Source organism: Rhinatrema bivittatum, chromosome 6 (genome assembly GCF_901001135.1).
Source record: "Rhinatrema bivittatum chromosome 6, aRhiBiv1.1, whole genome shotgun sequence".
NCBI lineage: Eukaryota > Metazoa > Chordata > Amphibia > Gymnophiona > Rhinatrematidae > Rhinatrema > Rhinatrema bivittatum.
The window spans coordinates 69,770,729-69,842,817 of record NC_042620.1 but is presented as its reverse complement, the minus strand read 5'-3'; the positions used below and the strand labels follow the sequence as shown (position 1 = coordinate 69,842,817).

Genomic DNA, 72,089 nt, shown 5'->3' with positions numbered 1-72,089 from the left:
AAAGGACCCAGGAATAAGCTAGATTTTAAATTCTAAATGAAAAAAGAAGCACATGAACAATCAATTTACTCTGCAATCTTTCTTCTCTCCCAAGCTTTAAGTCACTAAAATTCCCCAGCAAGACTGTACTTACAGGATCTGTTCAATCACCAGCACAGACAGCTTCTGCTTTTAGTGCTCCTTCAGGATACTCAGTGATCTTGGTCTCTTTGATAGTAACAATACCTAGATCTCCCTCAACCATCAGGGCTAAGAAGTCTGGAATTGTATTACCTAAACTATGAACATTTGTGGTTATAGCCTTCTAAACATTTCCACTTGCCTTGTCTTTCAACTGGGCAGCCTCCTACGTGTTCCCCTTTTTTCACTGTCACTTATAAATATTATTATTATTATTATGATTTGTGTAGCATGTTCCAGAAGTACATAGCACTATACAAAGACATATAATGGAGAGTCCCTTCTCATGAGAGCTTATAATCTAGCACAGACATAAAGACAAGAAACACAACCAAAAACAAATAAGAGGCTTAGAGTTAGGGCAATGAGACCAGAACTGGGGAAAAACTGAACTGGGAAGGGACAAGTTTGACTGAGTAAAGCAGTAAGGAATTAGGCCTCTTAGGAATTTATATAAGAACATCAATTGTTAAGGTGGGTGCTAGCAGCTGAAGCAGGCACAAATGTTAGACACATAGACAAATTAAACTACAATAACTTAGATCCAAGCACTCCAAGCTCATTCTATGAAAACCCTGCTGACTGCAGTCTCCAGCCTATTTCAGCCCTCAGTTTCAAAAAATTAAATAATTAAAGTGCCCATACACTTCAGATTCTTAATTTCCTTGTCAGATCCTCAATTTTGTGTTTTTCTCCACTATCTTATATTGTCTGTGGGGACTGGCAGCCTGATTTGATCAGCTTCCAACTGCCACTCCCTCATCTGTGTTTTATGCATGCAAATGGCTTTGAAAAATTCCATCCAGACAGTGCAATTTTCTTTTTAAATCCAGAATTGTTTTCAGTCTTCATCATAGCTTTAAATTCAGGTCTCAAACATAAAATCTTGCCTGTAACTAGATATGGTTTGTTTCTTTTTTTTTTTTTTTTAATAGCTACTATCTCCAGTGGAAACGTGGGAGCAAGAAAGTCTTTTTAAACCTCAGAGCAGTATGAATTTGCATGTCAGTATATGCATCTAATCCCCATTTTATTCCCTTGACTCTGCAGGTAGAGAAACTATTGAATATTAAAGTCTTGCTTGTTAATATTGGAAAGCATGACAGAGGAAATCACTTTTTTCCCTTGACTCTGCAGATTAATTTAAGCATCATAAATCAGCACAGGTGATAGCTCAAAATGAGGTACTGTATATCTGGCTAGTACAAATTTTGGAACAAGTTGTGTAGGCGGTAATGTCAAACATCTTATCATTAGTATGTCAGACTACTTAGGAACAGGCAACATTACTAACAGTTTAATGAAATTTAAATTTTACCTTTTTTTTCTGTGCAAAAGTATGCAGTTGCACTTCTCTATTATTATCTGTAATGAATCACTTGGTGTCAAGGGAACTGGTCAAGTTTAACATTCATTATTATTCACCAAAGTTTTAGGAGCTTGCCAAAACCTGTTGCAAAATGTGTACTATTCTAATTGATCACAGCTGTGGCCCTACTTTGGAAAAACAAAATGAAACCACGTGCTCTAAAACTAAGGAGGCCAAAGCATTGAAAATCAAAGCTTTACAGAAGAAATTCCCAGACTACTGGCCTTGTTGAAACACTTCTTTTGATGTCAGTATAAGTATTGAAAGTTGATGGCTGCCAGTTATCTTGAAAACTTTTGTATGATCCTTAATAATGTCTACCACATTAATGTGAAACCTAGGTCAGTAGATAATAGTACATTTTTTTTTATTTTAAAAATATTTCTATACCGCGTGCTCCAAAAATCAGAGTGGTTTAAATATGCATGTAAATTAGATCAGATTAGACCCCACTAAATATTTTCATTAGTTGCCATATAAAATAGATTTTTTGAAAACTTTGCTTCCAAATATAGTTCTATTCATCTATATGTGTCTTCACTTATCAACTCCTCATTAGCTCACTATTTTCTCTCTTTCTATAGGCTTCCTTATGACTTCTATTCATTGGGCAAGTTCTTATCTGTGCCTTTCTCCTCTATTACCAAATGTTGACTCCAGCTCTAACATTCACCTCAGAGCAATTGTTAACTCGTCAGTTCATAATGCTCCTTAAAGAGCTCAGCTACCAGAAATAATTGTGGGTTCTGGAGCAGGAGAAGTTATATGAGAAGTGGAGAAGAGGTTAAACAAAAAAGAGGAGAAAAAAAGAGAGAGAGAAACAAAGAAGGAGAAGAGAAAGCAAGATAAAGGTAGAAGAGGAGGAATTAGCAGGGGCAGGTAGAAAGAGAGGGAGAGAGGAGGAGAAAGAGGAGGCTAGAAAGCCCTTAGAGTAGAAGGAGGAGCAATGATAGAGACGAGCCAAAAGGAAACCCCAAACAAGAAATTTTAGGCCCAGGACCACCTTGCTTGGGAATGTCAGAGGAAAATATAATCAGTATGAGCTCAGTGGTCATTATAAGCCTAGATAAAAGTCAACATTGATCCTCAAAAAGCAGGTCTCTCACCATACCTGAACTTTTCCAACTGTTGAGCTCTTGCTTCTGGGTCTTTTCAAATCACAGTGACTAAAACTGGCAGAACGGAGCAGAGCACTTCCTTCAGAAGTTTACACCAGGTGCTGCAAGCTATGAACAGATAAACTAAAATTAGTAAATATCCAAATTAGTGACAACAATAGCAGAATCTCAAGCAGAATTTCTGTAACATTACTGGCCTACCAAACATGATGGGTGCAATGGAGTATAAACTACTGAATGAAAGGGAACAGGAAATCTTTTTATTCCCTGACTATGCAAGTGATGTGTGATGTAATACATGAACATACCGAAGACGGTGACTAGATATCCTATGTCCTGCCATGCTTCCTATATCCCGTGAAACTCTGTCCTCTTTGCGAATTTGATAAGGGCCATTTCAGCATAGATTGGCTGCTAGGTAATTACAAAAAACACCACAGTATTCCCCAGTATAATCTTAAATACTGTATATTAAGTTTGTTGGACCTTCATGAGTACAACTTGAAAAGGTAAACAAGCTGTGTGTCCCTTCAGTCCACTTTTACTTTATTTTATTTATATTTTTATTATTTCATTTTTTAATTTCTTAAAAATAGTCCCAAAGCATGAAGGTCCCTTCCCGGGTATCTTATAAGCACACGTCTTCTTTCAACAATTCATCAAGAGAGCAACAAAACACTATAAAAACTTATCTTCAGTGAAGACGTGCTTATAAGCTACCCGGGAAGGAACCTTCATGCGTTGGGACTATTTTCAAGAAATTGAAACATTAAAAAATGAAATGATAAAAATATAAATAAAATAAAGTAAAAGTGGACCGAAGGGATACATTGCTGATATAATTAACTTATCAAACACTGAAGCAATTGTCCCATTTATTCTAAAAGCCGCAATAGTCAAACCAATCACTAAGAAACCACAATCCAATTCATTTGATTTATCAAACTTGAGACCCATTTCCAACCTTCCCTGCTTATCAAAAATACTTGAAAAAATAATCAACAATCAACTAACAGATTATCTGGAAAAGCATAGTACTCTATACCCAGCACAACATGGATTTAGGAAATATTTTAGCACCGAGACCCTATTAACCTCGTTACATGATATTATCCTTAGAGGAGCCGATGACAGCCAAACCTACTTCCTGATCATGCTGGACATCTCAGCAGCATTTGATTCAGTTAACCATAAGATCCTCCTTGACAGACTTAGCGAAATAGGCATCAAAGAATCCACACTGAAATGGTTTGACTCATACTTAAATAATAAATCCTTCAAAGTAAAATTTCTTTATAAGGAATCTGAACCTATTAAACTTCAGTATGGAGTACCGCAAGGATCCTCCCTCTCCTCTACCCTTTTTAACATCTATATGCTTCCGTTATGCAGAATTGTATCCGGTTTCGGTCTAACTCATTTTTTTCAATGCTGACGATGTTCAAATTCAAATTCCAATCGAAAAATCTATAGACCTAACTCTTAAACTCTGGGATATTTATCAATCTGCCATTGAAAAAGTACTAGCCCAAATGAATCTCTCCCTTAATAAAAAAAAAAACAGAAATTCTATACATCTCACCTAAAATAAGCAAATCAAAAGAACTTGAAATCCAAGAAACCGCCAAAAATTACCCCAACTCACTGGAAGTTCTAGATCTAGGGGTCCTTTTAGACTGCAAATTCACACTGAAAAACTGGATTTAAAAAGTCATTAACAACGGTTACTTTAAACTACATATCCTTAAAAGATTAAACCCCTTCTATTCCCTAAAGACTTCAGAACAGTTTTACAGGCACTGTTTTTATCTGAACTAGACTACTACAATTCTTTATTCTTAGGTCTCCCAAAAAACACAACAATACCATTGCAACTCCTGCAGAACTCAGCAGCCAGACTTCTGACAGGATCCAAATGATCAGATCATATAACCCCAATATTAAAGGACCTTCACTGGCTGCCTCTTAAATACAGGGCCCAACATAAAACTCTTACTCTAATTCATAAAATGCTATACAATGACAAAACTGAATGGCTAACATCCTGCCTTCATTTCCATACTCCCTCAAGAAATACTAGATCAACAGGTACAGGAATGTTACCCATTTCTTCCCCTAAAATTGCTCATCTAAATGGTGTCAGAGCCATTTCTATTGCTGGGCCCCAACTATGGAACTCTATACCAAAAGAACTACGATTGGAACCTGACATCAAATTATTTAAAAAGGGCATCAAAACCTGGCTTTTCAAACAAGCCTTCCAAGAACTATTAAATTAATGTTTTAAGAATACTGGACATATATCAAGGTAATGTATACTTTTAAATTTATTATCTCTGCACTCACTATCCTGCCTCTCTAATAACTTAAACTTTACTAACAATTAGTTTACTATGCTAATTAGTTAGTATTTTAGTCTAATTATATTATGAAACCATGCATTTACTTCCTTTTCCTTTTGGAAATGCAAATATTATTAAATGAATATTTTTTACCTACTGTAAACCGGTTTGATATGTTCGCATGAAAAATTCGGTATATAAAAAAAAAAAACCCAAATAAATAAATAAATAAAAATACACAGCTTGTTTACCTTTTCAAGTTGTACTCATGAAGGTCCAACAAACTTAATATAGAGTATTTAAGATTATACTGGGGAATACTTTGGTGTTTTTTGATATTCCTTGAGATTTCCTCAGATTGCTGTATTACTGGGGCTTTTTTGATTTTTTGGATTGTATGCTAGCTAATTACTCCTTTATCTTATCTACCCCCTAAGCCCCACATATTTCGTCTTTCACACTTTTCTCTCAAATGTCTACACATTTCAGGCAGCCTATCCATGCATACCAAACTTTTATGGCTGAATCCAAAATAGCATACATGCATACACCCATGTACACAGTCATCATTTGGGTACAGAGGGGAAATGCCAGGTGGTTTGGATGGAATGACATACTCTTAAAAACAGCAGCAATTGTAGAGACCCGATAGTTGAAACTTAGGAATCTCATTGCGTTGCAGCTCAGTTTGTTAATGGTTTCCTCCTTGGTGAAACAGGATTTGGGTGTAATCCATAGTTTCTTAGGTTGTGATTGTCCCAAGCAGTCCAGCGGAGAGGAGGTACAAGTCCCATATCCAATAACAGAGCAGTCTTTTAGAGTGTTCAATAGTCATTTCAGATGTTTGATTACTCAAGTGGTGCCTTACAAGACAGCCAAGAAAAAGTAGTTTTGATTGTGCTCATCTGCTGCATTCTTCACAACATTGCAGTAAGGTGCCACACTGAAGCCGACATGAATCCTTTCATTCTGTAGGATCTCAGCTGCCCTCCTGTCAGACATTTGGGATTGTAAGGGGGATTCCAGATGTTCCACAATTTTTTGCAACAAAATATGAAATTTACCTTCTATAAATACTGATCTCAGCAGAGAAAAACAAGATAAGGAACTTTTACCAGCTTATCAGATCTGCTTATTTGATTTAAGATCAAAAAGCTACTTCCCTCAAATAATGAAGTAAGCTGAGACAAACAAGTCTGCCTGAAAACAAGAAATAACTAATCCAAGAAGGGGGCTCATAGGTAAACTCAAAACAACGTAATCCGCCAGAACAGAAAAACAGTCCATTCAAGGACAGCATGAGACAGTAGCAGTGACCTCCAATGGGAGAGAGGAGGGCAGTAATCAAATGAAGAGAATTGTTGACATGGCAGGGCAGGGCTGGTCAAGATGTGATCGGGCACAGTCCAGAGTTTCCATGCAATAGGAAAAGTGACTCCCCGCCATGGCAAAGGGGGTTATGGGAAGATTTTTGCCCAAAAAATCCCTCTGAAGGAGAAAATACTGGCACAAGATAAAAGATACTTAAGCATAGCCATGTCAAAATTCTGAATGTGATAAAACTTAGAGATTACCTGCAAAACCAGAACATCAAGAAATGGAACAGCTCAATGATGAGGGAAATGGTCTCTAAATAAAGCAGCCCTCACTACTTTCCTGGAAATCCACCCCACAATCATTAGAGAAACCTTTGTGATATACTAATTGTGATAAGACCCTTTATATTTGGCAAACCCATTCTATAAGAAAATCTTGGGGGTCTTTATACCATTCAGCCTTGCTTCCATGCTCAGACCTTACACCTTGGACTTTCCTTTGTCACTGTGCCTTACTGTTATGAACCGAGTGGTGGACCCTTGGTTCGACGATGATCGAGTAGACCACCGTCGTTAGGCGAGGCTGATTCTCGGGGTTGCAGATGGAAAGAGTAAGATCTGGACGCAGGCGCCTCCTGCAGGTCGTGTAATCCAGATGCTGGCGCCTCCAGCAGGTCGAGGAGCAAACCCCGCGGATCTCGTGAAGAAGTCCAATCCAGAAGTCGTGAGCCAGGGAGATCCGCAGCCAGTCCAGGAGTCAAAAGCCAGAGAAGTCCGCAGCCAGTCCAGGGGTCAGAAGCCAGAGAAGTCCGCAGCCAGTCCAGGGGTCAGAAGCCAGAGAAGTCCGCAGCCAGTCCAGGGGTCAGAAGCCAGAGAAGCCCGCAGCCACGCCAGGAATCAAGGAACCAGAAGGAACGTCAGCCAGACCAGGAAACAGCTCAGGAGGACAAACAGGAACCAGGAACAAAACAAACGCAGGAGCCAAGAAGTCAAGGCAAGGTCTGAGGGTACAGACCTTGCTTAAATAGTCTTCAGCCAATTGGAATGCCGCAGGAAGGCGCCTGCTCACTTCCTGTGAGTGTTTCTTTAATTACAAGCCAGAGCCGCCCGCGCGGCCCTAGCAGCTGTCAGGGGGCGGAGCTTAGCCGCGCGGAGAGAAACGCCGCGGCCATCTTGGGGCAGCAGCGGCTGCTGCTGCTGAAGAAATCTGCGAGGTCCGATCAGTGCCGATGGTCAGTTCGGCCCCTGGGGACGGCGGTAAGTCCCGGTTGCGGCTTGCCGCGGCCGATAGTCATGACAGTACCCCTTCCTTTAGGCCTCCCCCTAGAAGGCTTGGGTTTGTCCGGGTGGCTGGCATGAAAACTCTTGAGGAGATCCTTGTCCAGGATATTAGCAGCAGGTTCCCAGGAGTTCTCCTCAGGCCCAAAACCGTCCCACGCCAAAAGATATTCCCAACGACGACCACGTCGCCGAACATCGAGGACCTCACGGACCTGATAAGTAGAGTCGTCCTCCAGCTGAATGGGCGAAGAGACAGGAGCCTTCCGAGATGGCCAGTTGAGGAGCAGAGGTTTCAGTAAAGAGACATGGAAAACGTTGTGAATGCGAAGAGAGGTGGGCAGGTGCAGGCGATAAGTGACGGGACCGATCTGCTTGGCCACGGAAAAAGGACCAATATACCGGGGAGCCAATCTCATCGAAGGAACTCGCAAACGAATGTTCCTGGTGCTCAGCCACACCCTATCGCCTGGATGAAACTGAGGCGCCGGCCTCCGATGCCGGTCAGCAAACTTCTTAGCCAGAAGAGCCGCCTTGCGGAGCATGCGGCGAGTGTGCACCCATAATTGCTGGAACTGAGTGGCAGTAAGCTGAGCCGCCGGCGAGGGTACCGCCAGAGGGAGAGGCACCGGAGGAGTAGGTTGGTAGCCAAACACAACTTGAAACGGGGAGGAGCCGGTTGAGGTACACCGATGGTAGTTATGGGAAAACTCCGCCCAGGGCAGCAAAGCCGCCCAGTCATCCTGCCTAGAATTGACATACGCACGCAGAAACTGCTTGAGAGTACGATTAGTCCGCTCAACTTGGCCATTGGCTTGCGGATGGAAGGCGGTCGTGAAGTCCAAGGAAACCTGAAATTTGGCACAAAGGCTCCGCCAATACCGGGCAGTGAACTGGGAACCTCTATCGGAGGAAATGTGGGACGGCAGTCCATGAAGGCGGAAGATATGGGACATAAACAGTTGAGCCAACCGAGGAGCAGAGGGAAGAGCGGGCAGGGGCGTAAAATGAGCCATTTTAGAGAAGCGGTCAATTACTACCCAAATCACTGTGTGTCCTTCAGAAGCAGGTAAATCAACCACAAAATCGGTGGAGATATGCGTCCAAGGCTTGGATGGTGCCGGCAAGGGTTGTAGCCGTCCCCACGGCCTTCCCACTGGAGTCTTGTGTTGGGCACAAACGGGACACGAGTCCACGTATGCCCGAATGTCTTTGTACATCCCCGGCCACCAATAGAAGCGCTGAAGGAGGTCCTGTGTCCTCTTGCGTCCAGGATGTCCAGCGAATTGGGAATCATGTCCCCATTTCAAAACCCTGTTACGGAGTCGGCTGGGAACCACCGTCTTCCCTATCGGAACCGGAACAGTAGGTGCCAGAATGATACGGGCAGGATCAATGACGGTCTGCAACACCTCTTCGCCATCCTCACAGACAAAGGACCGGGATAGTGCATCTGCTTTGATATTCTTACTGGCAGGTCGATACCGGAGCTCAAAATCAAAACGGGAAAAAAATAAAGCCCAGCGGGCTTGCCGTGGGTTAAGTCGCTGGGCTTGTTGTAGGTAAATCAGATTCTTATGATCAGTGAAGATGGTGATTTTATGCTGGGCCCCCTCCAGCCACTGTCGCCATTCTTCCAATGCGAGTTTAATGGCTAATAATTCTTTGTCGCCAATAGCATAATTGCGCTCCGCGGGAGAGAACTTCTTTGAAAAGTAGGAGCAGGGATGAGATGTACCCTTGACAGTGGTCTGACTTAATACTGCTCCTACACCTTCGGTGGATGCATCAACTTCAACTGTAAATGCGCGACTTGGGTCCGGGTGGCGAAGACAGGGCTGTCGTAAAAAGGAGTCCTTAAGGGCCTGAAATGCTTCTTCGGCCGCCGTGGGCCAAGTAGTGATATTAGCCCCTTTACGAGTGAGTGCAGTGAGGGGCGCAGATAGCTTGGAAAAATCCTTAATAAAATGTCGGTAGTAGTTCGCAAAACCAAGAAATCTCTGCAAGGCTTTTAGCCCCTTCGGTTGAGTCCATTCTTGTATACTTTTTAGTTTAGTTGGATCCATTTGAAACCCGTGTTTAGAAATAACGTATCCCAGGAACGGCAAAGACTCTGTTTCGAAAATACATTTCTCCAGTTTAGCATACAACTGATGGTCCCGGAGTCTTTGTAGTACTTGTAGCACGTGTTGACGATGAGTAAGTAAGTCCTTAGAAAAAATCAAAATATCATCAAGATACACCACAACGCAAGTATATAACAGATCCCTAAAGATTTCATTAATAAAATTCTGAAAAACTGCAGGTGCGTTAGTTAAACCAAACGGCATTACCAAGTACTCATAATGTCCGTCTCTGGTGTTGAACGCAGTCTTCCACTCATCCCCTTCTTGAATACGTACTAAATTGTATGCACCACGCAGATCAAGTTTAGAAAAGATTTGAGCTCCTTGCAGACGATCAAACAATTCAGCAATAAGAGGCAAAGGATAACGATCCTGGATAGTAATAGCATTAAGTCATCGGTAGTCGATGCAAGGGCGTAACGTCCCATCTTTCTTTTCCACAAAAAAAAATCCAGCCCCCGCGGGCGACGTGGAACGTCGAATAAATCCTTTTTGCAGATTGTCCCGAATATATTCGGTCATAGCTCGAGTCTCAGTAGCAGACAAAGGGTAGACTCGTCCTCGCGGGGGTATAGAACCAGGAATCAACTTGATAGCGCAGTCAAACACCCGATGAGGCGGCAAAGCATCAGCCGCCTTCTTAGAAAAAACATCTGCAAATTGGTGGTATGAAGAGGGTAATTCTCCCAAAAGCGAGGTGCAGACATAATTGGAAGCGGAACCGGAGTCCTTGAAACAGGTCCCAGAACATTCGGGACCCCACTGTGTCAGTCGTAAGGAAGTCCAATCAAACTGGGGGTTATGGCGCTGCAGCCAAGGTATGCCCAGTACCACAGGGTGAATGGCTTTGTTGATGACATAGAAAGTAATTTGTTCAGAATGGTCTGGTGCAATAAAACAATCCAGGGGTTCCGTCTGATGCGTGATTCTGCCGGGTAAAGGTTCCCCGTGGATGGAAGAAATGATTAGAGGTTGCAGACAAAGTCGAACTGGAACGTGGAGCTTATCCACCAGTGCTTGTAAAATGAAATTTCCTCCGGCTCCTGAGTCTACTAGCGCCAGCGTGGAGAATTCATGTTCGTTCATATGGAGAGTGATTGGTAAAGTGAGTGGGGGTTGTGGAGAAAACTGACCCAGGGAAACACCCCCCAAAGTCCCTAGGCTTTGAAGTTTCCTGGACGAATAGGGCAGTTAGCTAAACGATGTCCAGAGCCTCCACAGTACAAGCAAAGCCCCGATCTGCGCCGTCTCAAGCGTTCCTCTGTAGACAGCGGGCCTCTTCCGAGCTGCATGGGTTCGTCCCTGGAACCCTCACTGGAATGGGCTCCTTGAGGCGGAGGATTGGGGGTTGGAGAGATCTGAGAAAAAGTAGACCGTCTCCTCCAGTTGCCGCCCTCTCGTGCTCTTTCTTGTAATCTGCGATCGATCCTGGTGGCCAGTTCGATGGTGCCATTTAAGGAGGACGGAAGTTCTCGGGCAGCCAGTTCATCCTTGATCTTGGCAGTAAGTCCTTCAAGATATATGGTCCGAAGAACTCTCTCTTCCCAGTGGAGTTCATTGGCTAGAGTGCGAAAATCAATGTTGTAATCCGTGAGGGAACGTCCTCCTTGACGGAGGTGTAGTAAATCCGTGGCGGCAGCGGCTTGTTTTCCGGGTTCTTCGAAAGTAGTGCGGAATAGTTCAATAAATTGGAAGTAGTTCTGCAATACCGGGTCAGAACGTTGCCATAAAGGAGAGGCCCATGTGAGGGCTTTGCCTTCCAACAGGGACAGAATGTAGGTAATTTTAGTGGCGTCATCTGGAAAGAAGGGTGATTGTAGCCGGAAATGCATTGTACATTGGTCCAAAAATCCCAGGCAGAGACGGGGATCTCCGGCGTATCGCGGTGGTGCTGGAAGTGGAAGGACTGGACGAAGGCTGCTGGACGTTGAAAGTGGAGCAGGAGCGACCGGTGGAGCTATGGTTGATGCACTTGGCTGGCTGGCTACCACCGCATCTAGTCGAGCGTTGAGCCGCTCCATGGAGGCGGCCATGGCTTCGAGCATACCCTGTTGCTCCATGATCTTCTGAGCCAGGCCGGGAATGGCCCGCAGAGCAGAGGCCTCCGCCGGGTCCATGGCCTTGACTTACTGTTATGAACCGAGTGGTGGACCCTTGGTTCGACGATGATCGAGTAGACCACCGTCGTTAGGCAAGGCTGATTCTCGGGGTTGCAGATGGAAAGAGTAAGATCTGGACGCAGGCGCCTCCTGCAGGTCGTGTAATCCAGATGCTGGCGCCTCCAGCAGGTCGAGGAGCAAACCCCGCGGATCTCGTGAAGAAGTCCAATCCAGAAGTCGTGAGCCAGGGAGATCCGCAGCCAGTCCAGGAGTCAAAAGCCAGAGAAGTCCGCAGCCAGTCCAGGGGTCAGAAGCCAGAGAAGTCCGCAGCCAGTCCAGGGGTCAGAAGCCAGAGAAGTCCGCAGCCAGTCCAGGGGTCAGAAGCCAGAGAAGCCCGCAGCCACGCCAGGAATCAAGGAACCAGAAGGAACGTCAGCCAGACCAGGAAACAGCTCAGGAGGACAAACAGGAACCAGGAACAAAACAAACGCAGGAGCCAAGAAGTCAAGGCAAGGTCTGAGGGTACAGACCTTGCTTAAATAGTCTTCAGCCAATTGGAATGCCGCAGGAAGGCGCCTGCTCACTTCCTGTGAGTGTTTCTTTAATTACAAGCCAGAGCCGCCCGCGCGGCCCTAGCAGCTGTCAGGGGGCGGAGCTTAGCCGCGCGGAGAGAAACGCCGCGGCCATCTTGGGGCAGCAGCGGCTGCTGCTGCTGAAGAAATCTGCGAGGTCCGATCAGTGCCGATGGTCAGTTCGGCCCCTGGGGACGGCGGTAAGTCCCGGTTGCGGCTTGCCGCGGCCGATAGTCATGACACTTACTGTCTTATCCCAGAGTTAACACCATGCCAGTCTGGGGGTGGTGGGGGGAAGGAAGGGGGCCTTCTTTTCACTTCTCATGGTATTTTCACTTCTCATGGTATTTAGCCTTGAAGCTACACTTTGTGCTTTAGAAGTTTACTGCCACCTTTTCTATTTTGTTCCCCCTTCATGCTGCCTTAGGATGCTAATGCCACTTTCGGTGAAGAGTGGGAAGGGAATTTTCCCTCTTTTGCACCAACCATTGTTTAAGATAAGTCTTTACAACGGATGGTATTGTATAAGTTTGAATTATGCTGGTCTCTCAGACAAATTTTGGTGAGGTAATAGTCGTGGTATATATAAGTAATGTGAAAAAAGACTCAAATACCTCTAACAATCCAAAATAAACATTGACCAAAGATAGTTTTTTTTAGCATTTAAATGAACTCATACTGGGCTCGGATGTGCAGAATAGCACGGTCGTTTGCCTCTATATGCAGGGTAGCAATATTAGTTGCCTCTGCCAAGGTTTTTAATCATTGGTCATAAAAATGTTATTTTCATTATGCTTATCGTGACAAATTTTCTTTTTGTATCGTGATAAATTTCTTATCGTGCCATACTATTCTCGTTCATGAAATCATCATACAATTTCCCATTAGTTTTGCAATTTTAATTTTGCAAGCTACTTAGCTTAGTAGAAGAAACTCTGTAGACCCAGTGCATTCAGAGGTGTTAGCAAGCTGCCCGACACGGTCCATGTTTCGGCTGAAACCTTCATCATGGGGCCATATATGTGTGACTTGTTTCAGCAACTGTTGCTGAACAAGTCAGGAGGCCCCCCCCAAGCTGGCCAAAAGTCCCTGGGGGTCCAGCGGGGGTCCGGGAGCGATCTCCTGCACTCCTGCACTCGTGCCGTCGGGTGCCGGGAACCAAAATGGTGCCGATAGCCTTGCCCTTACTATGTCACAGGGGCTACTGGTGCCATTGGTCAGCCCCTGTCACATGGTAGGAGCACAAGATGGCGCCGGCCATCCAGTGCTCCTACCATGTGACAGGATCTGGCCAATGGCATGGATATCCTGTCACAAGGTAAGGGCAAAGGATGGCCCGGTAGCCGGAGGATGGCCCGGAGCGGGAGATCGCTCCCGGGACACCCACTGGACCACCAGGTACCTGTAAAAAGGTTTTGGGGGGGGGGGGTTGGGAGGGTGGGGGGAGCTAAGGGGTTACTTTTAAAGAGTCGGGGTGGGCTGGGCAGCCGATAAACAAAACGTGATCGGGCCCGATAGGAAAAAACCCACATGTGAATCTGAACCGGAATCCGAACCGATTCCGGTTCCGATTCACATCTCTATTATTTTTCACATCACAAGATGCATATGCAAATTTTCAAAATTTAGTCAAAGGGGAGGAGTTTATGAAAATGAGGGGTGTTTAACATTGCATGCGATGGCATAACGCACATTATCACCAGAAATAACTACTCCTTTTTTCCTGGCATTCAGCTGTCCGATGTGCCCGGAACGGGGTTTGCGATAAATATCACAAAGCCCGTTTCAGCCAGGAGAGAGAGAGAGAGGCTCTGGGGTGGCACACGTTTGTCATCTATTTATACCACTGTAGGAGGGTGAACTAGTAACTTGAGGTGAGGTTTTGGCGGTGGGCTAGGGTTTGGGGTGCAGTTTTACATGCACAGTCAGAGGTACGAACAGCACAGTACACATAGGTGAAGATATGATGTGAATTGGAATGAGGAAAGGTACACAAAGATGCAATTTGTACAATGTACTCTCACCCTAGCTATATAGCATTTAGGTAGAGGGGCCTTGGTTTGGTGACTCTGGGGGAACCCCTGCGCTCGCTCTAACCAGGGTAATATACAATTTCCAAAACCCCTTAGGGGATGAACCAATCTGTCAGTCAAAGTGTACCCATACACTTCCTCTGACCATTAGATGACCCCCTTATGCATTTCCCTTAGGGGGAAACAACAAATTCTCACCATTACACAATCTGCAATCTTCTCTGTGGCATACAGGGGCCACATATAGAATAAAAGTACTGCAAAGCACAGCTAAAGCACATTTTTCTGGTGACAGCCTCTTTGTTTTCTGCACCCTGACTTGGAAAACCATCACACTAAGGACCTGGTTTACAAAGACTTTACTTCCAGGCTCTCTGTGACTGAGTATGCACCTGTTTGACTTTAGAAATTGCACAGTTAGCTACTGCTTGAGTTCCAGTCCAAAGTGCACATTAAAATGGTAGATGACAGTATTTCTTTGATTGAAGAACACAGTTGTGTATCTATCTATTAATGATAAATCACAGAATCTGTTTGGTAGCAAGCTTGAGGGAGATTTGATTATCAGAAACTTTGAGAAGCTTTTCTTTGTTTTTTTTTTGTGTCCAGGCTAAGAGAATGCTTTGAAATTATGGGCCTTGTTCAGCAGTGAGGATTGAATTGCTTAAGCAGGCATAAAGTTGTTCAAAACCTGAATGTGCTGAATAGATTGGCAGACTTGGAGTTTAAATGCTTTGAAATTTGCTTAAGTATTCATATACTTTTTTTGTTCTATAGATCCCTAAGTAAATATCTTATGGTACTTTTTAGCATAACGTTATATGTAATCTATACTTGAATTAAAATTATGTAGAGTTCATATCATTTGGTCTGTGAAGGAAAGATTTAATGGAGGATATAGTAAGTCATTTTTACCTCTGTGTAAAAAGAGTACTTTATTTCATTTTTTTAAATCACCTTTTCTGGTTGCTATGTTTTGAGACATCAAAAGTACAAGTGGAGTGAAAAGGAGAGAGATTGACTGAATCTCCGATGCTTTTAAGCTCTATTTATATAATCTTCTAGAATACCAAACTATTTTCGATATTGATGAAAAAATAATGTTCCATGCCACTTAAGGAGCATGACCTTTCAGATATAGATTCTATCTTTATTTAGATATTTCTAAAAATACTACAAACTAAATACATATCTATATTATGGGGTTATGTACAGAAAATGAGCAAGCTTTTCCAGACCTATGTGAGACATAAATCCTTAGTGTTGCACTTCCCGGCTGCGTTGGCTCCGCGGCCGGGCCCGCTCACCTGGTGTGACCGTCTACCAGCTACTCCCTGACACCCACATCTCCACTTGGCTGCAGCTCTGACGAGCGTCCGTGGACTCTCCGCGGCCTACTCCCTCACAGCTCTCCTTGCGCCTGGGCTTGGCGTCCTTCTCAGCATTGGCCCTGCCCACTGGCGTGCGTGCGTGGAACTCTCATTCATTTAAAGACCCTAGCGCAGGAAAACCCAGGGCGGCACCCGATCCTGACGTCACATAGGTTTGGTATATATACACACCAGCCCGGCCCCTAACTCGGGGCCTTGGCTATCGGGTCGTACACGCCGGTGTCTCTAGTTTGCCTTCCTGTGTTCCAGTGTCTTGCTCCTTGTCTCCTGTTCCAGTCTCTCTGTTCCAGCATCTCCCGTTCCAGCGTCCCCTGTGTCTCCTGTTCCAGCATCTCCTGTGTCTCCCATTCCAGCATCTCCTGTGTCTCCTGCTCCTTTGTCTCTCCATCCCTGGTAGTATACTTCAGACTGATCTCACGGTACTGGCCTTTGCCTGTTCTTGACTACTCCTTGATTGCTACCTGACCTGACCTCTGCCTGGAACTCCGACTACTCTTTGATTGCTGCCTGCCCTGGCCTCTGCCTGGAACTCTGACTACTCTTTGATAGAGATGTGGTTTGTTTATCATGAATTAGGCAATTACAAGGAAATTGCCTAATTCGTTGTGGGTCGGGGGCCCCGAACCCCGAAACTGATTTTTCCCGAACTACGAGGAAAATTAGTTTTTGGGTTTGTACGGGGGGAGGGGCACATTTTATTTTTTTTAAATAAAAAACCACCCCAAGCATTAAAATTTACTGTAATACAACCCCCAACCATCCCTATCCCACCCCAAGACTTACTAACATCCCTGGTGGTCCAGCAGGGTCCCGCGAGGGATTTCTCCCTCCGTGCCGTCGGGCTGTCTGGCCTGCCTCGCATCAAAATGGCGCCGATAGCCTTTGACCTACTATGTCACAGGGGCTACTTGTGCCATTGGTCAGCCCTGTCACATGGCCATCGGCGCCATCTTGTGCTCCTACCACGTGACAGGGGCTGACCAATGGCACCGGTAGCCCCTGTGATATAGTAGGTCAAAGGCTATCGGCGCCATTTTGATCAAGGCAGGCCAGACAGCCCGAAGGGAGAAATCCCTCACAGGACCCCGCTGGACCACCAGGATGTTAGTAAGTCTTGGGGAGGGATCGGGATGGTGGGAGGGGTTGTATTTATATTATAGTAAATTTTAATGCTTGGGGTGTGTTTTTTTAAACTTTGTTTTCCCGTGTCGTTTTTTGGGCCCGTTTCGTATTTCCCCATTTATTTTTTATTCGGTTTTCCAAAAACTAACCGAGGAAAAATGAACTTTACCCCGAAGCGTCCGACTCAAAAAACGACCCGGTAGACAAAAAAAAGAAGCTCATCTCTACTCTTTGATTGCTGACTGACCTGATCTCTGCCTGGAACTTCGACTACACTTGTCTGCCATCTGGAACTTGACCTCCTGCTTGACCTGACTACGCCCGAATTGACCTCTGTTACCGACCCTGCCTGGCTGACCATTCTGTACCAAGACTCTGGCCTTACTTCTCGCTATACACTTGAACACTCTATTCTGGCCTCCTGCGACCTCTGGACTTCCTTGTCTGAACACCGACTGCTCACCCTTGTTCGTGGTGGACACTCCCTTGAACTTTCTCTCTAGGAGACCCTGCGAGGCCCACCTAAGACCAGACAGCCCGGGTAACCAAGGGCTCAACCTGAGGGAACCCCGGGTTGCTATTGGTGAAGCTCCAGCTAGCCTCTGTCTCCTCCTGTGCTCTGCCTCCTGGTGGCAGATGCTCTCTGGGTCTGAACAGAGGGCCGTACCAATCCTGCACTAGGCCAAGGGTCCACTCCCAGCTAAACACTTAGGGTTCTTTTCATCTTTTATTCTCTTATCTATTTTATTCTAATTTACATACTTTAAATATTTATTTATTTTTATTTATTTGACAAGTTTTATATACCGTCGTTCAGTTTCGCCATCACAGCGGTTTACATTTATTTTATTTATTTTTATTTATTTAAAATCTTTTCTATTCCGTCGTTTGGTCATGCACCATCACAATGGTTTACAGAGAGACAGCTTGGGTCATACTATCTTACAAAGTGCCAATATAGTTTTGGTTACATGTTTCAATAATACAATCTATATGAAAGGTGACATGGATCTTGCCCATATATATGATTAATAGGGTAACCATATAAGTATAGTACTTTATACAGTCTCTATTTAGCTTTAAAAGTAAAGTATGAGAGAAAATAATAAAATATGCATCTAGGTGACTTTGTGCTGTGATTCGACTGATAGAGAAATACAGGTTTCGGTTGCTATCTAAAAGTTAGTGAGTAAGTAACAGCATTATAGTACATATAAGTATTAAAAATTACATACAAGATTTGTGAGCACATATAAGTATTAAAGTACATATAAGAATCATAAGTACATATAAGTGTCATACGTATTATTGTACATAAGCATGATAGTACAATAAGTTAGTGAGCAGGTAAAGGCATTATATGATTATGTTTTTAGGTTTTACTATTTTTAAGGCTATTTTCCTTTTATTCCCATTTATTTATTGTCGTCTTGTATGTCAGTAATTAATTATGACTGTATTATTGGAGGGCACAGGTAATAAATCCTTTAAAATATATAAATAAAATAAATATATACATGCAAGTAGTCTGTATTCATGTACATGCTATTTCATCTTGAAATCCAAAATCCCGATAAATCTGTTGCACTGCAGGTAGGAATAGGGGCACAACCCGACAATGGGTAACGCGCTTGGCCAGATTAGCTGCTTGGCAGAGTCGCTCTCTTACTTGATCCCAGAGCCGGCAAATGTTTTGAGTTGTGGGCTGGGCTGCAGGTGAGGGCACACTGAGTGGTACTGGCAGTGGCAAGCGAGGTCGACGGCCAAAAACTACAGTGAAAGGAGAAACTTCTGTGGCAGAGGCGATATGGGTGTTATGGGATAGTTCAGCCCATGGCAGGAGGTCAGCCCAGTAATCTTGCTGGTCATTGACATATGATCGCAGGAAGGTTTTCAAAGACCAATTAGCCCACTCGGCCTGTGCATTTGCTTGTGGGTGATATGCGGACGTTAAGTTTAACATGATATTGAACTTCTTACAGAGAGCCCTCCAATATTTAGCGGCAAATTGAGGGCCACGATCAGAGACGATTTCTTGTGGTAGTCCATGTAAACAAAATACGTGGGTTAAGAAGAGTCAAGCTAGTTGTGGAGCCGATGGGAGTCCAGGTAAGGGGATAAAGTGGGCCATCTTTGAGAAATGGTCTAATATGACCCAAATCACAGTATTCCCTTTCGAAGGAGGCAGATCAACGATGAAGTCTGTGAAAAGACTAGTCCAAGGCTCAGTGGGTGCAGGAAGTGGTTGAAGAAGCCCCCATGGATGGCCAGTCATGGGTTTTTGCCGTGCGCAAACCGGGCAGGAGTCCACATAATCTCGGGAGTCATTAGTCATACCAGGCCACAATAGTACCTTTGGAGCATCTCGAGAGTTTGGGCTTGGCCGGGATGCCCGGCCAGCTTGGAGTCGTGAGCCCAATGAAGTACACATTCACGGAGACGGCGGGGGACCACTGTCTTCCCGGCAGGTAACGTGGTGGTAACTGCAATTGATATGCAGGCTGGATCAATAATTTGCGTAGGGGTCTCAGGTGTGTCTTCTGGCACGATGGAGCGAGAGAACGCGTCTGCACGAAGATTTTTTGCCGCCGGACAATAGCAGAGCTCAAAGTTGAAGCATGAAAAGAATAGAGGCCAGCAGGCTTGTCTCAGGTTGAGTAACTGGGCCTCTTTTAGGTGCTCCAGGTTTTTATGGTCTGTATATATCGTGAACCTTTGTTACACCCCTTCAAGCCAGGGACGCCATTCCTGGAGGGCAAGTTTAACTGCTAGGAGTTCACGGTGTCCTATGGTATAATTTCGTTCTATAGAAGAGAACTTGTGTGAGTAAAAGGAACATGGAACCAGGGTTCCCTTGGTGGAGTATTGACTCAAGACCGCTCCTGCTCCAATAGCGGATGCATCGACTTCAACTATGAAGGGGCAGTTTGGATCCGGGTGACGTAGACACGGGCTGGTGCAGAAGGCCTCTTTCAAGGCATGGAATGCTGATTGGGCCTTGGGGCTACACACTTGAGCATCACATCCCTTCCTTGTCATGGCGGTGAGTGGAGCGGCCAGCGTGGAGTAATTGCGATGAAGTTTCAATAGTAATTTGTAAAGCCAAGGAATCTTTGTAGGGCTCGGAGACCCACTGGTTGAGGCCAATCTCGAATACCCTGGAGTTTGTCGGGGTCCTTGGTGAACCTGTGGCTAGAGATGATGTAGCCCAGGAATGGAAGACTGGATTGCTCAAAAAGACATTTCTCCAATTTAGCATAGAGATGGTGATCTCTGAGATGCTGGAGGTCTGTTTGAAGATGGGAACGGTGAGACTTTAGATCTTTGGAGAAGATTAGTATATCGTCCAGATCACTATGACGAATGAGTACAAAAGATCCTGGAAAATCTCGTTCATTAGCCACTGGAAGACTGCAGGAGTGTTGCATAGCCCGAAGGGCATTACTATATACTTGTAGTGTCTGTCTTTTGTGTTGAAGGCGGTCTTCCAGATGTCTTCCGGTTGAATCCGTACTAGGTTATATGCCCGACGTAGATCTAGTTTAGTAAAGATTTGTGCACCCTGCAGGCGTTTGAAAAATTCACTGATAAGTGGCAGTGGGTACCGGTCCTTACAGGTTACTGCATTCAAACCTCTGTAGTCTATGCATGGTCTTAGACTGCCTTCCTTTTTCTTTACAAAGAAGAACCCGGCACCGGCCGGGGAGGTAGAGGGTCTTATGAACCCTTTGGCTAAATTTTCTTTGATGTATGCTGACATCTTATGGCCTTATGGCCTGGATTGGCCACTGTTGGAAACAGGATGCTGGGCTTGATGGACCCTTGGTCTGACCCAGTATGGCATTTTCTTATGTTCTTATCGCTTGAGTCTCTGGGAGTGAAAGAGGGTATATTCTGCCCTTGGGAGGCATGGCACCAGGTAGGAGTTCTATGGGGCAGTTGAACTTCCGAAGCGGAGGCAGGATATCGACATTCTGTTTGGAGAACACATCTTTAAATTCCAGGTATGGAGCAGGTAACCCGGGAAGGGTTGTAGAACTTAAGACTGATATAGATGGAGACACTTGCCATATACTCTGGGTCTGGCATCGAGGGCCCCACTGGGTGAGTTGCAGGGATTGCCAGTCAAAATGGGATGCATGTAACTGGAGCCAAGGAAGTCCAAGGACTACGGGGTGTGTTGATCATTTCAGGAATAAGAGGAAGATCTCCTCATCATGGAGAATCCCAACAGGGAGGTGGATGGCCAAGGTATGGTGCGTGATACGATCAGGGAGAGGTTCCCCCTGAATTGAGGTAATCTGCAGTGGCACACCCAAGGTTGAACTGGTATCTGAAGGAGTGTGAAAATCTCTTCTAAAATGAAATTTCCACTCACCCCAGTGTCCACGAGGGCGGTGGTGTTGAACGAACAGGACTCCCTGAGGAGGGAGACCGGCAGCAATAGTTGAGGGCCAGAAACTGTAGCGCCCAAGCTCAGGACCCCCGTCGGGCTTAGGCTTTGGAGTTTTCCTGGACACACTGGACAAGTCTAGAGAAGATGGCCGGAGCCACCGCAATACAGGCAGAGGCCAGATTTTCTTCGCCAGAGACGTTTTTCCGGAGTCAGGTGGCCACGGTTGATCTGCATTGGCTCCTTGGGAGGTTGAGGGGCTGCTGGTAAGGCCTTCAACTGGGGGTTCACAGAACGGGGTGGCCGTAGGGCAGGAGGTCGAAGAGCCCTTACCTCCTGATGCCATTGCCGAAGATGGTAGTCGATCCTTCCGACCAGAGAAATCAGGTCTTCCAAAGATGCAGGGATCTCCTGGGCAGCCAGCTCATCTTTAAGGACAGGAGACAGTCCCTCGAGGTAGAGTGCCCACAGGCAGTCCTCCTGCCATCCCAATTCTGTTGTCAGAGTTTGGAACTCCACCGTATATTTGGCTAGCAGGTATGAACCTTGACGGAGGTGGACTAGGTGGTGGCCAGCGACCGTTGTCAGCCTGGGTCCTCGAAGGTGCATCGGAAGATGGAAATAAACTGAGGGAGCTGGCGTAGAATTGCGTCGGAGTGCTCCCAGAGTGGGGAAGTCCATGCCAGGGCCTTTCCCTCAAGACCGAGAGGATGAACGTGATCTTTGTCACTTCATCTGGGAAGAGCGAAGGTTGCCGTGAGAACTGCATGTAGCATTGATTAATAAAACCTCGACAGAGACAGGATCCCCATTGAAACTGGGAGGGCCAGCGGTGCCCGTGAGGACAAGGTATGGGCAAGAGCCTCTGGGTTGGCCATGGCTGATTCTTCCAATTGAGAATGAATCTTTTCCACGGAGGAGACCAATGCTTCCATGATCCGTTGTTGTTCTCAGACACGAGTGACCAGACTGGGAATGGCCTGCAAGGCCAGAGACTCCACCGAGTCCCTGGCCTTGCAACTTGTTGCGCTGGAGGTAGACCCTTGGCCTGGTGCAGGATTGGTATGACCCTTTGGTCAGATCCAGAGAGCGCCTGCCACCAGGAGGTGGAACACACGATGACAGAGAGGCTAGCTGGAGCTTCACCATTAACAGTCTGGGGTTTCCGCAGGTTGAGCCCTTGGGTACCCGGACTTCCTGGACTTAGGTGGGCCTCAGAGGGTCTACTGGCGAGATGTGCCCACCATGAGTTAAGTGTGCACAGCTGATGCAGAGAGGATGGACTAGGGATGTGCAGACAAAAAGTTTATGTTCATAAGTCCATAAGTCGAAAGGGGGGGTCAATTTCGGTCAATATGGACATATGTAGAATTCCATAAGTTGAGTCTTTGTCCATACGTGCACCGATTCCCTAAATAAAAATTTAAACCCCTCACCCTCCTTAATCCCCCCCAAGACTTACCAAAACTCCCTGGTGGTCCAGCGGAGAGTCAGGACGCCATTTCTATATTCCTTTGCGAGGAGCACGTGACGTCGGCGTCACGTCGGAGTGACGCGGACGTCACGTGATTCCCCGCGCGTTCGCTCCGGGACCCTCGTTGGACACAACCGGAACTTTTGGCCAGCTTGGGGGGGTCAGGAGGCCCCCCCAAGCTGGCCAAAAGTTCCGGTTGTGTCCCGGAGCGAACGCGTGGCGAATCACGTGACATCTGCGTCACTCCGACGTGACGCCGACGTCACGTGCTCCTCGCAAAGGAATATAGAAATGGCGTCCTGACTCTCCGCTGGACCACCAGGGAGTTTTGGTAAGTCTTGGTGGGGGATTAAGGAGGGTGAGGGGTTTAAATTTTTATTTAGGATCAACAATCGCGATTTCCAACGTATTCAACATAGCTATGTTGAATACGTTGGAAATCCGATCGTTTTCGCCTCATCACTTTTTTAAGTTAAAAAAAAAAATTACGTTGCGTTTTACATATGCGTTGAAAATGAATGCACACCCCTAGGATGGACCAGACCTGAACTGGAGACTCCAGAGGCCTTAGGGAGGTAACAGTTCAGGAAGGCTCTCCGGGCGGAACAGGCAGCACCTGTGGGTCTGGTCGGAGGAAGGCTGCGGGTAGAGTCCAAGCAGGTCGGTCTGGTGGTCACAGAAGGCAGGAAGAGTGTGTCCAAGTGATGCGCAAGGGTCAAAGACAGGGTATCCATCCAGAAGTGGTCAGCCAAGGCAAGGGTCAAATCCAAAGTCAGTCCGAGCGTAGTCAGAGCGAGTGAGGGTCAGTTCCAGGTGGCAGTCAATGTGGTCAGGCAGGCAGAGGTCAGTTCCAGGCAGCGGTCAATGTGGTCAGAAGGCAGGCAAAGGTCGGGTCCAGGCAGCGGTCAGTAGTAGTCAGGCAAGCGGGGGTCAGTACCAAGAATTGGTCCGAAGGGTACTACCAGGGAACGTGGAGCAGGAACAGGACAGATGCTGGAAGACATGGAGGATTACAGGAACACTGGGACATGGAGACTCTTGAACACAGGAGACGTTGGAACAAGGAGATGCTGGAACACAGGATCAGGCACAGGAGTAAGGAACAGGCAAACTAGAAACACCGAGGTGTCAACCCGATTGCCAAGGCGAAGTTCTGGGGACAGAGCCTCACCTTATATACTAGGGCTATGTGATGTCATCAGAATGCGTCCGAGCAGGATTTCCCACGCTTGGCCCTTTAAAAATAGAGACGTCAGCCGTGCGTGCGCCTAGGAGCAGGGCCGAGGAGATGGAAGATGTGGAGCTCCTATGGGAGCTCCTCTGAGAGGCCTATGGCATGGAAGAGGCCGAGGACACCTGGGGAGAGCGTCGAGAACGTCGGGACCTGGCAGCTGTGGCAAAGCCGTAACTGGTGGAGGGCAGCACGAGGTGAGAAGACCTGACTGTGGCACCAACGCGGCCGGGACGCGCAACAAAATCAAGAATATTAATTGTAGAGAAGATTTTTTAGGTATGTATATTGCCACAAGGACCAGTGTCAAATACTACCTATTGCTCATAATGTGATGCTAGTTGTTACCAATATTAAAACCTCATAACTGTGTGAACACACTTGTATTGTATATTCCACACTTTAGTTTATGTCAGTCCATGACTGTCATTTTTATCTTTTTTTTTAATATGCATGTAAACAATCTTTTAAACCATGTACAATCCAATATAGGTATGAAGTCCTAAAAGACACTTAAAAACGCTCACTTATGTACACATTATTCTTGCAAGGACAAAAAACTTCTACTTATCTTAATATAAACATCACTAACTTGTGAATACCACCGTCTTATGTTCACAGGACTTAGTCAGTGGTGTTCACAAACTGGTTTGAAAAGGTATTACATGCAAATTAAAAAAAAAAAACCAAGATAAAAATGAAAGTCATGGACTGACATAATTAAACTAATGTATAGCATATACAATATAATCCCTAGATTCATCAAAATGCTATAATATTGCATGCATAATGCCCATGGTAAGAGAAAGGGGTGTGTTTAGAGTAATTTTTAGAATTACTGTGCTGTGCACTTACCATATGTAGCACTTACCATATGTAGCACTTACCATAAGTAGCATTGTGTGGTGCAATAAAGTTTTTATACTCTGTGATGCTTCTATTTTGGAGTTCATAAAGTGCTGTGTGAGAGAGAGCCTATTTATAAGAACCTCATAGTAGTTAACTATTTATATCTCTTGGGAGGGCCAGCTAATAGGTCGAGGTGAGGTATTGGTGGTGGTTTAGGGTTTAGGGGCCAGTTTTACATGTAGAGACATACAAACTGCACAGAACACCTTGTTGAAGATCTGACACCATTTGGAGTGAGAGTGAGGAAAGTCTCACAAAGATGAGATTTCTACAATGTTCTCTTGCCCTAGCTTGATGGACTCTCTACCAGGGTACTATCAAGCTGGGGCGAGAGAACACTGAAGTAATCTCATCTTAGTCTGACTTTCCTCACTCCAAACAATGTCAAAACTTCACTGAGGTGTACTGTGCTGTTCATATGTCTCACCCTACATGTAAAACTGGTCCCAAAACCTAAAACCACCACCAAAACCTCACCTCGAATTACTAGCTGGCCCTCCTGTAGTGGTATAAATAGTTGACTATGATAAGGGTCTTATAAATAGATTATTTCTCTCTTTCTCTCGCTCTCACCTAGAAAGCTGTTTTGGGCTTAACACCAGGAAAAAAAAAAGGTATAGTTAAAACCATGCACTATCATGTGTTATGCTATCACACAGTCTGATATTGCCCCTCATTTTAATTAATCCTACCCCTTCCAAAGATATGCATTCACACCAAACGATAGCACTATTATCGCATGCGTTATGGTGTTAACGCATTATCGCCATAAGGCATTTTAATGAATGACCCTATCAGTGTGTTCACACAGTTATGAGGTGTTAATGTTGGAAACAACTAGCACCACATAATGAACAATAGGTAGTATATGACATGCTGCTCATGCAAACATCAAAAGTATGCATGCATTTTTGGTTTCCGCCTGCCAGTTACTTGTTCTATGGAAGTCCATCCAAAGGAAGATGCAAGAAGCAGCCCGGTCTGCCAAAAAATGGGCAGACAGCCATCGCCAGCCAGCGCCAGTCTACCTCTCTGGAGACCGCATTTGGCTGAGTACAAAGAATCTGCAACTTCGGATTCCTTCCCGCAGACTCGCCCCCAAATTCTGTGGACCATTCCGTATTACTGAGCATATAGGGGCTGTTTCCTATCGCTTGCGCTTACCCTCCTCGATGCATGTGCACAACGTCTTCCATGTGTCACTCTTGAAGCCTCTCATTCTTTCCAGGTACCATTCCCGGGCTCCTGATACTCCAGATCCTTCCGTGCCAGGAGATACCAGCTATCAAGTCTGGGAGGTCCTTGATGTAAGATTCCATCAACGCCGGTGGGAGTATCTAATTGCCTGGGAAGGCTGTGGACTTGAAGATAACACATGGGAGCCTGCCCGCAACATTCTTGATAAGGAGCTGTGGAAGACATTCCATCAAGACAACCCAGGTAAACCCGGGCCTGCTAAGAGGGGGTGTAAGAGGGGAGGTACTGTTACGGTCCCAGTCGCGACCTGGCTCTTACCTCCTTGGTCCCGTTCCATCTCCGAGAGCATGCGGCCTGTTTCGCGGCATCCCCACCGGGGGGGGGGGGGGGGGCGCCGCCGAGAAACCCTTCCTGGACGCCATCTCCCTAGGCGCGCATGCGCGCAAGAGCCGCGCTTATGAAGGCCTTTTCCCACCACTGAAGGCTCTGCCTTACCCCTGACGTCAGACGCTGCGGCCTATGTAAGGCCTATTGCGTTAGCAGCTCCGTTCCTGCTACGCTTCTGTGTCCAAGTCCTGTCTTTGCTTTTGCCTGGTTCTAGTAACCTGTCCTGCTTCAGTTCCAGCTTGGTTCCAGTACCTCTCCTGCTTCAGTGCCAGCCTGGTTCCAGTAACCTGTCCTGCTTTAGTTCCAGCTTGGTTCCAGTACCTCTCCTGCTTCAGTGCCAGCCTGGTTCCAGTAACCTGTCCTGCTTCAGTTCCAGCTTGGTTCCAGTAACCTGTCCTGCTTCAGTTCCAGCTTGGTTCCAGTACCTCTCCCGCTTCAGTGCCAGCCTGGTTCCAGTAACCTGTCCTGCTTCAGTTCCAGCTTGGTTCCAGTACCTCTCCTGCTTCAGTACCAGCCTGGTTCCAGTAACCTGTCCTGCTTCAGTTCCAGCTTGGTTCCAGTACCTCTCCTGCTTCAGTACCAGCCTGGTTCCAGTAACCTGTCCTGCTTCAGTTCCAGTTTGGATTCAGTACCTGTCCTGCTTCAGTTCCTGCCTGACTCCGGATCCCTGCCCGCCTGCTTCAGCTCCAGCTTCCGTGACCTCCTAAGTTCCAGCGGCTGGGCTCCTATGGGTTCCTCCCGGGGGAGCACCAGCTTCCTGGGTGAAGCTCACCATCCATCGCCTGCCTGGTATCGGCCTCCCGGCCTGCCCTCTAGCAGAGACTATAGTCCATCTCTCTCCAGTCTCCCACAGGCCGGCCCAAGGGTCAACTAAAACAGCTTACCCACAACAAACACTGCAAAATATAATTTTATAGAACAATACAAATAAAATAACTAATATCAACAAGAAAAATAATAAAAGATCAGCAGTAAATAAAAATCTACTAAAAACATCCTTATAAGACTAAAACAGTTAAATCAAAATTCAAAATCCTAAAATTAACATATATATAGTTGCCTCCTATTTCCATAAACTATGTTTTCTTAATCCTGCAATTAGATATTTGTTTCTTCAAATTCAAGTTTATTTAGTCATGTCTTTAACATGTTCTTAAAGATTTTTGTATTTGTTACTAAACAGTGATGTTCCAGCATTGTGTTCCAGAGAATCGAGACTGCAGCTGATATAGTTCTATTCCTGAATAGAATATTTTATATGGCACAAATGCAGACTTATAATCAAAACAACTACCTATCTAAGTGAAAACAACAATATTCAAGTGCATCATCAATTATATTACCTCTCCAAAGTATGACTCTAGCCAAAATTTTACAAGATAATTCAAAATAATGAAGTGAGAGGGAAATACTCATACAGGGCTCTCTATTATTAGATTTCGTACAGTACCTCAATATCATCATTGTGTCCCTTCTCATACATAAATCAAGTTGTGACTTTGCAAATTACTTGACAATATTTCTCTTTGCATTTTTTAAATTGCAGATAAAATACTTGTCTTAAAACACAGCATCAGTGTCCATTTATATTGCTACAAAAAACCCTCAATGGGCCTAATTTTGAACTTTATTTTCTTCAGGGGTACGTAAACTGCTCAAAATGCTGCAATGAGTCACCATCTACAAATACAGATTACAGGCTTGATTTTAAAAAGATCTACATGTTTAAAATTGGGCTTTACATGTGTAAATGCACGTTAATTGGTAAATGTATGCTGGGATTCATATTCAGCTTTTGGCCACTCAGTTTATCAGAAAAGTCTATCCAGCTAACTTTAGGACAGATATATGAAATGAGCTTACCGGCTAACTCAGCTTCTCCCAGTTATGCCCCCAGAACATCCCTAACTTATCCAGCCAAATTTTAGCTAGATAACTAGTTATCTGGCTAGAATTAAGAAAGCTGGAAGGAAGGCAAATCGATTACCGTCATGGTTAAAAGGCAAGGTAAAAGAAGCTATTTAACCAAAAAATCCTTCAAAAATTGGAAGAAGGATCCATCTGAAGAAAATAGGATAAAACATAAGCACTGTCAAGTTAAGTGTAAAACATTGATAAGACAGGCGAAGAGAGAATTTGAAATGAAGTGGCCATCGAGGCAAAAATTCATAATAAAAACTTTTTAAAATATATACGAAGGAGGAAACCTGTGAGGGAATTGATTGGACCATTAGATGACCGAGGGGTTAAAGGGGCTCTTAGGGAAGATAAGGCCATTGCAGAAAGTCTAAATTAATTATTTGCTTCCGTGTTTATTAATGAGGATGTTGGGGAGATACCAGTTCCGGAGATGGTTTTCAAGGGTGATGAGTCAGACGAACTGAACCAAATCACTGTAAACCGGGAAGATGTAGTAGGCCAGATTGACAAACTAAAGAGTAGCAAATCACCTGGATTAGATGGTATGCATCCTAGGGTACTAAATGAACTAAAAAATGAAATTTCTGATCTATTAGTTAAAATTTGTAAGCTATCATTAAAATCATCCTTTGAACCTGAAGACTGAAGGATGGCCAATGTAACCCCAATATTTAAAAAGGGCTCCAGGGGTGATCCAGGTAACTACAGACCAGTGAGCCTGACTTCAGTGCTGGGAAAAATAGTGGAAACTATTCTAAAGATCAAAATCATAAAGCATATAGAAAAACATGGTTTAATGTCACATAGTCAACATGGTTTTATCCAAGGGAAGTCTTGCCTAACAACTGTGCTGTTCGTACATATGACTGTGCATGTAAAATTGTTCCCCAGAACCTACCCCACTAAAGAGACCTCACCCGAGTTACTAATGCCCCCTCTTACAATGGTATAAATAGTTAACTTTTTTGTACGCCTCTAGAGAGTCTCTCTCTCCCTCTCACTCAGCAGCCCAAAATGAAAATATCACAGGTATGATAAAATTAACACATGTTCTGGCAAAATAGCTATGCAAAGCAGTACCAGGAAAATTACCTTAACCACACCCCCTTTTTTTTTTTAATCACAGGCACTATTTCTGGTATATTTATATTTATAGCAGTTTGATGAATCTAGGCCAGAGTTTGCACAAATGTAGGCAGTTTTGAATATTCCCACTTTGTATATATGTGAATGAATGTGTTAGACCAAAGTCATTTTTTTTGTTGCTGAGGAATGTTCAAAAGGCAGGAAAAGGTTTCAGGGCTTTTCAGCAACCATAAGAGGCCAGCTTTCAGAATGCACACTAGAAGAATAAAAGTGGCATAGCTGAAGAGTAAGTGTATCCTGAAACCAGACAATGGATAATTCAACAATAATTTTAGCACCAGTATAAATAAAATAGCAGCAGGAATGTTGTGAGCAAAGAAAATATCCATCAGAAAAAAGGAACACTTATCCTTCAAACCAAGAAAGTGAATATAAAACTGAGAGTGCAGTGGATTGCTTTGGGTAACACAGAATAATGGAGAAATTCACACGGAAAATGAAAAGAAAATAGGTAATGGAGTTCAGTACAAAGAGAAATAAGATCATCAGCATCATAAGTAAAATCAGGAGAACCATGCAGTGTTAACAAGAACAAGAAGGAAAGGACCTAGGGACCCATGTGGTATAATATAACCCCTCTAGTAGTAGGTAACTCCAGTCCTCATATGCCACAGACAAGTCTGGTTTTCAGGATATCTACAGTGAATATGCATGAAACATATTTGCATGCACTGTCTCTACTGAATGTAAATATATCTCATGCATATTCCTGGTGGAAATCTTGAAAACCAGACCTGCTTGAGGCACTCAAGGACTGGAGTTGCCTACCTTGCTCCAGAGGAAATAGATTCTATTACTTGGCCAGTTGGGGGACCTTCTTTTGACTTGTAGGGTTACTGCCGTTTGTTCAAGATATTGATAACTCTAGTTCCAAGTAGGACATGTTACATCACAGTAGGTTTCTAGCAGAGATAAAAGTGGAGAAGTGGATAACTACCAAAGGTTGAATGATGGCAAGATACTAATGAAATCCACATAAATTTTTATAAGGTTAGAGAGAAATATTCGTAACCAGAAACAGAAACCATAACAGAAGCCATTCAATCCCATCCACGCCCATGGATGAATCCCAATAAATAACACTAGACCAGGAATTGTTGTAGAAGTACATAGACTACAGCTTTATTTTATAATCAGGGGTTTGTTTGTTTTTTAACATGAGACCTGGCCTTGCCTGTCACTAATATTTCTGCTCTATTTCAGCATTTAAGAGCTTTGCATTTTTTGGGGTCCTCCCCCTGTTTTTATCCCCACCTTTTTGTGGGTTGTGGCTTTGAGGTATAATTTGCCCCTTGAGCATGCTTAGAGCCAGAGGGTTAGGAAATAGTGCACAGTGAGGGTCTTTCTGCATCCCCGGCAGACTGATCAAGAAGTGGAGGCATTTTTTTAGGAGTTGAGATCAACCCTGGATTTCAAAGGGAGAAATGTGGAGAGTTTCTTTGGAGGAGCCAGAGATCATCTTTGGATCTCAAGAGGAGTCAATTTCTGGAGTTGTGTTGGTTTGACTTTTGATCAGTTCCTGAAAGGAGGGCAAACCCCTTAATCTTGAAAGGCTGACTTCCTGACTTTCACCCTTGTGCCCAGTTAACAGCAAAAGGTGAGAGCTGAGATATTTCTGGAGGATTTCTGGAGGATCTGGAAGAGCGTGAAGAAGACTGGAAGATTTTAGAGAGAACTGGAGAATAAAGAATTATTGCTTTTGATGGACTTTGAATCAGTTACTGAGAGAAAGGCAATCCACCCACTCTTGAAGAGCTGAGTTCTTTGGGTTTTCTTGCCTTTGTGCTCAGATAAGAGTAGTAAAGGTGAAGACCTGAGTATTTGTTGCTGTGTTGAGAATTTTGGAGTTACTGTTTTTGGAGCTTGAGAGGTTTTTTTGTTTTTTGTTTTTTTTTGCCATCCAGCCTTTGTTTAATGCTGAAACTTGAAAGAGACTCCTACCCTCCAGGAGGAATGGAATATTTGGAAATGGACACTGGTTTGGTTCTGAAAAAGAAAGAGAGTAGATGTACCACCAAGAATAAAAAAACCCACCACTTTTGTTGTCATGATTTTCATCTTGTAATTTATGACTTTTTCTATCTTATCCTGGAGCATCCTTTTTAAATTATAGTAAAGTTTTTTTTTTCAGTTGAACGCCACCATTGGACTTTGTGCTATATTCCAGTTTGCCTTTCCTACTAAAAGACCTCTACTTCTGTGAGTATATTACTGACCAGTTTAAGCCAGTTGGGGTGCAAGTTGAGGACCAAGACTGTAGTACCTACCATAGCACCAGGGGCCCAGGAGGTTAAACCTCCTCTCCCACTAGATGAACCCCAGTGTCCCCATGTTTGAGAGTGAGTGAGAGCCCTGGGACTTTGAGGAAAAGCCTGGGGAACTGGGTCCCCCTTTATCCAGTGCACCCCCACATAATATTTGAAGCATTAACATTTTAAAATCCTAGACACATTCATATTCCATTTCAGATTGAGGTAGACACCGCTTACAGTTTCACTTTACAAATTCCGTAAAACTCTAACATTCTAAATGTGGGTAGAGCAAGGGTGGAGGCATGGCAAGTCCCTGTGTTACCCAAGCTATCTATAAAACCCAGCCCACAAATTTCTGGTCTGCTCAGCCAAAAAACTCAACTAAATTTAGCTCTGCCATTGAACTCAAACCCAAAATCCACCTTTCATAAAATCCACTGGGTCCCTTTAATTGCTTCCAATCTATTTGTAACTGGTGTTGGGCAACAAACACACAAATGTATAATTTAGAGTTACCTCCCTCTTGTTAATCCTAGTCGAGCCTGCATATTAAAGTTGGGATAAACAAGCCCTCCCATTGCCCCCATTGAGGAATGGAGGACAACTGTTTGTCTGACCTTGTACTCTTTCTCTCTCTCTGTAATTTTAATCCATGTTTACTCACCTCCAGTTACTCCCCCAAGCTTACTACTTTTGGGAACGTGGGTCAGCCAATGAGTTGCTGGCCAAATGCTTGTCATCTTTTTGTAACTCTTCCTTGTGCATACCAAACTCTAGTTTTAACCTTTAACCTTTCACCCTTCAACCTCCTCTTCCTTTTCCCCTTCCCCACTGCCTGAGATGGGGTGCAGGGTGGGCCACCAACTTCAGAGGGAAGTTTAAATTCGATCCTGAATAACTGTAAGACCAACTTTAAAAAAATCTGTGAGAATGAACATATGGTATTTTAAATTGATATTTTCATGAAATCTGTGCAACAGACTCCACTACTGAGATCTGGTCTTTCCAAGATATTTAAGTGGTACTAAAAGAATGTACTATTCCTCCTTTAGAACAGCAATTCTTAGTGACTGGGGCTATCATATGCAATGTTGAGTAACATTAGTGGCCTCTAGTGGTAAGAGTTCAAAATTATTATCACATACATTGGAGTATACAAAGTTTTATTTTAGAGGGGAGTTAGTAGAAAAATAGAAACATTTTCAACCAGAAAAAAGATGATTTTTTTTCTTAAAGATGAAAAGCTGGCCATTCTGTATCACAATTAGAAAAGATGATATATAATATCATTGGACTATCACTTCTAGTCATGGTTATAGCTCGAATAGTTGAACACACAGCTTGTTAGGACTTTTAAAATCCAGACAATTTTCCGTGCTCCCAACCACTCTCTTATTGAACTTCATTGTTGTAAATTACACAATTGAAGTACGGTATAATTACCCACAGACATTGACTGTTGGGTAGAACATATACCAATAAAAACCAATAAATTGAAAACCAAGCAATCGGACTTCTGTTTCTGGAATGCATCAGCGTCTCCCTGTCTGCTTGAACAGAACCCAGTCAGCGGATTAATTGAATATTCCACACTCCTTCACTCAGAGGCTCAGTTCAGCTACTTACTCAGCATTTGTTAAAAATAGTATTGCTTCTTAGCTAAAAATCCCACAAAACATAGTGTTACCTGACTGCTGCAAACCGTTTCATTTACTGTGGGCTCTGATGGTCCAGTTACAAAGACATTTGTTTCTGGTATTATCTGAAAGTTGCCTCCTGTTTCACTGTGCTTGTTGTACTTCAACAAAAGACATAATGTTCTGGAGTGGGATCTAAGCTCCTATTTTTTTGAAACACAAAACTCACAGGCAGCTATAGAGCAAATGGATTGCTGTAAAAAACATAACCACATCTTTTGAACAATCTACTAATGTCTGTACAGTTATAACTTCCTCTTCATCAGAATATATCATCTGCTTAAAGAAACTGAATACTATCTCACAAATCCTTCTCATAGAAAAGTCTAGAGCACTCACTCATGGTCCTCCTAATGGAGCAAGAAATCAACTGGTTACAGTATGGACCTCCTTAGGAGCGAGCAATACTTAGCGAAGGTTTTTGTAATTTTTATTAAATGTTGATTCTTATGTAATTTCACCAAAAGTCTCTCCTCGCGTCTTGAGTCAGTGCAGTGACTCTTCCCAGACCTCCCAAAACCAAACCGCTTCATGTTTTTCTTCAGTACAGGACAATTTATTTTATTAGAAGAGCACTGTAAGTGGAGCAAAAACCCATCCAAAAAATGTGACCACGCTGAGGAATCAGCTTTTATTTCTAGACAGTAATAATGCACCTCAAAATCCCCTTTTCCATTTTCACCATGCTAATGAAAAATAACTATTCATAAGGAAAGGCAATAAACTAGCTTAGGCTAAGCCAAACATAAACCTCTTTTCTATTTTCTAGTATTTAAATCATTTTGTTTTCTTTAGATAATTATAAACTCTGGAGATAATGTTCAGAAGTATTTTTGTACAAAAAATGTGGTTTAATACATGTAAATGAGCTTTTTGAAAATTACTCATGGGGTTATGAACATAAAAATATGCACAGAAGTGATTGCACACAAACTTTTACTAGTATTTGAAATTGGCATTCCTGGTGCAGAGTTAGAATGGGGAACCCATTTACACATATACTTTTGATTTTTGAATGTATGTGCATAAATATAGGTGAACTTTCAGGGCCAAAAAAACCCCCAGGCACTTGTGGGGCCTTGAATTGTAATCTCTCTGGTTAAAAGCTGATGCTCTACTAATGAGGCCACAAAGTGACTTAAGAACTGAAGCAACCTCAGACCTGTGTTAACCTAGGCACCTCCCCTCCCCTCCCTCCCACCTTTAGATCCAGATTTGTCCTTGGTGCACTTATGAAAGGGTTGCTGGGAAAAGCTCAGTATTCAGGTAACTTAATGGCTGAGGTCTCTATGGTGGAATTGGACTCAGGTGAATGCTAGTGAAAAAACACAGCATGATCAGACCTGGACCAAACATTCACAGTGAGTAATGGATGAGTTCAGTATTAATTCTAAATGAACCTGTGTCCTGTAAATAAACTCTTGCATTTAAGTATAGAGAAAAACTATGTTTGTATCCAGAGGACCCTAATCTGACATGAACACATTTACGCCTGCTCCATAGTATGCCGCACAGGATTCTTCTTCCACCCACTAATTTTCCAAGCAGGCTTTCTGCTTTGAAAACTTGGTTCGAAGTCCATGTGCACTTTCTATATTTGGACTTCCTCCCTTTGTGGTCTGCTATAAAATTACCCTCTCTGTTTCTTAACACTTTGATTCAGAGCTGTTTTCAGCATTATAGGTTCATCACTCTGTATTCAATTTTGTATAATGTGCTCGGATAATCAATTAGGTAGGCTTGCTATTCACAGAATGAGTTTCTGCTGCCATTTGTTCTTAAAAACAACTGTTGAGCTGAAAATGGAACACCGTGAAAATGAACTTGGTTGAAAACTTCAAGTTATTTCACCTGTTACAAACATTTGCTCCAATGCTACTGAAAAATAGTGACAGTAACTTCATGGAATGAAATTGTTTTGGACTCTCCTGACTTAAAAGTCATGAAAGCTGATAGAAAAGTATTTCAGTACTCCCCTGTGAGTTTCAGCTTTCACTATATATAGATTATTTATCTATTTATCATCCAGACTTGAACTCAGTGATCATAATATTTATTTGATAAATCTTTATACTTCCAGGAAGTGTTATGCAATGTTGTCTTTGATTTTGCAACTTAATCACCTCTCTGGCATTGGAATACATTACTGGACTGCTGCTATTTTGTATTTCTATCCAAGATCTTGATGAAAGTATAAGTGACGACATTTTTTTTGCAGATGACACCAAACAGTACTGTGTTATACATGGGAAAGACCATTTTCAAAGGGATTTAGCTGGATAACTAAGTAGTTACCCAGCTAAAATTCTCTGATTGAAACTTGCCCACCTTGCAACAGATATAAGTATATGTATGTCTTTTACAATGTGCATACTTTAAGCAGGAGGGAGGGGGAGGGATAGGTTTGGGAAGGAAAACAACTTGCATAGGTTCATGTAGTCTTGCCCCCATTTCACCACTTACAGAAAAGCAGGTGCAAAGTATGTGTCTATGGCCAAAAATCAAAATGGCCTTGGCCCTACCAGTCGAAGGCATTAAAGAGACATCACTTTGGCATCATCCTCCAGGTGGATGTTATCATTTTTCAAGCACCAGAATAGAGAAGACATTTGGGGCTCAGGGCTGAGAATTCAGTACCAGGATGAGGCCTCAACGCAAAGGCCAGGCTTCAGGGCTAGGGCTGGGCCAAGGCCTTGGCACAAGGATCAGACCATGGCACCAGGACCAGGCCTCAGCATCAGGCCTGCCTGGGGCCTAGGCTTCAGAACTAGAATAGATCAGGGTTCTTGGTGTCAGGAGCAGGCCTTAGCCTTGGTGTCAGGAGCAGGCCTCAGGATTGTGCATTGGTATTAAGCCTAGGCCTCAGTGCTGGGCACAAGCCTTAGGACTGGGCTCCTGCACCTTTCCTGGGCTTTGGTGATGGGAACAGACCACAGAACTGGGCCTAAGCACTGGGCCTGGACTAGCCTAGGCCTTGGTTCTGGATTTAGGCCTCAGGAACAGGCCTTGATTCTTGGCCTAGGCCTTGGTTCTGGATTTAGGCCTCAGGAACAGGCCTTGATTCTTGGCCTAGGCCTTGGCTCTCCAGGTGTAGGCCCAGCTTGGGCCTAGCCTCAGCACTGGTAACAGGTCTCCAGAGCCAGGCCCAGACTGAGTATGCTGGTTTTGCCATTTACACAGATAACTTTTAAGTTTCCAACATGTTAGCTAAAGCCAGAAGAATGCTGGGCTACATAGAGAGAGGAATATCTAGTAAGAGAAAAGAAGTGATGATCCCTTGTACAGAGCCTTGGTGAGGCCTCACCTGGAGTACTGTGTTCAGTTCTGGAGACTGTATCTCCAAAGGGACAGAGACAGGTTGGAGGCGGTCCAGAGAAGGGCGATCAAAAAGGTGGATGGTCTTCATAAAATGACTTATGAGGAGAGATTGAAGAACCTAAATATGTATACCCTGGAGGAGAGGAGGAGCAGGGGTGATATGATACAGATTTTCAGATACTTGAAAGGTTTTAATGATCCATGGTCAACAACAAACCTTTTCCGTTGGAAAAAAATCAGTAGAACTAGGGGTCACAATTTGAAACTCCAGGGAGGAAGACTCAAAACCAATGTCAGGAAGTACTTCTTCACGGAGAGGGTGGTGGATGCCTGGCATGCCCTTCCAGAGGAAGTGGTGAAGACTAAAACTGTGAAGGATTTCAAAGGGTCATGGGATAAACACTGTGGATCCATAAAGGCTAGAGGATGGGAATGAAGAGAAGAGCCATGGGGGTGGCTTGCTGGAATGGAGGCTACTACCTGATGATTACTACCCTTACTCAATAAGCCTTCACATGGTTAATGCAACTCTCTGCTGCAACGGCAAGGGGAATGTGGAAAAGAGGATTTGCATTCAGACAACAACCAACAAGTATTGAACTACACAGTCTGGGTAAACAAATAAGTGTGGGTGTAGCTTGCTTATTGTGGTGGTTACTACCCTAAACCAATTAAGCCTGATACTTCACTTTGAATGCATATACAGCATTGCTCTCTGCTTCAACGGCAGGGGGAAATGTGGAAAAGAGGATTTACATTCAGACAACATCCAACAAGGCATTGATATGTGCAGTCTGGGTAAACAAGCATCGGGGTAACTTGCTTGATGCAGCGGTTACTACCCTTAACCATTAAGCCTTATGTTCACCTTTGATGCAACTCCAACATTACTCTGCATCAATGGCAGGGACTGGCAAGAAATTTGAATCAAACAGTTACTAACAAGTTCTCTGAACTTGGTGGTCAGTGAAACAGCTAAGTATGTTAAAATAAGTGTGGGAGCTTGCTGGGCAGACTGGATGGGCCGATTGGTCTTTTCCTGCCGTCATTTCTATGTTTCTATGTAAGTTATTCATTTAAATGGCTCTTTGTAGATTACAAGCTTCCACATTCTTCTCATCATTTTGAAAAAAGTGGCTCAAAAATGTTAGTCATAGAAATATTTTACAAAATTACATGGGGTATGTTTCCATATTGACTAATCATAAATGATGTATGCATATACATTGACCTTTAAATGCACAAGGCCTCATTTTCGAAAGGATTTTCCTCCTTAAAGAGAGCATAAAAATAATATAACTGGGACTTATTTTTTTTAACAGCTCCTAAGTGAAATTCCTAAGATTAAAAATGTAAGCTTTATTACATTGCAAAATAGGTGGGGCCAGAAAGCTGAAAGGGGTAAAAGTAATATATTTCCCTTACTTAATATTTTTGGAGTCTTTTGGTTTTACAGTGAGACACAATTCTCAAACACATAATGAAATGAATCCAATTGCATCTATTACACAAATCGAGAACCTGATTTACTGGGACTTTTTTTTTTTTTCCCATTCTGCATTGTTGGGAAAAAAAGCTGAGTAAATTGGGCCTTGAATATCCATCTGATGCTAATCAGATGTCAATTTCATTCTCTTCTGTGGTGTAAAATTGGACTCACATGAAGTGTTTTAGAATGACAGCATTCTCTTATCTTCATTATTACCATTATCATTCTTTATTAATAACAATACTGTATAACAGAGACACAATGAGAAGCTTGGTGTGATGTTCTTTTTTTGTTTGAATGTGCCATTGAGCATTAAAAGAATGTTCTGGATATTTTATTTCAAACTTAAGTAATGTTTAATTCTCAGACATCATTAATGGAGGAGCCATGTGCTCCATCCATAACCTTAAATGACTGACTGTGTAGTAATTATATTTGATGAAACACAATACACTGAGGGTCTAGTTATTGAATTCATGTTCATACAATCATTTTTACCTGAATAATAGTAAAGAAATTGTATACTGCTAAAAATTACCAGTCCGTTTTAGGAATAGTACAAATAGAAAAAAATCACTCTCTTCAACCACCCTGCCTGTAAAATATTGCATGTCAAGTAAAGGTGAGCCATGTTAATACATTTATTTATTTATTACACTTTTATACCTCACTAACAGCAAGCTGACTAAGGCGGTTTACAAAAATAACATGCAATAAAAATACAATACAATCACAACGAGATTACCCTAATTAAAACACTGGAACAGCCTCGATTTCACCTTTTTTCTAAATTAGCATAACCTGTTCATATCTGTTTTTCTAAATTATGTGCCATCATACTGAGGAACTGAGCTTTCTCTCTCCCTGTTCCAAGCTGTAATCATTTGAATATCTAATACAATATATTTTGTGAAAATGTTGTTTACAAATAAAAAATTATCTTATAAATTTGTATCCATTAAAAATGCAATGCAAAAGTGCAGTACTTAAGTTCCAGTAGTTCTCTATCCTGAATTAAATCATAAATGGAAATATCTGATGTCACAAGTGGTCTATAAGTTTGTCAGGATATCATGGCATACCAGAATCGTCAAAGAGGGTGTGCCATATCCAGAGAACGTCACACTTCTGAAGCAGATAATTGCTGAGTATACACAAACAGAAGACATTTTCCAAGGGTTGGAACAAGGTATTCAGTCTCATCCTAGTAATGCACCAATCCTATTGATGTCCTCCTATACAAACAGTATATTTAAGATATTATTAAATTCAAAACTTAACTTTACAATTCATTAAGTATTACTTTGTAAAATTAGTAGCTTATGACATGAGCGATATGTCAAGCATAGAGCATCTACACTCTTTCTTAAAGAAGCAGTAGTAATAATTGTAAATGCATGATGTCATCCCCTTCAGTGAAGAAATTTCACTAGTGCCAACTTTTATCTTTTCCTTTAAAGACATGAACTTACAAGACTATAGCTCACTCAAAGAAGCATATGGAATGGAGAAGTAGTCTAGGGCAGCGATTCTCAACCAGTGTGTTGCCAAGCACCGGCAAGTGTGTCACAGCTTCCCGGTGTCCCACTGCTCCGGTCGTCCTTCCCTCCCTCTCCTCCATCGCAGCGAGATGCAGATATTCTTCCACTAACACTGCTGCTGTTCTGTCTAAGCAGGAATGGCAGCAGCATTAGTAGAACATGCCAAAATCAGTGGCATGGCCATTTCTTCTTCCCGCCCTTACTGCTCAGAGCAGGAAGTAATGTACAATGGGGCACATGGGAAGAAGAGAAGACCATGCTGCATAAAGTACTGGCAGCAGCACTGGCCTGGACCAAAATGAAGTGCATCTGGCAATCAGCGATGGGAGAAAGAACAGAGTTAGCCCCCCCAGCTATTGGGATTCTTCATTCTCGGGCCACAGGGACTGAAGGAGGAGGCTACTGCAGCTTCCATTTGTGCTGGGGAGGAGGGGGATGATGAGTGAGAGTGGGCAAAAGGGAGAGAGAGCATGTGTGTGTGTGATTGAGAGCTTGTATGTAAGTAAGGGAGCATGTTTGTTCAAGTTGTTTGACAGTATGGGTCTGAGAGAGAGCATGTGTGCAAGTGAGAAAGCATTTGTGTGATTGAGAGCATGTGTGTGATTGAGAGAAAGAGAGCATGTACGTGATTGGGAGAGAGACTGGTTAGGGAGGTGTCATGTTTCTGTGAGAGAGAGAGAGAGAGAGAGATTATTCAGCGAGGTGACTGTTGTGTGTGTATGTGTGAGTGAGATATATTGGTAGGGAGGTGACTGGTGTTTGTGAAGGATAGAGACTAGTCAGGGAGGAGACTGGTGTGTGTGTATGAGGAAGAGAGACTGGTCAGGGAGGTTACTGGTGTGTAAGAGACAGAGACTGTTTATGGAGTCTAATTGGTATGTGTATGTTTGTGTATGTGTATGTGAGACTGGTTGTGGGCCCTAAGGAAGAGGACTGTGAGGACAGAGCTTCAGCAGTCACTGCTGTTTCTGGTGTGTGCTTTTGGACTGCAAGGGAAAGGAGTAGGAGAGTTGCTGGAGAGAGTAAGTAAAGGTAGCTTTTTAAGTTTATTTTTCTTGATTGACTGCCATTTCAATTATTGGGTATTATGTGATGTCTGCTGTTTTGAAATATTTTATTGATATTTGGACAATTTTTAATAATTTTTATGAGTTTTTAATTGTTGAATGTCATTCTGTTCATCTATTTTGCAACATTTATTAGTATAGTTTTACAGTTATTTCTGTGTGGCGATCTATTAGCAGCTTGGCTTATTCTGTTTTCCTAGTAGGAGGTGTACTAGTGTTTAGTGCCTGGTTTAATATTTTCATAGGTAGGGTTGTTACTGTTTGAGTGTGTTCCATAATGCAGGTGTAACTTTGTGCGGATTAGTTTGTGTGCATTATTTCAGATCCTGGGACTGTATTAGGTGCTATATTTCTCCTTCCATTTCTCCAGGTTTGCACTGCATGAGAGTGGCCTTTTTAGGTTTCCGTTCTAGTTTCTGTCTTCATATTTCTGTACTTGGTGAAGGTAGGTTTAGTGTGTGTGACCGAGGAAAGGTATTTTACTAGCATGTAGGCATTTATATCAATCTTATTTGTTGTGTTTTCTCAATAGGACATGCATTAGTGGTAAATTACTGGCTTTTCATAAGAAGGGCTATTGTGTCTGGTGGTAGAGGGAGTTTATTTTACTTTTATTGAGATGTCATCAGAACCAGAATATCTTTTTTGAATGATGAGTTGTACAGGTAATGCCCAGGTTCTGCTCTGCACCCATTGTTGGGGATTGAGGGGGTTCGTGTAGATGCAGAATGTATATTTACATTTAGCCCCATGATGGTCACATGTTCAGTGTCACTCATGTGAGAACCATCTGTCAGGTGTCTCCAGACTGAAAAAAGGTTGAGAACTACTGGCCTAAGGGGCAAGTCACGTCATCCTCCATTGCTTCAGACACCAACTTAAGGGGTGATTTAATAAGTTGCATTAGGAGCTTACTGAGCAGTAAACAGTGTTTACAGCATTAAAATTGCCTCAACACAGAGAATGTGTTATTTCCCCCCCGGAAAATGGTGATGGGCTCCTTGCATGGAAAAGCATGCAATGCAACTATAACTCAGCTTGGGGCTTAACTCCAGCAGCTGGTTCCTGGCCATTTTCCATCAATTTGGACAGCCCAGGCCACTGATCAGGCAGGAGGAGCATAAGAGCAGGCAGCCAGCTGTATTGCAGTGGGCTTACTTCCAATAGCTAGTTCCTGGCCACTTTCTATCAGGCACTGGCAGTGATTTGGCAGCTCGAGCCTTGGGTCCTGCAGGAGGAGTATAAGATCAGGTGGCCAGCAGCGTGCTGAAGCCGCGCACCTAAGGAATGAGCCCCTTGTCTCATCATTTTTTAAATTCCCTTTAACAGTATGGGAATGAAATGAAAGGGGAAAACTGTGACTCCAATTACTGTTTCTACTCAGGTGAGAGGCAACCTTGATAGCCATTTTTTTCGATCACATATCCATCTTGGATCAAGATCTAGCAATACTTCAGGTAAGGCCACACTTAGTTCTGGAGCTCCTACTCCCCCTCCCCTCCTTTCAATGACTTATCCCAGAGGGAATATGGATAAACCAGCCTCTTCACAACCCAAGGTATTAGAATTGGTGGGATTGGAGGTGAATCTCTCTGAGGGTCCAGGTAGACACTAGAGTAATCTCCCTCAGACTTCTAAGAGATTAGCATCACATGAAGAATATGAAGTTGGAGTGTCTACCTTTGAAGTCAACCCTTATGGAGAAGTGTACTTTGGGGCAATTGTTCCTACCGCTGTAGCAGTTATTCTATCCTCAGCTTTATGTCTCTCAGGGTGTGTTGATAGCTTTCCTCAATCTGACAAGGTCACACTTAAAGACATTTGGAAGGTGATCACTTGAACTGAATCGTTATTACCTACTACTGTAGGGAAATTGTGTTTGCTTTCTGCTGGAATCATTGCCAAATTGTCTTATCTGATACTTAAGTTAATGAAATGGCAGAAAAATTATCTGTTTCAAAATGGCCATTACATTGCAGTCATCTTTAGTTGCCATTTTGAAAGATTGTTACATAATAAGTTAGAAATCTGGAGAATAACTCTAGAGCAAGGAACTTCATATATTGAACTTCAATAAGTCTCCATTACTATCTGCTGAGGAGTTATTTTAAAAATATAGGGAAAATTTTAAAAGCCCTACGCATGGAAAATCAGGACATATGCATGTGACTGGAATGCGTGTGGATAATTTTAGCAAAAGCATCTGTAATGACATCTGGAGATAGCAAATAAGTCAGAATCTGTCCTTTCATTAAATTACTAATGCCATTATCCAATTCTCTAAACAAGTCATTGGTGAGTGTCTGAATGGGTTGGATAAGGCCATGGTCCTCACTTAGCACTTTCTTGATGGTGGTGATGTCCTCTCAGTTATGCTCTATCACTTGAGAATGTAGGTTTATCAAGGTGACAGTGTTACTTAGGCCCGCAGCAATGCTCATGTCTCCTGGTACGGGCATTGGAAAGGATTTTGCAAAAAGGGAGCAGGGTCTGGGCATGGCAGAGCATGAACAGGCCGGAACAGCGCCATTAAGGCCGAGTTGCGCACAAGTGCGCACTGGGATCCAACAACCACATAAGTTGCTGCTCCTATGGACTGCAGGTAAGTAGTAAAATAAAATAATTTAGGGTAGTCTGCGGGGTTTTAGGGGTCGGGGCTAGTAAGGTAAAAAGGAGGCAGATTAGTTACGGGGTTAGGAAGTCCACTCCTTTATAGGGGTGAACTGGGAAGGAACGGGGAAATGGACCCTAATGTGTCGCCGCACGCATCTACTAAAATCTCCCCATCTATGCTCACAAGACGGCATTCGCATGCACTTGCACGCATCAATATAAAATCGTGTGTGCATGTATGTGCAGGTAGCAGATTTTATAACATGCGTGCATATATGCGCACATGTTATAAATCGGCGCGTCCATGTGCATATTCCGGCAAACGCGCGCACATGTGCGCCTGCACACGATTCTAAAAATCTACCTTTAAATGAGGGAAATCCTTATTTACTGATAAGTTTATATCTTTGTCTAGATGTTACTAGGTTCTTGGGCTTATAAAATAGGTTAGACAAGAAGGTAGCGCAGGTTTCTTAACATTTTTTGACAGTGCTAACATAAATGCCTTTCTTCAAGATTTAGTGGAAAATATTTCAAGTAGGGAGACTTTGGTAGTGTCATTTGAGGTATTGCAGGATAAAGATCTTCTTTTAAAGCCCCGTTTGATGAAGACTTGTATTTGATGCATATTTTATGTATTTCTCATAGTTTGTTTCCTGAAATATGTTGCTGGATGCATACTTATATTTCTTAGTTATTTCTCAAATGTTTGTGAAAAAATCAATAAAAATATAATAACAAAAAATAACCCAGCTTGCCTGAAAATTCACTCACTGCATTATAGTTAGAAAAGTTAGCTACAACTCTGGAGTTGTAGGCTTCCAAGTCTATCCTTAAAAGATCCAAATGGCTCAAATATTTGCCCCCCCCACACACACCAAACAGCAAGTAGTGAAAAAACTCAATGGATTTGGTGAGATCCCTGTTCCATACTCCACTGCCACCTGATATGGCCCCAGTGATGAAAAAGAAAAAAAAACAGAAAAGTAGCAGCGAAGGTTCCTCCCCTTTCTTCCAAATCCTACCTTTTTTAAACCCCCATCCAGACCTCTGACATACCACTAGAGGGAGCTCCGGTAAAAAGGAGTTTAGCAAAGCAAATTAAAATTCTTCAAGCCATGGTTCAACCTTTTCAAAAGACCTCTGATTTGACCATTGGACAAGGCTACATGAAACTCTTGGCATACTAGGCATTAGTTATGAAAGAGACAAGGTAGCTTTCCTTCCCTGGACTTTTAGTGAGGAAGCTTGGGGGTATATTGCCAGTATACCATAGGAAGTTAAAGGTACTGTAATAACTTTTGAGTCTGCCCTCAAAAAGCATTTTGGTGCCTACGCTAATAATGCGCTCTCTAAGCGCTGCATATAATATGACCTGTAATGAAGAGGAACGTTCCAAAGCATTTAGCACAGATTAAAGCAAACTTTATTCTATTGGGAGACTTACCCCACTGAAGCAGACCTAGTAACCTTGAGAAATATATTGTACAAGACTCTTCCTGCCAATCATAGAGCTCTCTCATATGCTCACAGGGAAACTCCCTTAGGTTTCTTAGTAAAGGAAGTGGAGAAGCTCCATGGAATTTATCATAAAGGCAAAACAATCTATAGGGGTCAAAATACAGATAAGAAGAGAGAAAGGAACCAGGTGTCCACCATAATTCAGAGTTCAGATATGAACCTTGAAGTTAATTCTCTGTCTTCTTGTCCCACATCTGACAGGCCTAGAACACTTCCTCCCAAAAAGCCTGTTATGTTTTTCCACTCGTGGAATGGTCCCGTGAGCAGTTGTTCTCACCCTGGCGAGCCTTGCTATGGTGGAAGCTGCTGAAATGCACAAGCAGCAGGATATTGTCAGGATGTTGCCTCTGGACATTCTTCTAAGCACGTGCATGCCTGAAGTCACTGGAGCACCCACGGCAGGAAAGGTTGTAGCACCCTTGGATGATGTCAGGACTTTTCACCCTACAAAAATTCCCTCCTGACGTTTCTTCATCATCTCAGCAAGTAGGTCCTTTGCCTCGTCCTAGCCTTCAGCCTGCCTTGTCTTTGTCCAGGTTTTCAGCTTGCCTTGCCTTCGTCCAAGCCTTCAGTTGCCTGGTCTTCGTCCAAGACTTCAACCTGCCTGGTCTTTGTCCAAGCCTTCAGCCTGCCTTCTCTTCATCCAAGCCTTCAGCTTTGCTTCACAGCTGTCTTCAGCTGCAGCCCTAGCCTTGCTCTTTGTCTGCTTTCGCTGCCGCTCCAGCTATGCTCCATGTCTGTCTTCAGCTGCAGCCCCTGCCTTGCTTCACATCCATCTTCAGGTTCAGCCATGTCTAGTCTTTAGCCTTGTTTGGCTCTTCGGATCTGACCATAGTCACAGCCTCCTGGAATTGTTATAGCCTGGCTATGACAATTCCAAGACTTGCTCACCCGCTGTCAGCACAGAACTTAGGGCTCTGCCCTCAAGGTTGCATCAATTGCGCCAAGGCAAGAGGGGCTGACGCTCATGTTCTTGCTGGAACAGTCTGCCACCTGACCTTCGTCAGGAATTATGCCCGAAAAAATTCAAACAAAAACTCAAAACATGGCTTTTCTTAAAAGCCTTTGCATAAAGTATACTATATCGTATTTATTAGTTTCCATCCCCCCCAAACCGCAACTTTCTTCTGTACTCCTTTTCTGCAATCCCTGCCCCCACTGTTATTTTTTCTGCCCGCCCTTTTCAATTCTCCTCATTACTCCTCCTCGCCCCTACGGCACTTTCCTCCCTATAAATGTTCTTTCCTACAGAGAAGGTATTCCTCTGCCATCCTTATTTTTTCATGCAGTTCCATGCCCCCTGTATATAATATTTCCCTCACGATCGAGATCTTTATTGTATATATTATACGTCTGCGTTCTCTTAAATGCATCCAATAATATCCCTGTAAATGCTTCCTTTGTACAATTTTCAGCATTCATTCCCTCTAACCTTATTTAATCAATGTAGCCAATTACTTGTTACTAGCTTAGTTTACTTAGTTAACCTCCGCCATGTTTGGCATTTAATCTATGTTATTCTTTCTTGCTCCTAAGTTGATTATTATTTGTAAAGCACTGGCGCTATTCGCTATGTTTTCTTAGCGTTGCTGCGAAATATTGTTGACTGTAAACTGATGTGATGTTACTAAATGAATGTCGGTATATAAAAACTTCAAATAAATAAATAAAATAAATAAATGTTTCTCACAACAGAGCCATTCGCTGTACTAGCAGGAAGCCCAGAAAGGGGCTCAGGTGATTTGCCATTTCCCAGAAGAAACTGCATCTGGAGGCTTAGGCAAAACTCTAACCAGTGGCAATCCTTGGAGAGTTAGCTGGCAGAGATGAAAGCCACACTCCAAAGCCTCAGCGACCAGAGGGATAGTGCATCAGCTACTTCTGAGAAATTGCCCCAGAAAAATCAGATAATGTCTGGGGAACCTAAGGGTAGCACCGGGCGTAGCATCTGTCAGGAAGGCACCAGCCCATCTGGACCCTCTACTCGTGCACAATGATTAACTGATCATGATTTTTATTCCCAGATATCTATCATTAATGCCAAAGAGTCCTGCCTGTACCCACTGATGCTCTGCAATACTAGGTGACACCCAGTCACATGAGAATTTTGCCTCCTTTCTGGATGTGGACTCCATCAGAAAACAAAAGTATTTCCCAAGGAAACTGAAACCTCAGTGACTCCATTACATAATCTCCATCTGAATACAAGATGTATTCAGTTGTGAGGGTCTCCTGGATTCTGGTTCTAAGGTCACCCTAATCACTCAAAGCTTGTTTGACATGTTTTCTGCTTCCTTAGAGAGTAGGTCTGCTCTGAGGGTAGTCCCATGTGATTAGCCCTAGAAGCACCCAGTTACAATCAATAAAAGCCCAGGAGAGGAACTCCTGATTGGGAATTAACTTCTCATAAGGCTGTCCCCCATTCTTGATTACATAAATTAAATCATGTGGACTCAGGTTAGCACCCTCTCCCATATGGAACAGTGGCCCAAGGGGGAAAGTTGGTTCATGATCACAGGGATACCACCCTAGGGATCAAATTCCAGAGGATCATCTCACTCTGTTAGTGCTCTGATACAAGGGGGTCAGAGAGGAGGGGAATAATGATAACAATGTTATCCTCTTGAAATTGGAGGCCATAGTCAGCCCAGATAATGAAAGATTAAAGATCTGTTTCAGCCATCCCCTAACTCCGACTGGCCAAAATGGAGTGGAACCAGAAGCTCAGGAGGTAAGTCCATCAGTAACAAAATGCACATCCATCACACTCCAGAAAGCTGACTGACATTTACTGAAGTGGGGATGACATCTTCATGAATGTTCAATTGGCAGACACACAGAATATACAAGTGCCCCTGATGCTAAGTAGTGAAAACTCCCCTATGAGTGAATCTTTCTTTCACAAGGTGAAAGGTAAGATGAAACTGAATGCAGTAAAGCACAATAATACCCTAGTAGTGATATCTGAAGAAGAACCTAAGTTACAAATGGGAACAGGTAACTTAATCCTTAAGTTAGGCGGTAAAAGCATCAAACACAATTTCTTCATAATCAGGGGTTTAGATTCACCGATGTAGTAGAGCTCAAACTGTTTCAACAGACTGGAAGCCTATGTGGACTTGGTGAAGGATGTTAATTGGAGTCAACTTGAAGGTGATCCTGTAAGTATCCCAGATGTTTATACATCCCTCAAGTCTGGCCAGGTGGTCCCACAGGTATGCAAGGTGGTGAACTCTGCAGAAGAGTATATGCCTAGCAGTGTACAGAATTATCCCCTCCATGTTAGAATAGTCAAGGGTCAATGAATGATAGACAAATTGGTCTTATTTACTCCAACACCAGATTTATAGAATCTGAGTTGTCTGTGGGTGTGTGATGCTGCTTGCGGGCCTAGCCACTACCAGCCTCTCACCTTGCCTGCGGCCAGTGCCACTGCCGTTCCTGCTTTGCTGCCTGGAGGCTGCTGCCGATGCTGCTGCTTCCACGTGGCCTGGGCACTGCTGCTATCCTCCGTGTGTCATGGAGCTGCTGTCTTGCTCCCCTGTCTCGCAGCAGGAGTGCTGCCGCTGACGTTGCGGCCCGGAGACCGCCGCCGCCACTGCCATCTATGCAGCAGGAAGCTGCCACTGACCCACTCCTGTTTCATGGCCTAGTGCCACCTCCAGTCCTCGTTTTCGCAGCATGGACACCGCCGCCACTGTCCCCGGTCCTGGCCGCACCTCTCCTGAGTATTTGAAGGGCCCGTGGTGGGAAAAGTCCCACGGCCCCACCTGATGACCTTATCTGGGTGTCGCCTCTTCAGCCCTATAAAAGGGCCCTTCGCCAGTCCCTCGTTGCCTTCGCAAGGAGCCAGTCCACTCCTGGATTCCTCGCCTTTGAGGCAGCTGTTAAGTTCAAACATTCCTATTTATTGGTTAAAATAGGTGCTTATTGTTTCTTTTTAAAAGATATGTAAGTAAATTCATCATTTATACAATACATTATTAACAGAGTATTAGATCCTTAGACATTTTGACCATAGTTTATGTAGCTGTGACAGCAGAATTCTGACATGAAGATGTGATGTCAGAAAAAAAAAAAAGATCAAATCTGCCTCCAGATATTCACATGTTCTGGACATATTCACATGTTCTGGACAGGTTTTGCAGAAGTAAAGGAAAGGAAATTAGCAGGTAAGTCTTAATTTCTCCTTTTGTCTTAAACACCACACCTAAATGACTGGATTTTAAAAGGCCTGCGCACGTGAATCCTGAGTTTACGTGCGTGGCTTGGCCTTGCATGCACTGGGCGAATTTTCAAAGGGGCCCGGCCACGTGCTTAAACCTCGGTACTCACACAAGTGCCGGGTCTCGTCAAAGGGATGGGCTGGGGGGGGCAGGGTCTGGGCAGGGAGGGGCGCGGCGGGATGGAAGCCGGCCGGGACAGCGGTCATTAGCCGTTGTCCCGGTTAAGCATGCGCCGGCAGCCGGCTGTGCGCACATGAGCGCTGGATTTTATAATCCACGTGTTCAAGGGTGTGTGTGTACTTTTGCAAACTCCGTGCGGCGACGCAATCGGGCCTTCCCTAGTTCTCTTCCAGTCCGCTCCAATTAAGTAGTATCTAAATAACTACATATTATCGCTACCGCAAGGTGTTTCACCTGTTATAAGTGCTGTTTAGTGGACAAGTTATCTGGGTAAAGATAGCCAGATAACTTGTCCAGTATATTCAGCGGGATAAACATCAGGGAGCAAGGTGAAGGCAATCTAATTTATGATATCGGGGAGGGTCGGGGAATGGGATGGAGGTGCTGTGATATGGTAAACCCTTGTGGGTGGGTGGGAGGGAAGGGAGGGGCAGCTTGATTTTATAATTGATGATACACTAGGATGGGAGGGGTTTTGTTACTACTTTAAGGAGTTGAGGAGTTAGGAGGACATGGCCTGACAGGGCCTTTACAAGATATTGGGGGGGGGAGGGAGGGGATGGCCCACTGTATTCATTTAATTGTTTTTCATTTTTGACAGTGCTACTTAGCCGAATATCTTTAAAGGAAATGTATTTTCACATATGGCTCAGACACAAGCAAACTTTCTGCTATCAGTCACGTAAATGAAACAATTTACATTTGGTTAAAAAGCTCAAACAGATCCCCTGAAATAAAAGCATTCTGGTTATTTTTCTGTATAAATGCAGCCAAAACCTCAGACAAGCAAATTTCAGTCAGCGTGGGAGCAGTTCAATCAGAGCCTGTGATCTCTGGATCTGAAAAACAAGAGCAGAGTAAGAGAAGCTGGCCAAAGGCACCATATCATCTGGGAACTGATAACAGTTTCCAGATAGCAGCATGCCAATTCTTACATATTTACCTGAATTCTGAATAATACAATTGTGAGACTTCTTGCTTGGTTTGTGACAATGAGACTATACATTTGCACACCCTGTTTGTTACTGAGGATAGATCATATTGCATATGAAAGATTTCAGAAAATTTTCACTTGCACAATATTGGAAAATATGTTAAAAATACAACTTAATTTGCATAAAATTACAAATAGTTACATGAGTTTGCAGTTTTTTCTTTTTATCATCCATTAATTCTGTCAATAGATGGAATGTGAGAGGTTCTAGCTAATTGAAGATACAATAAAACGGGAACAGATAGTCATCCTGTTGTAGAAGACATCTTGAAAAAAAAAAAAAGAAGGCTGCAGGTAGAATCAAGAGAACTAGAATTACATGAGACAGATCAGAGATAAAAGATATATATATTGGAGACACTTTTGATGAAATTATCAGGATAGGATTCGATTACAGATCTTGAACAGTTTGCTGATCTATGTAATTTTGGGAAATTAAACCATATTTGCATCACCATCTGCAAATATGGATTATTTCTTAGTGCAGTTCTTTTCTGTCTTTGCTTTTACTTGTCCTGGGCTACATTGAATTGGAATGCAGTATTCAAAACAGACCTTTTTCCAGAAATAATTTGTATCACATAGTTTAAACTAGCGATAGATTAGGTGATTTGGATCTACTTTGGATTTCACTATAAGTTTGACCACATAACATCCAGAGCTTTGTGACCCTCACCAGGAGGGATTCAGATTAGGTTTAGATTTTTGTGACCTGATGCAAGAATAGCCATGCCAAATTTATCCCTAGATTTATCATTTTGCTATAAAATTTGAAAGCAAGAGAGAGAAAGAGAGAGACACACACACTCTTTATAATGTTTTCATATAAGTAAACTATTTATACCACTGTAAGAGGAGCAACTAGTAACTCGGGTGAGCTTTTGTTGATGGGCTAGGTTTTGGGGGGCAGTTTTATATGCAAAGTCAGAGGTAAGTACAGCAGAGTAGACACTCTCTACCTAGCTTAATGGCAGCTAGGTAGAGCGTGCATCAAGCTAGGTTGAGAGTACATTGTACAAATCTCACCCCAGTTCAGAATGGCCCCTCTTTCAGTGCTAGAAAAAGTTGCCTAATATGTGTACCTCCCTAGAGGCTCTCTCTCTCTCCCTCCAAAACAGAGTTTGCCATATTTATCAAATCACATTTCAGGCATAATACCAGAAAAAAAGGTGTAGTTATTTCTGATGTTAAATCCCGTGATAGGATGCATCATGCAACATTAAGCACCCCTCATTTTCATAAACTCCTCCCACTTAACTAAATTTTTCAAATTTGCATACACATCTGAGTATACAATATTAATTCAATCTCTGTTAGTAAAGTCACACAGAGAAAACAAAAGATAATATTTATTTTAAACTATGACATTTCTTTTAAACTAAGCACCTTATTAACACCCTGCAGATGCTCTCCCTTGCATCCACTAACCTTTCTCCAAATCTGGCATAGACAGATACCCAACACCATCCTTTCTCTCTCACACACAAAAATACTTCATCCCTCACCCATTCACATCACTCTCACAGAGATACATGTCCCCGAGCTGATCCTCACTCATCCCTCAGTGATCCCCCACTCAGTTCCTCCTAACTTCTCCAAAATAATCCTCTTTGCTCTGTTCTAGGCTCAATCCTCCTCTCCTGTTCCCTGTATACTGCCTGGGAGGGAAGGGGCAGGATTAGTAAACACAGGGATATTCTCTGCTGAAAAGCAACAAATTGTTACATTGGCTGGCCGCAGAGCTCGCAACTGGCCTTCTTCACCTTCCTCGTTTTCTTGCCGGGGGCGGTCCCCGGGTCTGCTGCAGGGCAGGGGGGACGACCCCCAGCACTGCTCTCCTCTTCGAGGCCCTGTCCGCCACCAGAGAACCTTGGGTCACGGCAGAGATGCCGCCGCCGTCAGCTCCTCGCACCCGGCTCCCCAGGCGTGCACGTGCGCCTCTCTAGATTACTTAGCCCGTGGCATGCCGGTTGCTGGGCCCTTTCTGTGATGTCACCAGTTCAGGGGCCTATATTAGGCAAGCCGTGACTGTCAGGACTCGCCTTGGCAACTGGTTTTCACACTAGTCGTGTGTTCTGTTGCTAGCTCCGCTGTTTTACCTGTATTCCTGACTTTCCTAGCTCTGACCTTACTTCGCCTGACCTCGCTACACACTGCCTCCTGATTCCGGCCTCTGCTAAGTCTGACCATGCTACGGACTGTCTCCTGATTCCGGCCTCTGCTAAGTCTGACTACGCTACTGCCTCCTGGCTGGCTCTCTCGTCATCCTTCCGAAGACCTTGGACAGAGGCCCACCTAAGCCCAGCCGGCCCCGGTACCCAAGGGCTCAACCTGCGGGGAATGAGGGCTGGTACTGGCGAAGCTCCAGCCGGCCTCTGTCAATCAGCCAGCTCCGCCTGCCGACGGTGGGGACATGCGGGGCTCCACCCCACAGGTGGCATCAACCCCACCTCGGCCCAAGGGCCTACCTCCGCTGTAACACAAATCTTCAGCCATCCTACTGCCCCTCAGATTTTTGTTGCCCTAGGCACAGACATAGTATGCCTGTTGACAAATCCAGGCATGGTTTTGCCACAGATTCTACCCTGAGCTGGAGCAGGAAACTCTGGTGCTGTGCTTTAGACCTACACCCTGTTATCCTATTCCCATTACTGGGGAAGGGCTGAAGGGTGACAGTACCATCTGTGCCTAGAGGTGGAAAAATCCTAAATCCATCACTGCCCGATCTCCCACTACTGCTAGAAAGAAAATTATTATGCAATTAGAGAAATCAGGAAATCCTGTGGAGTATTCAAGCACCTCAGTGAGCAAAACCTCTGAAAATGTGGATGGCGTGTTTAAATCTCTTAACACTCAGCAAACTGTTAACCAGGGTCTTCCTGCAGCTCTGTCACAGAGACACAGAGTAAGCTGGAGTTTGAGAGTGATGAAGATGTTTCTGATTCTCAGAGCTCTGTACTGCCTGCTGGGCAGCTCATTGAAGGGTCATTCATTAAAAGCATTAAAATGTTTCTCAATGAGACCAAGGGGAAACATCATGTGGATGCAAAAATTACTTTTCCAGAATTTATTTCAGATTTCTGCTCAGCACATTTTAAGCAAAACATCATTGATAAGTTTCAAAATCTTTAAATAGTAACAATGCTAATGCTGGGCATCAGTAAACATATAGGGGCAGATTTTAAAAGCCCTGCAAGCGTAAATCCAGCTGGATTTAGGCGCAGGGGGGTTACGCGCACCGAGCCTATTTTGCATAGGCCCGGCGATTTGCGCAAGCCCCGGGATGCTAATATATACCGGGGCTTTGAAAAAGGGGCGGGAAAGGGGCATGGGTGGGGCGCCGGTCCGGGGGCAATCTGGGGGCAGGACTGAGGCCTCCGGCACAGCGGCTGTGCCGGGGGATCGTGCGCCAGCAGCTGGCCAGCGCGCGCAGGTTATGCCTGCCAGAGTCAGGCGTAAATAGCAAAATAAAGGTAGCGGGGGATTTAGGTAGGGCTGGGGGGCGGGTTAGATAGGGGGAGGGAGGGGAAGGTGGGGGGAGTGGAAGGAAAGTTCCCTCGGAGGGAATGGGGAAAGCCATCGGGGCTCCCCTAGAGCTCGGCACGCGCAAGGTGCACAAGTGTGCACCCCCTTGCGCGCGCCGACCCCAGATTTTATAACATGTGCGTGGCTGCGCACGCATGTTATAAAATCGGGCATAGATTTGTGCGTGCCGGGTTGCGCGCACAAATCTACGCCCGCGCGTAGCTATTAAAATCTGGCACATAACTTTTCTAAATTTATTCCTATGTATTGTTTTTGTTGGATGCTCTGTGCAGCACCTCACTAAATTCATATACAATGAGCAGTAAACTAACCTGTGCAACCCTGAATGCTAGTGGATTTAGAAACATTAAAAAATGAGCCACTCTTTTTGAATATCTGGTACAGAAGAAAATATGTATTTCTCTGTTACAAGAAACACTTACTGACGAGGAGAATCAAGCACATTGAATTGAGCTAAATTTTGAATTGAATTTATTAAAATGTATAATCGGCACGCTACACAAAGGACCGAGGCAGAGTACAAAAGGTGAATTCATAAAAATCAACAACACATAGTCATAAAAGAAGGAACAAAAATACAACCAACAAATAGACAATGAATGCCTGGCACATTAATTAAACATGGAATAGGGTAGATTAGAACTCAGTTTTGTCTATTCACTGAATATTAAACAGACCTTATTTGCCTAAAAGCTTGCACAAACAAGAGAAAAGGGTCTTTTTGAAAAATGTGCTGCATTCTATTGTCCAGATCTGGTCTGGTACAGAATTCTAGAGCAGTGTTTCTGCTACAGCTAAAGCTCTCTCTCTCGTTATGTTTCTAACTGGATCTTCAAGTAAGGTCTTTCCTTCGGATCTCACTGGTCGTGCAGGCATGTATACCCTTAGTATTGCGTTGACTCAACAATCAGAGCTATTATGAATAAGCTTATATATCACAGTAGTCACCTTATATTGAATCCTCCAATTAGTAGGAAGCCAATTCAATGAAAACAATATAGAACGAATGTACAAAGATGGGAAAGGAGAAGTATTTTATTTATTTATTTATCTATTTATTTATTTATTTATTTATTTAGAAGTGTTCGTGTGCCGTTTTTACAAATAAAAATTTAGTGAAAACGGTTTACAGTTAAAAACATACATAATAAAAGACAAATAAAATAGACACATTTCTGCAGTCTAATCTACAACAAACAGTGAAGCTCTTTATACGAGCTTTAGAAAAGTGCCACAACTCGCTTTGATCTTAACTGGGTATGGGGGGGGGGGGAGGGGGGGAGGGAATAAGGGGATGAGAAACTGACATTTGAGATAGGCAAAGACTGGGAGGACTGGAGAAGGGAACTTTGTGTTTAGTTTGAAGGAGAAATGTTAAATGCTTTATGAAATAGGTAGGTTTTTAAGGATTTCTTGAATTGCTGTGATGATGGTATAAGTCTGAGAAAATCTGGTAAAGAGTTTCACAAAGAGGGGCCTGCCACAGAGAAGGCTCTCTTGCGAGTTATTTCTAATCTTCTTAGTCATGGCTCATCTATAAGTGCAGGGATCGCTGTTCTGTTTCTGAGAACATGAAACCTGATTCAGCTGTAGTAGAGGAAGTTATTAAAGGCTGAAGCAAAATGTAGTCATAATCAGATTTGTATAATAAATGTTTATGCACCTGTCGTTGGAAGGCAAAGAGTCCTGTTTTTTCAGACTGAGCATTCATTAAAGAAACTGCATGCCTGACAATATTCTTTTTCTTGGTAGTGATTTTAACTGTACCATTGATGAAAGTAATGATAGGAGCCACTTGGAGTCTTACTCACTGTCTGCTAAAGAGCTATTGTCTCATAGATGTATGCTATTTTATTATATTCCAGTTTTTGGCACTTCAGAGTGGATTACATTCAGATACTATAAGTACTTCCCTATCCCCAGTGAGCGTATAAGATAAGCTTGTACCTGAAGAAATGAAGGGTAAAGTGACTTACCCAATATTCTGGCTTCCTTCATTTATAGGCCGTTGCTCTAACCATGGCTAAACAATACAAATTGTTGCGCACCAGCACCAGCCACCTATCCTTTGTAAGACTGGACAGATTTTATTTTTTAAGAAATCAATCAAATGTATTAACTGGCTGTCAAATTGTTTCTACTGGGTTTTCTGATCATAGCATGGTTGTCTTTCATGCTAATTTACTCTCCATACACTATCAAAGCAAAAAAAAAGGACATCCTTAAATGTATTCTCACAACAAACCAAAGTTTTAACAATTCAAGAAATCCAACTCTGTGGAGTTGCAAGTGTCTCAGAAATTAATACCTGAATTTTGTGACACATTCCAAAGTCAATAGGTATGACATTTCTAAATAAAAGCCTCAACATTAGCTCATGAATTATTAACCATGGATCATATTACCTGTGAATTATAAATGCTGGAAAAATGGGACAGAAAAATGAAAAGCGTCAATCTTTGGTTCTTTAAAAATGTAATCCAAGTCATTTGAACAGTGAATAAATCTTTTTATTAACTATATAGAAGAGGTTATACTTTATATTAACTGGAAGATATGTTCAATCTACATGATTAAAAATCTCATTACTAATTCAGGTCAGGACAATAATTTATTTCTGAAACACACTAGAAGTCTTTCTCTTGCCCATAGTTGTATTTGTTTATTTTTTTGTTTTTAGTGCTATTAGTTTCTGTTTGTCATAATATGATCATGTATTTCATATTTTTAAAGTTAGACAAGCAATTTTATATCTAGAACTAGAAACTAGATATGATCAATAATCAGCATGGTGTCTTAGATGAAGGGGCTTGGTAATGCCAAAGCTGATTTGTCCAGCTAAGTTCAGGACTTAGCCAGACTAATCTGAGGTTAAATATTTCCCTTCGCTGACAGGCTGAGTTTCAGCCAGGAAAGTTATTACCTGGCTAATTTGAGCCAGGAGAAAAAAAAGCGGTGGCATTGGGGGTGTTCTGAGGGCGGTGGCTTAAACTCAGTCAAATAGTGCCGGTTATCTGAACTGCCCTTCCAAGTTTAGCTGGCTAAGTCTGGTCATGGAGAGAGCAGTCTTAAAGTTATCTGGGTAGGTGTTTACCCAGAAAACTTACAACTTAACCATGTGGTTAAACCAAAAAATATAAAACCCCAAACATTGGCAAGCAGGTCCTTCCCCCACTCTCCTCAAAATGAATAAAAGCCATGTGGGGCATAGCAGCTGATCCCACTCCCCAGAAAACAAAAAAAAAAAAAAAACCCACTGTGGGCCATAGCGACTAGTGCCGCCCCCCCCCCCAATGCAATTAAAATTTAAAGAATAGCTCCAAACTGGGCTGGTGCCTTAAGATAACCAATGCCCTGTGCAAAACCTGAAATTAGCAGCCCTTTCCCCCCAAAACAAATTCAAGTATTCACAGCCAGCTCTAAGGCAAATGGCACCCTGGGTGAAAATCATTGATGGTGCCCCTTTCTAACTGAATCCTGCTCCATGGGGGCAAAGGGTAAACATGTCAGGCTGGGGGGAGGGGTGGAAAGAAAGGAAACCCCCCCCCCTCCTCAGACTGACATGGATTAGCTGCAGTGAACTCACTTTCTTTCAACCTCTTACCTCAGAAACACTCCTCCTTTCCTCCCACTACTCCTATGCTGGCCTTAGAGAAATATACATACTCTAGATATAGAAATACTGCATCTCCACAATAAAAAGACACATGCTTTCACTGTCACAAATCACCAGCAGAACTTAACGAAAATTTCTCCAACACAATTTTCAAATTTTGTCTAAATAACCAAGTAGATTGCACCCCTACACCATGTATACTTTGGCCTGACATTAACTTTATCTGGCAACTTAGCTATAAGATATTACAAGAAAAACTTCTAAGATCTCTATATGCAATAAAGAAAACCTTGTCCAGTTTTGGCCACCCAGCAAAAATAGTTTTAAAATCATGACAGCATTGCATCAATAGTTATAGAAAATGGATACAAGATTTTATTCAAATGATATTTAACATCTTATAGATTATACAGAATGTACCCACAGGTGTCAGTTAATTGTTGGAGACAAATGCAGAATACAAACAAAAAGCATATATAAGCAGACAAAAATTGAACTGGAAATCACAACAAGCTACAACCATGCAATGCAACATTATCATTCCTCATAAAGCATTAAACAACAAATCAAGAAATATAAATCATGAATCATAATATTAAAACCACACTAATAATTAATAATAATAATAATAAATATTTCAACTCATCTGATGAATAGAACATCCAATAATTAAAAATGTTATAAATTTCCCAGAACACCAATAAAATATTTCGAAGCCTCAGAAACATCAAATAACATCCAATAATTAAAACTAATAAGGGGAAGTCATGTTCTCCTTTGCTCTGGAACTCTATTCCCAGATGAGTGCATCCCCACTGTTATTTCAAATATCGCTGACTACTATCACGTAATAACGGTGCCTGAATATAGCCAGAAAAGACTTCTGGCTGGAGGATAGAATTTTGATCCGGGAATGACCATCAAAGGGCCAAGAAAAGAAAGCATCAGGCCCAAGATGGGGACAACCAAAATGGAAGAGGCACCGAGCTCACCTACAGTTTCAACTCTGCTGGATTGTGGCATGATGAAGTTAGCAGCAGCGGTCGTTATCACATTGTCTGATAAATTTGATAAGGTATACACTAAACTAGGTGACCTTTCAGTGATGTTATCTGATTCAATTACACAAATACAGGCAGTAAAAGAAAGGATTTCAGGCCTGGATGATTGGACCATGGACTTAGAAGCTGAAATAGCGGCTTTAAAAGCAGCCAATAGTAAATATGAGGAAAAGCCGGAAGACCTAGAAAATAGATCTAGACGGGGGAATCTATGATTTGTGTGCTTCCCAGAATAAATATTAGAGGGAACTTGGCATATATTCTTGAAACATTGCTGACACAATCCTTATTGCTGAATGATAGAATAGAGAGAGAACACATTGGTTGGGAAGTGATATGCTGACTAAGAATAAACCACAATACAAAAATGCTGAATTCAGCCCAAAAAGTTGAAGTACTACAATTATACAACAAGAACAGTCATTTTTCTTATGAGGGCACCCCGATTTTGATTTTCTCAGATTATTCCACAGTGGTGTCTGCAAAACACAGGGCCTTCTCTCCAGTTTATACAAAAATGGCAGCATTGAATATACAATTTTATCTACAATATCCAGCCAAGTTAAAATTCTTCTATGATAACCAATGTACAATCTACAAATCGGTTGCAGATGTGCAGACTTTTCTCGACTCAGGGTCTATGAATGCTGTCGATAACAGCAATTGAACTTCCATTTTGAGAGGGCCAATTTTGTTGGCATATGTGGTTCATTGTTGAAGTTCTTTTTTCACTGAATTATCTGAGAAATGTGCTGGCTTTTGTAGAAAACACTGTGATTTTCATCAGAGGGCACTCATCATTATAGCGCAGACTGTGTTCCCTGACATGATTTACATAGAATCCCCTGCTTAACACAATTTTCTTTAGCTCTGCATTTGGCACAAGATAATTCTATCATGTTTAAAAAAAACAAAAAACAAATGGCCTAAATGCTACACATTTCCTATTATTTATTATGCTTCTGTTTCTGGTTCTTTCTAGATCTGACATGCAGTGGGGTCGTGGTCCTCCTCTGAGAGCAGGGTCTCCTACTCACATAAATGGCCTTTATTTCTCTTGAGAGAGGGAATGATGGGCCTTTATTTCTCTTGAGAGAAGTATTGTGGGGGAGAGGATGGGTGGGGGAGGGGGGTTTCTTGACATGGGATAATAGTTGGGATTTTTTTGTAAGTTTTCTTGCTGTTCTTATCAATCTATACCAAGATGAAAGCTAGGTCAGTGGAGTTTCTTTTAATGGTATGCATGGTTCCTTTATCTGGGTATTCTGGATCTAAGTTGGGGGGGGGGGGGGTGTATTCTGGAATGCATTTGTTTTGGGTCATAGCTCATGTGTATTTTTTCTAAATATTGATGAGTAACTCTACAGTCTGGTATGTCACTTGGAATTTAGCTGACATGGGATCAGTGGTCAAAAGATATAAAATCTTCTAAGCATTACAAAGAGCAAAGGCAGATATGTGATGCTATATGAGATGCATGTAACAAAAGAAGAACATCTGAAAATTAAGCGATAGTGGGCAGGTGACATTTATTCCTCTCAATTAGGAACATGGAAGCCAGGAGTGGCAATCTTAATTGGGAAAAAGATACCTTTTTAGGCAACTAAATTTATGGAAGACACAGAAGAGAGATATGTTGTAATGGTGGGTGTGTTGTATGGACATCCTATAGTGCTATGCAATCTATACACCACCAATGTCTATGATCACACTTTCTTTATTAAAATTATAAAGTTTTGCTGGAATTTGCACAAGATACCCTACTGGTTGGAGGTGATTTTAACTGTCTACATGATCCTTCTAGAAATAAAAACACTCTTTGACCAGACAATAGTAAAAAAAAATTAATAGGTGTTTCATATTTGTGTCACCACTTGGACTTAGTGGACATTTGGCAAATGCTTTACCCCATGTCATGAGAATACTTACTTGTATCCAGAGCATATAATATGTGCTCATGATTAGACTATTTACTGCTTATTAGTGCCAGATTCACTTTCAATGCATATCCAGCATAGTTCTCTGCTTCAACAGAAGGGGAGAAGAAAAACTGTTACTTCACACATCCAGCAGAGCTCTCTGCTTAAACGGCAGGGGAGAAGAAAAAAGGGTTCGCACTCACAAAGCGGGGAGTAGCTGGCTTGTTACGGCGGTTACTACCCCAAACCAAATGTACCTGATACTTCACTCTCGACGCATATCCAGCATGGCTCTCTGTTTCAACGGCATGGGAGAAAGACTGATACATCACGAATTTCCAGCATAGCTCTCTGCTTCAACGGCAGGGGAAAAGAAAAACTGATACTTCACGCATATCCAGCATAACTTCAACGGCAGGGGAGAAGAAAAAAGGATTCACACTCACAAAGCGGGGAGTAGCTGGCTTGTTACGGCGGTTACTACCCCAAACCAAATGTGCCTGATACTTCACTTTCGATGCATATCCAGCATAGCTCTCTGCTTCAACGGCAGGGGAGAAGAAAAAAACTGATACCTCACGCATATCCAGCATAGCTCCCTGCTTCAACGGCAGGGGAGAAGATAAACAACCAATAAGGGCTGTATAACATAATCTGGGTAAAAACAAATAAGCATGGGTGTAGCTTGCTTATTGCGGCGGTTACTACCCCTACTACCTCTAACTAATCAAGCTAGATATTTCACTTGGATGCAGCTCCATCACCGCTCTCTACATTAATGGCGGGGGTGGAAGGGAATTAGAACCAAGAGCTAAGAGAAACAGATAAGTATGAGAGAAAAAATGAGGGAAGCTTGCTGGGCAGACTGGATGGGCCATTTGGTCTTCTTCTGCCGTCATTTCTATGTTTCTATGTTTCTATGTTTCTAAAAAAGCACTGGGAGGCATTTTTGGAAATGAATGGGGGGCATAGGACCAGCCAGCCAATACCTTTTTGGGAAACTGCTAAAACAGTTTGGAGAGGTGAGATCATTTCTTTTATGGCAGCTAAACGGAAGGCAATCAATAGGGATATATTGAATTTAGAACGTCAAATGCAAAAAGCTAAGAGAGTTTATGAGCAAAGTCCTAGTATTGTTAATAAAACAAAATGTTTAAAGCTCAAATTGCTCTTAATGCTTTATTGCATCAGAGAGCAAAAAAAGGTTTGATGTATTATAGATATAAATATTTTCACTACGGGAACAAAGTCAGGAAAGGGGTGGTAATACTTGATTTATTACAGCTATGAGGGAGTCTTTTGGTAAAGTGGTACATACTAATCCAGATTTATGTAAGATCTTTACAGAATACTACACCAAGTTATATTCAGCTCAATCATCTGAATTTTGTACAATAAGAAGCTATTTAACTTTAATAGGCAAGCCTAAATTAACAGATAACCAGGTACTTAAATTGAATAGCCCCATCCAGGCAGTAGAACTTCAGGTGGGTATTACAAATTTATGAAATCCCCAGGACTTGATGGGTTTCCTGATGAATTTTATAAATTGTTGCAAAACCATATTGTTTTATCCTTGCCTTATATGGCAGAAGATTTAATAAAGAATGAGCCCCTGCCATTTTCTCTAAGGCTCAAGATACTCTACTTTTGAAACCTGGAAAAGATTTGCATTGCCCGGACTCATACCGTACAATCTCCCTATTGAACTTTGACTTTAAGCTTATTGCCAAAGAATCGTTTTCTGTACGGAAAATGGCGCCGGCAGGAGATCGACTGCAGGAGGTCGTTCAGCCGGGGTTCCGGACTTTTGGCCAGCTTGGGTCCGGACCCCCCGCTGAACGACCTCCTGCAGTCGATCTCCTGCCGGCGCCATTTTCCGTACGGAAAACGATTCGCGGCAGGAAATCGCTCTCGGACCCCCGCTGGACCCCAGGGACTTTTGGCCAGCTTGGGGGGGCATCCTGACCCCCACAAGACTTGCCAAAAGTCCAGCGGGGGTCCGGAATGACCTCCTGCAGTCTAATCGTGTTGGTCTATGGCCGCCGCCATTTTGCGCTGCCATTTTGCAAAATGGCGGCGCAGAATGGCGCCGGCTGAAGACAACACGATTCAATTGCAGGAGACCGTTCCGGACCGCCGCTGGACCCCCAGGTAATTTAAGGCATTTGGGGGGGTTCAGGAGGGTGGGGGATTTAATTTAAAGGGTCGGGGTGGGTTTTAGGGTGTTTTAGTGTGCCGGTTTTCCTGCCCTCCCCCTTCCCCCAATTTAGCTACGGACCGCCGCTGGACCCCCAGGTAATTTAAGGCATTTGGGGGGGGGGGGGGTTCGGGAGGGTAGGGGATTTCATTTAAAAGGTCGGGGGTGGGTTTTAGGGTGTTTTAGTGTGTCAGTTTTCCTGCCCTCCCCCTTCCCCCGATTTAGCTACGGACCGCCGCTGGACCCCCAGGTAATTTAAGGCATTTGGGGGGGGTTCGGGAGGGTGGGGGATTTAATTTAAAGGGTCGGGGGTGGGTTTTAGGGGGTTTTAGTGTGCCGGTTCACAATTTTAACGATTTTCACGATACTCTAAACACCCAAACGGCGACGATACGATTCCCTCCCCCTCTCAGCCGAAATCGATCGTTAAGACGATCGAGGACACGATTCACATCTCTAATGGCCACTAATTTAACTAATTCCTGTCCCTCCCCAAAAATTTGCATGTGCGCTACAGTGTTTTTTGCATGCGTTAATGCCATAATGCCTTTTGATGCATGACCCACTAAGTATGAATTATCTCGGAGTTAAACAGATTGGAAATTGCATGCTACAAGCATGACACAATGTTGCGAAGCACACCTTCAGGCCAGATTAGGAGCTTGGAGGTGCGGTCCCATCTAAGGAAGATGTGAGCCCTTGGGCCACAGCACAACTCAGGGAGTAGCCCCAAGACACACCGTGGGAGGTGAGCTGGTACAAGCGTAGGTGGAGCAGGAGCAAGGCTGGAGAGAAGATAAGGCAAGGATTCTGGAACAGGAACTAGGCAGGGTCAGTCCTCCACTGAACCTACACGCACCAATGAGATCCAGCAATGCAATGCTGATCTCGAGAGTAGCCCTCCGGCCACTCAAAAGCCTTTCAGACCCACTGCTTGGAAACGACGAGTGCGTGAGGCCAGACAAAGGCTGAGGGCAGGAACATGAATACTCAGATGAAGACTTGGATACTCAGAGGGTTCAGATGTAGACTTGGGTACTCAGGAGACTCGGACGAAGACTTGGGTAGTCAAACAAGGACTCAGGATACTTTTAAGACTCAAAGGACTCAGACAAGGATTCAGGAAACTCAGAGGACTCAGACAAGGATTCAGGATACTCAGGAGACTTGGACAAGGATTCATGATACTCAGAAGACTCAGACAAGGATTCAGGTTGCTCAGAAGTTTCAGGCAAGGATTCAAGAGTCAGACGAAAGTACTGGGTGAGAACTGCATTGCAGCACACCCTATACAGCCGCCCATGGCTGGTCGTGGACCACGCTGAATGCAAAGCAGACTCCAGGCGAAAATATGGAACTAGAGACTGGAGCATAGTGAAGATTTAATAGAGGCCTGCACTGGGGCACACTCTACACAGCCACCTGCGGCTGGTCGCGGACTACGCTGGAGCAGAGCAGGTTCTGGCGGAGTCTTAGGCATGGATGGAAGCAGGCACAAGGGAACTCCATAGACCGGGAACAAGATACTGAAGAACAAGGCTTTAAAAACAGAAGTCTCCTGGAGGCTTGCACTGCAGGCGAGAAGAAGGCCTTGTACCACGAGGTGCCCTACACAGCAATCCCATGGGCTGGTCACGGACCACAATATGGCACACCAAGAGAGGTGGACAGACGAGGGACCTGGGAACTGGACAAAGAGCTGAAGATGAGACGGACGGAGTCAAGACAGGAACATCGGACATCAGGAACATGGAACATGGCACCTCAGGACTTGGGACATCAGGACATCTGGACACGGAACATCTGGAACATCAGGAACAGAAGACAGGTGACGAGGGAGCTCTGATGAGGGACGAGACCAGGAACATCAAGGATACGAAGTTCAGGAACACGAAGAACATGGAACAAAGATCCATCAAGGAACAGGAGACCACAGAAGACCTGGATTGGAAGGAAGAACACAGATGCTGTGCAAACCCCATCCAAAGGCACTGAAGAACTGAAGCAGGGCCCTTTTATAGGGCTGAAGCAGGAACACGCTGATAATGTCACTCCAAAGGGCAGTGGGGCTTTTCCTGCCACCGGCCCTTTAAATCTCAGGAGGCATGCGCTCGCACCTAAGATGAAGCAGGAAGTGGCAGACAGGTCGGCGGCATCCCTGCCACGTGGAAGACCAGGCAGGCAGTGGCAGTGGCGGCAACTTGGCGCAAAGCGAAGATCCCGGCAGCAGCTCGGAGCTGCAATGAAGAATGATGACTGCAGAGGCATCAGGACCGCGAAGCGGCAGAGTACCGGTGGTGTGGCACCAGGACCATGGGGAATCTGGAAGGCTGTGATACGGCTTGCCATGAGGGACGGCATCGGCATTGCTTTCCATCGAGCCAGCAAGAAGGTAGGGGGACTGTCCGTGCCTGTTGCGGGCAGGCCCGCAACAATACCCCCCTTCAAAGATCCCCTCCTCAAGTCTCCTATCGACAGCTTGGAAAGGTGGAGGATCACTCCATACCATCAGGGGACGATCAAGGGTCCAAGGACAAAAGCTGGAATTTCTTGGCGAGGAATTGTAGTGACAGAGATACTAGAAGCTGAAGACATGGTAGAAGATCGAAGATCCTGGTAAGACGTAGACAAACACTGATGACATGAAACAGGCAAGGTACAGGATTGCAGGATAGCAAGACTTGCATTTCACATTCTAGTAGTAAAGGTGGCAGAGATCAAAGACATGGAGTCTAGGATAAACAGAAGGCATAGATGAGTAGTAACTTGGAGTGAGGACTGGTTCTTGCTTCACGATGGTTAGAGCAAGAGTAGCAAGTAGGCAAGCATCATTTTCACAGTGGTAGCATGGAAAAGATGAATCAGACTTCAGGCTGGATTATAGAGATGTAAAGATGGAATTCCAGAAGTGTAAGTAGTCAAAATTTACAAGCGCCACTCACTTTTGGATAAGCAGTGGTGTGAGGAATACTCGAATGAAATTAGGAAGTCCCATGAACATTGCTCAGTCGATGGAGAGTTGATTCTGGAGGCAACTTTTACCTTAAGAAGATGGTTGGTTCAAGGCTGAAGAAGGCAAGTATGAAGAAGCTCAGGATTGCTGCTTCCAGGCTTGCAAGGCCAGATGAGAGAAGTCTCTATAGCTTGGTGAAAAGAGAGTTGCACCTTGGCAATCCATGAGTTGCTACAGGCTCTCACAAGGTAGCAAACTTGTTCTCAGAGGAACTTGATGATCAGTAGGTGTCGCTGTGGCAGTTGTGCAAGGAACTGATCTGTTGAAGGGGATTACCCAGATGACTATGAAGATGAAGTTCCCTTTAAGACTGAGACAAGAGCCACTTAAAGTGAAGGAAACTTCAAGAGACAGGCTCAAAGACAGCTGAGAATTCTAATGGGTATGCAGTGAACCCCCACAGATGGATGGTCAAGTGCAGCTGATGAGGAACATTCCTGCAGAAGTAAGTCACTAGTGGAAGACACAGGAGTTGGCGAATACTCAGTGACTTCGTAGGGCTATACTGAAAGTTTTATGAGGTGATGGACTGAAGATAACCGCATGGGTTCTCATGGATCCAAAGATAGTAGAGTTCAATCACCATGTAGTCTCAAGGAAGACAGGGTCCTTTCAGGAAGATGAATAGCATGGCAGTGCGGGCATACTGGTCCAGTTAGAAGGTGGTATTTGCAGTTCTTAGCTTGGCAGCGAGACTGTGCAGCAGAGCGGATGGCAAGGAATCAGAATCTTCCAATCCTGATTCTGGTGGTTTGGAACACTGCATGCATAACATGGCGGCGAGTTCTCTGGATACAGAGTAGCTCGCGATGGTGATCCTGGGTAGAATCCACTTGCACGGAGCAGAGGCTGGATTAAACGGTGGATTCAAAGCACTCGCCATGTTGACGCCATGAAGGTGAAGCACAGGAAGGTGACATCTGAGAAAAACTGGGGTGGAATCCGTGGCTAGAGTCGCCACTTACAGACGCGGAGAGAAGCTTCAGGCTGAAGATGGCCCCAGAGCGAGCACCAGGACAGTGCAAGCAAGGGCTGGATTGTAAGAGATGAAATGAAGTCAGGTCTTGGGTGCAGGCGCCTCCTGCAGGTCATATGAACCCAAAGACCCAGAGTATGATGTGGAGTACTCTTTAAATGGAATGTACTCTCAGATGCTGGAAGACTCTTGATGTAGAAGGTACTGGATGCTGGATGTGGAACCTGGGTGCAAGCACCTCCTACAGGTTGTATGGAACCCAGTGAGCTGGATCACATCCAGCTCACTGAGTGGCAGGCACCTCCTGCTGGTCGTGAAAGTTCCAGGACGGGTTGGTCTGGATGCAAGCACCTCCTGCAGGTCGTGGGATCCAGACAGCTGTAGAGAGCCACAAGCAACAAAAGAAAAAAAAGTGGCTAGAAACAAGTAATTAAATGCCCAGGAAACTGGGAGCAAAAGATTCTGGGCAAAAATCAAGTAAGCAGAGAGTCCAGGAACTAAGGCAAAAATTCTCTGGGCAAGGAACAAGTCGAAGTGTCCAGGAACTGAAGCAAAAATTTCCAGGCAAAAATCAAGGCCAAACAAAATGTCTGAAAAAACTGGAGCCTGTCACAGGCACAGCTCACCGAGCTCATGGCCTTCATATGCTGTTGCGAAGCACACCCTCAGGCCCAGTTAGGAGCTCGGAGGTGCGGTCCCATCTAAGGAAGATGTGAGCCCTTGGGCCGCGGCATGGCTCAGGGAGGAGCCCCAAGAAACACCGCGGGAGGTGAGCTGGTAAGAGAGGTGACCAGATGAGGACCTGGGAACTGGACGAAGAGCTGAAGATGGGACGGACATAGTCAAGACAGGAACATCGTACATCAGGAACATGGAACATGGCACCTTAGGACTTGGGACATCTGGACACGGAACATCTGGAACATCAGGAACAGAAGACAGGTGACGAGGGAGCGCTGACGAGGGATGAGACCAGGAACATCAAGGAGACGAAGTTCAGGAACACGAAGAAATGGAACGAAGATCCATCAAGGCACAGGAGACCACAGAAGACCTGGATTGGAAGGAAGAACACAGACGCTGTGCAAACCCGATCCAAAGGCACTGAAGAACTGAAGCAGGGCCCTTTTATAGGGCTGAAGCAGGAACACGCTGATGATGTCACGCCAAAGGGCTGCGGGGCTTTTCCCACCCCTGGCCCTTTAAATCTCGAAAGGAAGCGTGTGCTCGCCTAAGATGAAGCAGGAAGTGGCAGACAGGTTGGCGGCATCCCTGCCACGTGGAAGACCAGGCAGGCAGTGGCAGTGGTGGCAACTTGCCATGAAGCAAAGGTCCCAACAGCAGCTCGGAGCTGCAATGAAGAATGATGGCTGCAGAGGCATCAGGACCGCGGAGCGGCAGAGTCCCTTCAGCGGCGGCACTAGGACCGCCGGGAATCTGGAAGGCCACGGCACAACTTGCTGCGAGGGTCGGCGTTGCTTGCTGTCGAGCCAGCAGGAAGGTAGTGGGACTGTGCCTGTCGTGGGCAGGCCCACAACACAGAAAGGTGCATTTCCCTTCCTATGAGGGAGTAAAAGGTGGCCTGGGGGATCAAGACTAAAAGTTGATAGGCAATTTGTAGTTTTTCACTATTTTGAAGCAAAAGCATAATTCCCTGACAACTTTTACTTTTAATCCCCCCATGCTGAATGTCAGCCAAATTCATGAAATCATTTCTGAATTCCAACATGCGTATAGATGGATGGACAGACAGACAGATGGATGCACCTTTGATAATAGGCTCTCTCACACTAGCAAATGCATCTAAAAAGGACTTAATTACAAATTTATGAGCAGATTTTCAAATGGGCCATGCACAGAAAATTAGCATATAAGTGCATAAGTAGCTTATACACATGTATATGTTATTTTATAAGTATCAAAAGTATGCATATATTTTCGGTTTCACTTGCACATTTACCTAATAATTGCTAAATAAGAGTGGTCTAAGGGCATTCTGGAACGGGGCCAAGAGGTACGTGTGTAAGTTGCTATTTTATAAGAGATTTACATGAATACATTAGGTATCTTTGGTTGCAAAATTCTACATCTGCAAATTAGCACAATTGGTGTCTGCTATTTTTGGGTAGGAGGTCTGGGTGAACTGGGAAGAGTTCAGGGTGAAGTAGTAGGAGAGTCTCAGTGAACTGGAGATGGATTAGGTGAACTGATGGAGGTATAGATAAACTGGTGGCTTCAAGTATGCACACACATTTTAAAATATACCTACTTCATGCAAATCACTGGTTTTGCATGATGAAGTTATTTTTTTTTTTGTACATAAAATATACACCTGTATGATTATAAAATAGGTAGAGAAAGTATGTGCTTTTAAAGCATTGCAAATATTCACTGAAACATATGCACATATGATGGGGCAGAAATACATGTATTTTATAATCTGCAAGATCAGCTGCGTGCACACGCATTCATGGGTCTGCATAGAGATCTTTGAAAGTTATTCTCGAAATCAATAAAATGAAAGGGAATGGAAAAATATTTTCTATAGTAGACTACTTTAACATATTATAACAATTCTTTTTGACCCCTGATAGAAAATGAAACAACTTTCTAAGAAGGATACCGCTATGTCGCATAAATGCATGGTCAGAAAATACAAGACGTTCATGCTAATAAAAACAGGTCTGTAGATAAAGCATAGAGCTCTTCATTTCTTTCCTCCTTATCTGCAATGGCAACCGTTAATGATCATTTCTGATATTGTTCAACTGATATTACAGTACAAAGTATTAATATAGCTCATTCCATTTCTCAGCATAATCTGGAATAAACTACTACATTACAAAAAATGTTAGAGATGTGTATCGTGTGATCGATCGTCTTAACGATCGATTTCGGCTGGGGGGGGAAGGAATCGGATCGTCGCGGTTTTGTTTTTTAAAATATCGTGTAAATCGTAAATCGGAGGAGGGCGGGAAAACCGGCACCCTAAAACATCCCTAAAACCCACCCCGACCTTTTAAAATAAATTCCCCACCCTCCCGAACCCCCCTAAAATGTCTTAAATTACCTGGGGTCCAGTGGGGGGTCCCGTTGTGATCTTCCACTCTCGGGCCACGAGTGCGTTGATAGAAAATGGCGCTGGCGCTACCTTTGCCCTGTCATATGACAGGGCAAAGGTAGCGCCGGCGCCATTTTGGTTCCTGTCCCCGACGTCACGAGCGTAGAAGATCGCTCCCGGACCCCCGCTGGACCCCCAGGGACTTTTGGCCAGCTTGGGGGGGCCTCCTGACCCCCACAAGACTTGCCAAAAGTCCAGTGGGGGTCCGGGAACGACCTCCTGCACTCGAATCGTGTTGCCGTAATGAAAAAATGGCCCCGGCCATATGGCCGGCGCCATTTTGCCATACAGCAATATGGCCATATGGCCGGCGACATTTTGCATTTTGCAAAATACGGCCGGCGCCATTTTTCATTATGGCAACACGATTCGAGTGCAGGAGGTCATTCCCGGACCCCCGCTGGACTTTTGGCAAGTCTTGTGGGGGTCAGGAGGCCCCCCCAAGCTGGCCAAAAGTCCCTGGGGGTCCAGCGGGGGTCCGGGAGCGATCTTCTACGCTCGTGACGTCGGGGACAGGAACCAAAATGGAGCCTGCGCTACCTTTGCCCTGTCATATGACAGGGCAAAGGTAGCGCCGGCGCCATTTTCTATCAACGCACTCGTGGCCCGAGAGTGGAAGATCACAACGGGACCCCCCCACTGGACCCCAGGTAATTTAAGACATTTTGGGGGGGGGTTCGGGAGGGTGGGGGATTTATTTTAAAGGGTCGGGGTGGGTTTTAGGGATGTTTTAGTGTGCCGGTTTTCCCGCCCTCCCCCTCCCCTCCCCCCTTCCCCCGATTTACAATTTTTGATGATAAATCGGGGGAATTCCTATTAAATATCGCCTCTAATGATTTTTGACGATTTAAAATATATCAGACGATATTTTAAATTGTCATAAAACGATTCACATCCCTAAAAAATGTTATTGAACTGAAAATCCTCTGTATCACTGGCAAGAGAAAGTTCCTATTTGGCCCGTATTGCACAGCTGGCTGAAATATACATTGGATATCTGCCAACTACTGTAATACAGCTGACAATGTCTGTTACAGAGAAACAATATTGAACCAAATTTATATTTGAGGTTAAAAAAGTGAAAAATAAGCTGGCCTCCTACTTGGGAGGAGGCGGATTAACATGGTGCTAGGCCTGTATTGCTATCTCTCCTGTGACATTCCTTGGCTGATCTGAGGAAAGTGTACATGGATAGGACAACAGGGTATAAGGTTATCCAAAGAGGATAAAAGGTGATCAGTGAGTTTAGGTCAACTCTTTCTCCTACCTGACACCATATGACAGATTTGCTCATTCATTTCTCAGTGTTGCAGTGGTTGAGGAGACCTGAGTCCACAATGCCATCATGTCAACGAAGGGACACTGCAACAGGTGGAGGATTTTGGAAGATTCGTTATAGCTGTGCTTCTCAACCTTTTCATTTCAGAACCCATGTATGAGTTTTCTTGATGCTTGTAGCACACCAAACCCAATTTTGCAATGTCATTGTATATTCATTACCCATTGATTGCTTGTTGCTGATCATGTGATTGTAAGAATGCCAGGAATTGTACTTTTAATGAAACTAGACAAACTATAAAAGCCAAAAATATATTTAATTTAGAAATTTATATAGGAAGGGAGGGAACGGGCAGCGTGCGCAGGACTCGGCGCGTGCAAGTTGCACAAATATGCATCCCCTTGTGCGCACCAACCCCAAATTTTATAAGATACGATATAAGATAAGATAAAATCCATCGTACTTTTGTTCGTGCCTGATAAGCGAACAAAAGTACGCACGTGCTCTCTTTTAAAATGTACCCCAGCGTATACGCCTGAGCTGAAAACCATGAAACATAATCTAAGAAAGCTAGAAAAAAGCTGGCATAAGGACCCTTCTCCCACTCAATTGGGTAAATTTAGATCCTACCTCCACACTTATCGAGAAGCAATTGACAAAACTAAAAGGGACTTCTATGCCCAAAGAATCCACCATCTCCAATTTAATGCCCGAGCCCTTTTTGAATTTGTAACAAATTTAACTTAAACCAACCCTCTCACCACCCCAGATGCAAACAACAAGGCCAAATGTGAAGACCTTGCATTATTTTTCCACAAGAATATAGACAAAATTATGTCAAGCTTCCCCCCTCCATC

General features: G+C 43.8%; 1 protein-coding gene across 1 annotated transcript; it reads left to right on the top strand.

Annotated features, from left to right (window-relative positions):
* The first annotated feature begins 19,334 nt into the window (after positions 1 to 19,334).
* LOC115094647 (chromobox protein homolog 5-like) lies at positions 19,335 to 53,633 on the top strand. Its single transcript, XM_029607896.1, has 5 exons — positions 19,335 to 19,414; positions 26,182 to 26,393; positions 49,241 to 49,273; positions 50,278 to 50,364; positions 53,374 to 53,633. The coding sequence occupies exons 1-5, from the start codon at positions 19,335 to 19,337 to the stop codon at positions 53,631 to 53,633; spliced, it is 672 nt and encodes a 223-aa protein (XP_029463756.1).
* Positions 53,634 to 72,089: the final 18,456 nt, after the last annotated feature.

Coding starts and splice junctions, on each gene's coding strand:
- LOC115094647 (XM_029607896.1), top strand. CDS start 19,335: ATGCCCGGCCAGCTTGGAGTCGTGAGCCCAATGAAGTACACATTCACG. Junction 19,415..26,181: donor GACCACTGTCTTCCCGGCAG/GTAACGTGGTGG, acceptor CATTCTTTCCAG/GTACCATTCCCGGGCTCCTG. Junction 50,365..53,373: donor ATCTGAAAAACAAGAGCAGA/GTAAGAGAAGCT, acceptor ACTGTTAACCAG/GGTCTTCCTGCAGCTCTGTC.